At 35.0% G+C, this 63381-nt stretch overlaps 2 protein-coding genes across 4 annotated transcripts; both read left to right on the top strand.

Annotated features, from left to right (window-relative positions):
• The first annotated feature begins 49500 nt into the window (after positions 1-49500).
• LOC133296454 (probable serine/threonine-protein kinase PIX13) lies at positions 49501-53748 on the top strand. Of its 3 annotated transcripts, none has more exons than XM_061495443.1 (6): positions 49501-49725; positions 49883-50250; positions 51768-51903; positions 51996-52138; positions 52574-52697; positions 53132-53748. In XM_061495443.1, the coding sequence occupies exons 1-6, from the start codon at positions 49653-49655 to the stop codon at positions 53530-53532; spliced, it is 1245 nt and encodes a 414-aa protein (XP_061351427.1). In that variant the 5' UTR covers positions 49501-49652; the 3' UTR covers positions 53533-53748. The 3 variants fall into 3 exon arrangements, with proteins under 3 accessions (XP_061351427.1, XP_061351429.1, XP_061351428.1); XM_061495445.1 differs by having other exon boundaries at positions 49501-49729; positions 49941-50250; XM_061495444.1 differs by having other exon boundaries at positions 49501-49747; positions 49926-50250.
• Positions 53749-59163: 5415 nt separating this feature from the next.
• On the top strand, positions 59164-62144 carry LOC133296457 (uncharacterized). Its single transcript, XM_061495451.1, has 3 exons — positions 59164-61550; positions 61850-61955; positions 62046-62144. The coding sequence occupies exons 1-3, from the start codon at positions 59164-59166 to the stop codon at positions 62142-62144; spliced, it is 2592 nt and encodes an 863-aa protein (XP_061351435.1).
• Positions 62145-63381: the final 1237 nt, after the last annotated feature.

The following is a 63381-nucleotide window of genomic DNA, read 5'->3' as shown; positions in this document are numbered from 1 at the left end:
GGTACGCAACATAAGCTGGTAGTCTTGGATGTTCGGTTCAACAACGTACTTACAATGAAGAAGATGGCTCATAACCCAAGGATAAGGTGGTGGAAGCTTAAGGAGGGAAAAGAGAGAGAGTTCAATGAAAGAATGTTGGAGGAAGAACCTTGGGAGTTTGATGGAGGAGTAAATGCAATATGGAATGAGATGGCTAAGTGTATTCAAAATTTGGGAAGGAGGGTGTTGGGAGAAAGCAAAGGAAATGGATTACATACAAAGGAAACATGGTGGTGGAATGGAGAGGTGTAAGAGGCAATTAAACATAAGAAGGAGTGCTTTAGATCTGTGCATAAAAGTCCCAGTGAAGAGAACTTGCAAAAGTTTAGATTGGCGAGAAAAAATGTAAAGAAAGCTGTGCGAGAAGCTGGAGACAAGGTTTTCGACGAGTTGTATAAAAATCTTGGGAGCAAGGATGGTGAAATAGGTATTTATAAACTTGCAAAGATAAGGGATAAGAAAAGTAAAGACCTCACCCAAGTTAGATGCATCAAGGATGAAAATCAAAAACTTCTGGTAAGAGATGAAGATGTAAATGAAAGATGGTTGAACTACTTCAACAAGCTGTTTAATGGGGATGGAGATACAAGCGAGGTGGACTTGGAGGACGCGTATGATGATATGAATAGAAGATTTGTTCGCAGAATTAATACACATGAAGTTAAGGAGGCTTTAAAGAGGATGAAGACTAATAAAGCCTTGGGGCCTGATGGTGTCCCTATTGAAGTATGGAGAGGCCTGGGGGAGTTGGCAATAAAATGGTTGACCAATCTTTTCAATAAGATTCTCCAGACAAATAAGATGCCTGATGCATGGAGGAGAAGTATGATTGTGCCTATCTACAAAAACAAGGGAGATATACAGAATTGTTCAAACTATAGAGGCATTAAGCTAATGAGCCATACTATGAAGTTGTGGGAGAGGGTTATTGAACATCGCTTGAGGAGAGATACCAAGGTTTCTGTAAATCAATTTGGATTTATGCCAGGAAGATGTACCATGGAAGCCATTTTCTTGATGCGACAACTAATGGAAAGATACCGAGAAAAGAAGAAGGACTTGCATATGGTGTTCACAGACCTTGAGAAAGCATACGATAGGGTTCCAAGGAATGTTTTATGGTGGGTTTTGGAGAAGAAAAAGGTTCCATCAAAGTATGTAAAGGCAATCAAGGATATGTATGATGGAGCTACTACATGTGTAAAAGCTTGTAACGGAACATCAAGTTATTTTCCTACCGCGGTAGGTGTACACCAAGGGTCGGTTCTAAGTCCTTATCTCTTTGCCTTAGTTATGGATGAACTAACAAAAGATATTCAAGAGGAAGTGCCATGGTGTATGCTTTTTGCAGACGATATTGTGCTTATTGATGAGAGCTTGAATTGTGGAGAAGCACATTGGAATCTAAAGGATTCACATTAAGTCGAAGCAAGACTGAGTATCTGATGTGCGAGTTTTCTCTGGTACGAGATGAGGACCAAGAGCCCGTGCATTTAAGTGGTCAAGAGGTACCCAAAAAAGATGTTTTTAAATACTTGGGCTCCATATTACAAAAAGGTGGAGAGATTGATGAGGATGTAAATCACAGAATCAGAGCAGGGTGGATGAAATGGCGCAGTGCATCTGGGTTTTTGTGTGACCGCAAAATCCCTCTTAAGTTAAAAGGAAAATTCTATAAAACGGCAGTAAGACCGGCAATGCTATATGGCGTGGAATGCTGGCCAGCACATAGGCAACATGAGCATAAGATGGGAGTCACAGAGATGAGGATGTTAAGGTGGATGTGTGGTTACACAAGGATGGATAAGATAAGAAATGAAGATATTCGACGAAAGTTCGGAGTAGTACCAGTAGCCGAGAAGATGAGAGAACATAGATTGAGGTGGTTTGGACACGTGATGAGAATGCCCCTGGATGCTCTTGTAAGAACAGCAGTTTGTTACCAAGAACATATATTTTATTTTATTTTATTTTATTTTTCAACTGTTTTGTATTTTCATGTGGGTTCATCTACCACCGACCCCAATTAATTTGGGATAAAGGTGATGTTGATGTTGATGTTGATGTTGAGGATCATTCTGTTACCACATGCTAGACCAGTTACTGCTATTATTACCATCAGAACCAATTTGATCCAAGATTGTGTTATAAACAGCCTTCACTGAAACTGTGTTCTCACATTACACGTTTAAATTTCTGAAGAATAATATGTCTTAAGCATACACAAGTCTCAAACAAGTTAATTGAACATGTCTCACTAAGGACTCGTTTGTATGGACTTTTAAAAAGAGTACTTTTTATGTGTTGCTATTTTTAAAAGAACTTTTTTTAAAAGTTAAAGTTATTTTACATTTGGATGCAATATTTGAAAAGTACTTTTAACCAGTGTTTAAAAACCTGGCTCGGCCATCGACCCGGCCGAGGTCAGGGGTCACGGAGTCACGGGTTCAACCGGGGGGTCACAGGGTCACTACGCTGACTCGATTTTATATATTAAAAAATGTAAATATATACATCCTATATGAAAATAAAAAACAAACCTCTAATCATCAAAAATTCAAAATATACTTAACATAATTCATCAATTATAACCACAGGTTAATATTACATAACCTAATTAAAGTATCAAGATACCAAAGTACAAAACTCATATTCTAATGGGGTCACTACGCTGACCCGGTTCTGCCTCTTTTGAGAAGGTCCCTGACAGAGAAAAATTTAAAGGAAGTAAGAATGAATTTGTGTTTTCCATCGACGACCGTAAGGATTTCATTTGAATGGGTAAAATTCTTACCTTTTTTAGAAGATTCACGGCAGCGAGGTGAAGATTGAAGATGTCTAAGTCGTTGGGAGAGAAGAGAACAATTGGATTTAGGTTTGCAAGCATTTTTTTTTTTTTAATAAAACGATGTTGTTTCATAGGATTTTTTTTAAAAAAATAACATGCAGTGATCCCCTTTGACCCCTCTGACCCGGGAGTCACTGAAACTCGGCCGAGTTTTGGGAGTCGGAGGAGTTGATATGCATATAGGGTCCAATTTGTGACTCCAACCCTCAGAGGGGAGGGGTCAGGGTTGACCCGGGTCAACCCGGAAGGTGGGGTGGAGTTTTAAAACACTGCTTTTAACTAAAAATGTTACTTGGATGTTAAAATAAAAAAGTACTTTTAAGTTTAAAGTTATTGTTATGCCCTTTCTTCTTTGTTTTGGGGAAACCCACTCCAATTTCAATCCTTAGACAAAATCGAAGAACAAAATATTGCAAGGAACAAAAATGAAGCTTCTTGTTATTGATTTTTTCTCTCGTGATGCAAAGCCCTTCATCCTAAGATATTGTTCATCTTTTTGCTTGGAAGTCGCTTCAGAAGGTCCAAACCATTCCCTCACCCCAAAATCCCAAGATTGATTTGCTTTGAATTTGAATTGCAAATTTTTTTCAAGAAATCAAACATGGCTGAAGAATAAAAAGCCTTGTTAGTGGTTCTGGTAAACAAGGGTAGTTGCTAAAGATGGAAGCGCATATGGAAATGAAGGAGAAAGAAGATTGAGATGTGGAAGAAACAGGGGTCACGAGCGTCATTCTTTGCTTTTGGCTTCTGCTTGTTCTATAAGTCAAAATTTTTAACTTTAGAAAAAAAGTAGAATTTTAACTTTTTTATTAACTTCTCTTTTTTAAGAAGCCAACATCCAAACAGGTAAAAAATTCTAAAAGTACTTTTTCTTAAAAAAAAAAGCAGCTTTTTCAAATGCAGAAGCTCATCCAAACATCACCTTAGTTCACTCAAATTGGAAGAAATTAAAGTAACCAAATAATTTCACCAAAAAAAAAAAGTAACCAAATAAGTTTCAATTTGTTTAACCATAAATTATATAAGCTAATTAAAGTTAGTGTCGTCGTAATTGTCTTTATTTTTTATTTTATTAAGATGCTTGTTTTCATTCAAGCAATATCAAGAATCGTCATACTAAATTATTTTATTTTAAGTTTTTTTCAATATCCTTGTTGACATATTCGGCAACCTTAAGCCAAATTAAGTCATATATATATATATATATATATATATATATATATATATATATATAGAGAGAGAGAGAGAGAGAGAGAGAGAGAGAGAGAGAGAGAGAGAAAGAGAGCATTTTTTGCTTTGTATCTTAATTTTACTACGTTTTAAAATTCATACTAAGTTTTTAGAAACAACCTCAATTAAAAAAATTTTTTATAAAAAAAAAGGAAGGAAAAACATGGATGGGTCAAGTGTTATTGAATCAAACCCTAAACACTAAATTAGTATCATTTAATTAAAATCTGATATGATTTTTACACAAGTATTACATGGGTAAGATTAATACCACCTACCCATTTCAGAAGCCCAAATACGGGCAGAAGAACCCAAAAGCCCCAAATACCGGGAAGATTAGCAACACATTTATGGTCTTCGGTGAATTTACTGACAGAATAAATTGCATGGAAAATTAGGGAAAAAAAGGGCATAGTGACAGAACCAATTCCAGCAACAGTGGATAACGAGCCATCTGCAATCCGCACTCTCTTGTACATCGTAGGGGAAGGAAAAAAAAAATAGGGATGTATGAGACGAATTGAACTAATTTTTTTTGAAGAACCGAATCAAATTGATTTAAACGGTTCAGTTTGAAAATAGTTCGGTTCAAAATTGATTCGGTTCGGTTCAGTTGGAAATAGTTCGATTCAGTTCGGAATCAGTTTGGATTGATCATATTCTGAAACAAAAAAAAATTAAAAAAATAAAGCAATAAAACCAGTTCGGTTTGGTTCGAAAACAATTCGGTTCGTGAACTGGTTTTAAAAACTAATTTGGTTTATGAATCGGTTCTTTAAAAACTAGTTCGGTTTATAAATTAATTTTTAAAAATAAATTATTTTAAGTGTGGTTCAATTCATTTCATAGTTCGGTTCAATTTTTTAATTCTTTTACACAACTCTAAAAAAAAAATGAGTGAAATAAGTAGACATGATGGCGGCAGAGTCAATGGTTTTTCAGGTGTTGGTCCTAGTCCAACGGTAGAGATACTGACTTGAGGGAGTTCTAACCGTTTTTTGTTGTTGTGGTGAGTTAGAGAGCTCTGTACCATAAAGAATCAAACCATGGAATTTCCATTGCAATAGTGAATTATAATATATACAATAGTTTGGTATCTTTATCAATGATTTTAGGATCCAAATTCCTCAAAACTCGAAATAGAGGGCTTGTTTGATTGTGTTCTGATTTTTTTGTTCTTAAAACTGTTTTGAAATAGTTATGGAAATAGTTGTTTTCTATATTTTTTTCTTTTTGAAAGTTAAAAACAAAAACAGAAAACAAAAACAACTCAGACATGTTCTCTAAATTTGATTCTAAAAACAAAAAAACAATTATAGTTTTCAAAACATTTTTTACAAAACATGTGCTACCAAACGAGTTTTTTTATTTTTTTTATTTTGAAAACTAAAAAATTATTTTTAAAAACAATAATCAAACAGAGCCAGAATTTCCCGGATCTGCAAATTACAGAAAATAAATAGCCGAGGAAACAATTAGAATCCAAAGATTATTAATTATAATAATTCCTAAATGAGAATACATCACAATAACTCTTAATTGATTCTAATCATTTTCTCACAATAATCTTCAGAACCCTTTGGTTAAAAGCACATTGAAGCATTGAAAGTTGTCTTCTCACCGAATCTTTTATGCTTTTGTTTCTAAACCTTATGACCAGTGGCGAACGCATGAATTTTAATAAGAGGGGGCGAAAATAAAAAATACTATATCATAAATAAAAGTACTTGAAATACAATACAAACTTAATATACAAAAAATTGAAAGAAATCTATTACAGAAATTAATATCACTTCACTTACTCTTGCTCTACGTGTTTTCATATTATTAAACTCATATATAATTGAATCCGTGCTAAAACTCAAAACAATTTCTTTTTCAATTATGTAATTAAAGATATTCTATGACTATACATACATGCAATGATCTTAGGAAGGTGAAAGTTGATTCTGCCTAGCTCTAGAATTTACACAGCCAAAATCGAAAGGCTAAAGAGGTTGGTGATGGACGGAACACAGAAAGAAAAGAGAGGATGATATGATGTTCTCAAGGAAAAATATGGGTAAGGGGGTGTTTGGTAGATGAGAAATTTTTTTTTACCAGGGAAATGTAATTATTGGAAAAATGGTAGGAAAGTCAGTTTGATGGAAAAATTTAAAAAAAGATGTTTGGTTGACCGAAATATTACCGAGAATATTTATTTAAATTTACAAAATCTAATCTATATTTGGGAGGAACTTCACACCTATTTTTCCACTTCCCCAGTTATCTCAAAATACCACATCTCAAGTGGTATTTTGTAACAGTGAATTTTACCTAAAAATCAACATCAAAGTCGTTTCCTAGCCTTCCTATTTGCCTAGTATTTTTTTTCAAAAACTTGAACCAAACGTGATATTTTCTAATATCCACCCACACGTTTCCATCAAACCCAAAATAAAACTTATACCAAATAGGCAAACACACTCTAGAGTGTGGACAGAAGCATGGAGAATTGAAGGAAAAAACGTGTACAACACAGTAATTTCATCATCACATTTTTTTACATATATTATAAAATAAAATTCAAATTTTAGAGGAGGCGGGGGCCCACCCTAGCCCCCTACTGGGTCCGCCCCTGCCTATGACTCGAATTTAAGAGCACTAGTTATGTTAAAATTATTGTGTCAATTGATCCATATACTTGTTGCTATTTTATTGAAATTTAAAGTTTAAACATGATACCTATGGTATCTGGGGTTTCCTTTAAATTAGGAGGTTTATTCTCAAAACTTTCAGTATTTGTGTTCTCTACTTTCTGTACGCGGTCTACAAAGTCTTTGCTCTTTGCTTGTCTTTCCTTTCATGCTTCACTTTTAAGAGGAGCTCTTGAACATTAAAACAACTTCAGGAACATTAATTTACAAGGTGGACAGACATGCAGGAAGAGGCAAAACACCAAGAATTGGAGGACTAGGCTGCAGCCATGGAAGTGACAAAAAAAATATACAGAAGAAAGAAACCCTTCATGGACACACAAAGTGAGACCAAGAGATTCAGGCATGATGTCTTCAAGATAAGGCATAGAGCTAGAGCTTTTAGAAAAACACAGTTCCACTGTGTGCAGCATTTGACCCCTGATAAAGGGTCAGAGCAATAAGAAAAACACAGTTCCACTGTGTGCAGCATTTGACACCTGACAAAATTTTTCATATGCGGAATTACACATGCAATCAAGAATCATGCTTTATGGCATGTGATGTTACCTTTGTTTGTGAGTTCAAAACTCCAAGACGATCAGTGTTAGGTTTGAAGGGTTCAAACCCTCTAACGTTGATCCACATCACCCACGTCAAGATGCAAGAACGCTTTCTTGAGAGCCACCAATTGACCACCACAGAGAGGCTTGTTATGCGCTCAATAGGTGAAGAAGGAGGCTAGATATATGTGTTTAGAAGAGTGAAGTCTCCAGCATGAAAACTTCACAAGAGTGAGAATGGTATATAGAAGAATTGGCTAGATTCTTTTGAAAAACCTTAAGGAGGAACTGACCAACTAGGCGCACAAGAGAGGGAGAGAATTAGTGAATCAAATCAGAAGTTTTACTTTTCTTATAATGAAAGTGACGCACAAGTGAGTGAGACAAAGGTGGAGTTGTTGCAATTCAAAAATCCCAACAACCTCCCCTTTGAATCCTCATAAGACTAGGTCTTTATCTAGTCAAAATTCTGAACCAATGGTCATCATATGACCACCAATTCATGCGCCCCTATTCAGCCCAAAAAGGGTCCAGATACATTTGAGCTGTTGCATTCAAGTTTGAACCAACTAGCTCACTGATTCTCTCAACAACCAAATCTGATTGGAGCTTGTTGGTTTGACAAGATGACAATCATCTCCCACCAAAATGGCGCCCCAAATCAGCCCTTGGAGATCTCCATAGATCTTCTCTTGATACAAGGGATTTGTTCCAACAAGATCTCATCTTATCCTTTTGTTATGAAACAACTTTTCATTGCCAATTCAAATTCGAATTCAAATTCAAAATTCAAAATTCAAAATTCAAAATTCAAAATTCAAAATTCAAATTTAAAATTCGAATTTCAAAATTCAAATTCAAAATTCAAAATTCAAAATTCAAATTTCAAATTTCAAATTCAAAATTCAAAACTTAAATATTTGATAATTAATTTAACTAATTAAATTAATTAGTAATGTCTTGGACCATCCAAGCCCATTAACAATACCATGCGCCCTCTCCCTCTTAGGTGGGCTTCCAAACTTCATCTTGGGCTAACAACCATTATTAGGCCCAATACCTTTAATGCTATATCATCATGACATTAAGGTGTTAGTGTGTGACCCATTAGATCCAACATAGCCACTGACATAAATGGGCTCGGGCCCAACAAGCCCACAACCCATTTAATGACAACACAGAGCACTAGCAATGCTTTGTTGCCCCGGAGCTAGTTAGATTAATGACTTGATCATCCTATTACACATATTTGGTTGCCGTATGTATTTCTTTTCGTCTCGGTTACCTTCCCATAAAACCTAGGGTAAGGAAGAGTATCAACCCTTGCGGTTTAGGGTAAGCTTTATTCGAAATAGGGAATCTTCAATTTACTGACTCTAAAGGCAGATCATCTCATGATCTTTTTTACTATGCATAGATTCCCGAGTCCCTGTAAATGTCATCCCGATTTCTCCGGTTTACAGATAACATAATCTCTCACAGAGATTTGACGAATTCCTTCAGCTTATCACCCTAGCACTGTGCTCTTTCAGGACAAGCCCAACAGTATACCTATGAGTCTCCATGTTTCAGGCAGACGAGGTATACAGTCAAAGCATGCCTTCTAGAACACAGTCTAGGTAATAACTTATGGTCTAAGGAAAGACATACCCAAATATAAAGAGACTACTCTAATGATACTCTCTGTGAGATTTACTCATAGAGTCTCTTTTGTGGGTCTGTTCAGTGTGAGCTATACCCTTATAGATCCACCCACGACTTTAGCTAAGACATCTCCATATCTGTAGCTCATGGGGTTTTTACCTTGCATCCGAATACAAGTACATAAGTCGTGCTAGTCTTACCCGAGATCACTGATCCCCATTCTCAGTGTCTCTAGACTAGGAACATAAAATTAGGAATAAATATCCAGTATCCTTGAATCCTCATTATCGTGATCTCATCACAGATACTCAAGAGATACCTATTTTATTCCAAGGGGTTTATCCAGTTACTCATATAAAATATTAACAGTAATATTGAGACAAAATATGAAACAGGATAAATAGTGTTTTTATTTATTTGCGACAATACAATGGTCCACATATGTCCTAATCTAATTAAAAGATTGTCTCTAGGACATTCATATACTAACAAGCTCCCACTTGGCCTAGAGCCAATCAGACCTAAGTCGTATACAAAGCCTCATAATGACTATCATGTTTTCTCTGAGAAACAGCCTTTGTCAGAGAATCGGCTAGGTTATCATCTGTGGGAATATAATCAATCTTTACATCCATCCTATAAATGATTTTTCTAATCAGGTGATATCTGTGGAGCACGTGCTTAGATCTTTGATGACCTAGGTTCCTTTAACTGCGCAATGGCTCCAGTGTTGTCGCAAAGCAACTGTATGTGCTCTTCCACGCTTGGAACCACCCTAAGTTCAGATATGAACTTCTTGATCCACACGGTCTCCTTAGCTGCTTCTGAAGCAGCTATATATTCAGCTTCTGACGTTGAATCTGCTGTTGTCTCCTGCTTGGAACTCTTCCAAGATACTGCCCCACCATTTAAGGTGAATACGCACCCTGACTGTGACTTGCAGTCATCTTTGTCACTCTGAAAGATGGCATCAGCGAACCCTTTCACTGTTAGCTCATCAACCCCACCATAGACCAGAAACGCATCCTTAGTTCTTCTTAAGTATTTAAGGATGGTCTTGACTGCTGTCCAGTGACCCTCTCCAGGGTCCGACTGGTATCTGCTTGTAATGCTCAAAGCATATGAGACATCTGGTTTCGTACATATCATGGCATACATGATGGATCCAATAGCTGAAGCGTATGGAATTCCACTCATGCGATCCTTCTCAGGCTGTGACTTAGGACACATAGCCTTTGAAAGATGTACCCCATGACTGACGGGAAGAAAACCCCTTTTCGACCCTTCCATGCTAAACCTCTTTAGCATCTTGTCAACATACGTGGATTGAGATAAACCCAGCAGCCTCTTGGATCTATCTCTATAGATCTTTATACCAAGTATAAAGGCCGCTTCTCCCAAATCTTTCATGGTGAAGCTTTTTGAAAGCCACTCTTTCGTTATTTGTAATGTGGGGATGTCATTTCCTATTAACAATATGTCATCTACATAAAGTACCAGGAAGACGACATTACTCCCACTAACCTTCTTGTAAACACAAGGTTCATTCTCGTTCTTGATAAAACCGTTACTCTTAACGACTTCATCAAAACGAATATTCCAACTCCTTGATGCTTGCTTTAGCCCATATATCGACCTTTGAAGTTTGCATACCATATGCTCCTGATCTTTGATTTCAAAGCCCTCAGGTTATGTCATGTACACTTCCTCCTTCAAGAACCCATTCAAGAAGGCGGTCTTGACATCCATTTGCCAAATTTCATAGTCGTGATATGCCGCTATTGCAAGCATGATCCTAATAGATTTGATCATGGCAACAAGCGAGAAAGTCTCATCATAGTTAACTCCTTGTCTTTGACGATACCCTTTCGCAACCAACCTAGCTTTGTAGGTCTGAACGTTGCCATCTGCATCAGTCTTTCTTTTAAAGACCCATTTGTTACCGATAGGAACTATTCCTTGCAGTTTAGGAACCAAGGTCCATAACTTGTTTTGATACATCGAATCCGTTTCAGATTCCATGGCTTCAAGCCATCTAGAAGAGTCAACATCCTTGACTGCCTCTTCGTAGTTACTTGGTTCATCATCCTCGACGGTTTGCTGATTCTCAATCACAAACCCATACCTCTCAGGTGGATGGATGACCCTCGTTGACCTACGGAGTTGTGTGTTTACTTCCCCATTGGAGAACGTCACCTGCGGAGCAGACTCGGGTTCCTCAATCTGTTCATGTGGTTCTTGAACTTCTTCAAGATCAATCTTACTCCCACTGGATCCTTGAGAGATCAAATCCTTCTCAAGGAACTCAGCATTCTTTGACACAAACAACTTGTGTTCATCCATCCGGTAAAAGTAGTATCCCTTAGTACCTTTGGGATACCCCACAAATAGACATTTAGTACTCTTAGCACTAAGCTTGTCTGATGCCAACACTTTGACATAAGCTGGCGATCCCCATACCCTGAGGTAACTCAGGTTGAGTCTCTTACCATTCCATATCTCATATGGTGTGGTCTGAACAGATTTAGACGGTACCCTATTTAGTAGGTATGCCGCTCTGTCTAAGGCATATCCCCAAAACGATTTTGGAAGTTGAGTCTCACTCATCATAGACCTGACCATGTCTAACAAGGTCCTGTTTCTCCTTTCGGAGACACCATTTTGGTGTGGTGTGTAAGGTGCAGTAAACTGTGAGAGAATTCCATTTTCTCTCAGATAATCCTGAAACTCATGGCTCAGATATTCACCACCACGATCTGATCGTAATGTCTTAATCATCTTGCCACACTGTTTCTCTACTTCATTCCTAAACTCCTTGAGCTTTTCAAAGGCTTCGGATTTATACCTCATTAGGTACACGTACCCAAATCTTGATTTGTCATCAGTAAATGTGATGAAATAGGAGTATCCTCCTCTAGCCTCTATAGACATTGGCCCACAAACATCAGTGTGAATGAGTTCTAATAACTCACTAGCCCTATGACTCTCAAGCCCTTTGGGCTTGTGACAAGTCATTTTCCCAGCTAGACAAGATTCACATTGTCCATAAGATTCCAAATCCATGGAATCTAGGTATCCATTTGCATGCATCCTAGACAATCTTGTTTCGTTTATGTGCACTAGTCTACAATGCCAAAAGATAAGATTGATTATCTATCCTAGGTCGTTTCACGGCTATATTGAGCACTTCAGTTCCCATTTCCAGAACATACAATCCATTTATTAAAGAAGCTGTACCATAAACAATATCATTCGAAATGATAGAAAATGTACCATTCTTAATACTAAAAGTAAAACCATCTTGTTCTAAACAAGAAATAGAAATAATGTTTCTAGAAATGTTTGGAACATAAAGACAATTATTCAAATGCAATAAAAGGCCCATAGGCAAAATAAGGTCGGCATCTCCAACAGAATGAGCAGCAACCCTTGCTCCATTGCCAACGCGGAGGTCCACCTTGTTTCTCTCCAATCTCCTTGGGCTCCTAAGCACCTGCAACATATTGCAGATATGAGAATCACAACCGGTATCCAATACCCATGAGGTAAGATTAGCACAAGAATAATTTATCTCAATCATGAAAGTACCTGAGGTAGAAGCATCACCATGCTTCTTTTCCTTCACACTCTTCAGGTAGTCTGGACAATTCCTCTTCCAATGGCCTTTCTTGCCACAATGGAAGCACTCAGCATCCCTTTTGTTCTTGGATGCACTCTTACCCTTCTTTTCGCCTTTCTTCTTCTTGGGTTTTCCTTTGGGTTTAAGGGAGTCTCCTTTCGCAGTCTCCTTGCCTTTACCCTTTGCCTTGCTAGGCCCACTAATCAGAAGAGCATGTGTCCTATCCTTCTTGATAGACACTTCAGCAGTTGTTAACATGCTTAACAATTCAGGCAAGCTCACAAGCATCCCATACATGTCGTAATTCATAATGAATTGACTGAAGGAAAGTGGAAGCGAGGTCAGGACTAAGTCATTACTTAGCTCGGCATCCATCACGAAGCCTAGATTTCCTAGCTTCTCAATGAGCCCGATCATCTTAAGAACATGACTGCTCACGGTCATGTTCTCAGACATCTTGCATGAGAACAATTCTCTAAAGGCGTCATACCTCTCATGCTTGCCTTTAATGTCATACAACTCCTTGAGATGTAAGACAATAGAGGGAGCATCCATATGCTCATGCTGCTTTTGCAGTTCAGGCGACATGGATGCCAACATGATGCAGACAGTCAACACATTGTCATCCATGTGCTGTTTGTGGGCCTCGAAATCAAATTCTGCGAACCCATCTTCCCCTTCCCTAGGAGCTACGGGTAATGCAGCATCCAGGACATAAGTTATTTTTTTCGGTCCTAAGAACAATTCTTAAGTTCCGATACCAGTCCATAAAGTTTGAACCAGTCAGTTTGTTCGTATCGAGTATTGAACGCAGTGACAGTGTATTAGTCATACTAAAAACTGAAAAAGATGTAAAGATGATTTAATTAATATATTTAGACATGTTGTATAAACAAATTATTAAAGACTTTAAATAATTTTCCCCTCCCACTATTTTATCTAAGTCAATGACCCTTCCCATTTGACTTAGGGTTAATCTACTTTTAGATTTTAGAATAAATATCCTTTTTGCTCCTCAGCAAATTTCACGACGTCCGTTTTAGCCCCTAGCAAATAAAAAGGCCCATCGTGGTCCCTAAAAAATTCAAAATGGACCCATTTAGTTGAAATCGTGGTCCCTCACAAATTCAAAAAAGACCCATATTAGTCCCTAAAAAGACTAAAATGGGTTCATTTTGAATTTTTTAAGGACCACGACGGGCTTTCTTATTTGCTAGGGACTAAAGCGGGCATCGTGAAATTTGTTGAGGACCAAAAAGAGTATTTACTCTAGATTTTACCTTAGTGAGATTAAGAGTGCGAATATCTATTTTAACCCCCGTCTGTGACCGCAAGATTAATTTAAATAATGGGTTGATCCTCATCAACAGTATCTTATACCCTCTCTTAACATTAGGTTGACAACTCCTTGTCACTTAGTGGTGCATCTCATGCAACCAACCTAGCATTATTACCCTAAGCACATAAGCCCGGCTGAGCCTGCAACTTATGTCTCAGTTAAGTATTAATCAGCACCCTAAGTGTCTATCACTTCTAATACTACTCTTACTCAACGAAACAGTGGATCCCAACTGAGTTGTGGAGCACCCCTATGTAGAGGAGGTTCGAGTAATATTGGTGGTGGGAGATAATCATATGCTTAATAATTTATTCCTTTAAGGGTTCCTTTTATTTGGGGTTTATTAGGTCTCATCAACGCATTTATATTATTATCATGCTAGTCGTTATCCTATGTCAAACATCTATCGGATTACACTAGTCGTAATTGGACATGCATAATAATACATACAAGCGCGATTTGTCCAATTCATGCATACTAGTCGTTCAAAACATAAAAGCATACATGCATATAAAATAGTTTTATTTGTGATGGTCATGGTGCTCGTGCACTTGTCCATCTTGCTTCTCAAGCATCGGCTCCTCGTCGTCTATACGCCACTAGCCTAATTCTCTAATTACATATAATTAAAGAAACTCCAAAACATCTTTGGAGGGACAAATAATAAAAATACAAAATTCAAATTACAACTCTAATTAAAATAGAGCAAAATTACACATTAATTTAAAATTTAAAATTCGAATTTCGGGCACCATGACCATCCCCTTCCAAATTGCACCTGAAAATTTAAACAGCTTGCAAGTACATAATATCAAATATTATATAAATATTTCCTCACATATATTTTGATAATTTAACAATTAAAATATCAAAACAAGAAACAAAATTCAAAATTTTTCCAATTTTCTCCCAATGGTCGAATTTTGCATCTTTATGCATAATTCAAATCTTTGTCAAATCTTTCTCAAAGATCACAAAAATTAAACCATTTATTCAACCATAACTCATATGGCCGAACCATACATCATCATATACAAAATTTTTATTAAATAAAATCATGGAAAAAATAATGCATTTGAATATTCACATCATGGCATAATCATATTCCCTTTTCAAAAAAAATGTTTCTTTTGAAAACTTTCACAAAGAATCAAAACAAACAAAACCATGAGGTCATGTAGATATATGAACACCATAATCATATTAAACATGTTCATAAAAAAAATCCACATGTAAAGAATTAATCTTTAACAAAAAGACCTTTTGACCGTGAGAAAATTAATTTCACAAACAAAGTACCATCACTCGCCGATGGTAAAGCGACCGGGCTTTGAACCACTTGAAAGTAAAACGGCCTTGAAGGCCGTAGCATGTGAGAGGGAAAAACAAAATTTTTCATATGCAGAATTACACATGCAATCAAGAATCATGCTTTATGGCATGTGATGTTACCTTTGTTTGTGAGTTCAAAACTCCAAGACGATCAGTGTTAGGTTTGAAGGGTTCAAACCCTCTAACGTTGATCCACACCATCCACGTCAAGATGCAAGAACGCTTTCTTGAAAGCCACCAATTGACCACCACAGAGAGGCTTGCTATGCGCTCAATAGGTGAAGAAGGAGGCTAGGTATATATATATATATATATGTTTAGAAGAGTGAAGTCTCCAGCATGAAAACTTCACAAGAGTGGGAATGGTATATAGAAGAATTGGCTAGATTCTTTTGAAAAACCTTAAGGAGGAACTGACCAACTAGGCGCACAAGAGAGGGAGAGAATTAGTGTATCAAATCAGAATTTTTACTTTTCTTATAATGAAAGTGACGCACAAGTGAGTGAGACAAAGGTGGAGTTGTTGCAATTCAAAAATCCCAACAACCTCCCCTTTGAATCCTCATAAGACTAGGTCTTTATCTAGTCAAAATTCTGAACCAATGGTCATCATATGACCACCAATTCATGCGCCCCTATTCAGCCCAAAAAGGGTCTAGATACATTTGAGCTGTTGCATTCAAGTTTGAACCAACTAGCTCACTGATTCTCTCAACAACCAAATCTGATTGGAGCTTGTTGGTTTGACAAGATGACAATCATCTCCCACCAAAATGGAACCCCAAATCAGCCCTTGGAGATCTCCATAGATCTTCTCTTGATACAAGGGATTTGTTCCAACAAGATCTCATCTAGGGGTGTCAATATGGGTTGACACGACACGAATTTGACACGACACGAATTCGACACGACACGAATACATCAACACGAACACGACACGAATTTTCATTCGTGTCAAAATCTTCAACACTGACACGACACGAATTTTTTGCGGGTTGACACGGCACGACACGAATAACACGCAAAATAGGGGACAAAACGGTAATTGACAAAAAAAATAAAAAAAATAGATCGAAAAAAAATAAAAAATAAAAAAATAATAATAAAAAAATAAAAAAAAAATAATTAAAAATAATACGGGTCGACACGAACACGAATTCATAAACACGAACACGACACGAATTTTTTGCGTGTCATTTTTTCCAACACGTACACGACACGAATTTTTTTACGGGTCAACCCGAACACGAATTTTCGTGTCGTGTCGCGGGTCGACCCGGGTGTCAAAACCCATATTGACACCCCTAATCTCATCTTATCCTTTTGTTATGAAACAACTTTTCATAGCCAATTCAAATTCGAATTCAAATATTTAAATTCAAACGTTCAAACATTTAAATTCAAATTCAAATTCAAATGTCAAATTCAAAATTCAAAATTCAAATTTCAAATTCAAAATTCAAAATTCAAAATTCAAAATTCAAATTTCAAATTTCAAATTCAAAATTCGAATTTCAAAATTCAAAATCAAAATTCAAAATTCAAAACTTAAATATTTGATAAATAATTTAACTAATTAAATTAATTAGTAATGTCTTGGACCATCCAAGCCCATTAACAATACCATGCTCCCTTTCCCTCTTAGGTGGGCTTCCAAACTTCATCTTGGGCTAACAACCATTATTAGGCCCAATACCTTTAATGCTATATCATTATGACATTAAGGTGTTAGTGTGTGATCCATCAGGTCCAACATAGCCACTGACATAAATGGGCTTGGGCCCAACAAGCCCACAACCCATTTAATGACAACACAGAGCACTAGCAATGCTTTGTTGCCCCAGAGCTAGTTAGATTAATGACTTGATCATCCTATTACACATATTTGGTCGCCGTATGTATTTCTTTTCGTCTCGGTTACCTTCCCATAAAACCTAGGGTAAGGAAGCGTATCAACCCTTGCGATTTAGGGTAAACTTTATTCGAAATAGGGAATCTTCAATTTACTGACTCTAAAGGCAGATCATCTCATGATCTCTTTTACTATGCATAGATTCCCGAGTCCCTGTAAATGTCATCCCGATTTCTCCGGTTTACAGATAACCTAATCTCTCACAGAGATTTGACGAATTCCTTCAGCTTATCACCCTAGCCCTGTGCTCTTTCAGGACAAGCCCAACAGTATACCTATGAGTCTCCATGTTTCAGGCAGACGAGGTATACAGTCAAAACATGCCTTCTAGAACACAGTCTAGGTAATAACTTCTGGTCTAAGGAAAGACATACCCAAATATAAAGAGACTACTCTAATGATACTCTCTGTGAAATTTCCTCATAGAGTCTCTTTTGTGGGTCTGTTCAGTGTGAGCTATACCCTTATAGATCCACCCACGACTTTAGCTAAGACATCTCCATATCTGTAGCTCATGGGGTTTTTACCTTGCATCCGAATACAAGTACATAAGTCGTGCTAGTCTTACCCGAGATCACTGATCCCCATTCTCAGTGTCTCTAGACTAGGAACATAAAATTAGGAATAAATATCCAGTATCCTTGAATCCTCATTATCGTGATCTCATCACAGATACTCAAGAGATACCTATTTTATTCCAAGGGGTTTATCCAGTTACTCATATAAAATATTAACAGTAATATTGAGACAAAATATGAAACAGGATAAATAATGCTTTTATTTATTTGCGACAATACAAAGGTCCACATATGTCCTAATCTAATTAAAAGATTGTCTCTAGCACATCCATATACTAACAGCTGCAGCCATGGAAGTGACAAAAAAAATATACATAAGAAAGAAACCCTTCATGGACACACAAAGTGAGACCAAGAGATTCAGGCATGATGTCTTCAAGATAAGGCATAGAGCTAGAGCTTTTAGAAAAACACAGTTCCACTGTGTGCAACATTTGACACCTGATAAAGGGTCAGAGTAATAAGAATACAATAAAATTTTTAAAGATTAGTTTGATACTTGAACCGTCGAGTGTTCATAAATGTATCCATAGAGAGTATAATATATTGATATAGGAGTGTTCTTAGTAACCAAGGTAAGAACCATGGATCCATGTGAGCTTTCCCAGGTGCTGTAAGTAAATGGAAGTAGAATAATCAGAAGAAGCCCCTTTCTTCAGCAAGAGAAGAGCGTATATAGAGAAGAAAGCTATCTAACATCAGCTCAATTTTGTCCCCATAGACAAGACGTGTTACCGGTGTAAGGGTATGGGGTGCCCTTTTGAAATGTTCTAGAAATGGACTATATATTATTGGGTCTGACCTGATGGACTTATATAGTAACAAACAAGAACAATACTGAAACCCATATAACTATTCTTCTCATAGCCTTTAGAATTTACCACATATTATAGACTTCAATACCCCAACATGGCAATCTAAAATATCTTTGCAGCTCAATCATTCTTGTCTTCTTTTTCCAGTTTCTTCCATTTTTTGATCTGATTTTTCTAAACTTGACATTACTTTATATTGAGCTAGTAAAATGACATTTAGAAGTAAAGCCAACGCGGAACATAGTGTAATTAGAAAATATGGTAAAAGCAGCAACTAGTTGGGGAGAGAATTTATGGTGGACCGGGACCACCATTTTTTAGGTGGTCCCTTAGTGTAAATGAGAGGGTAAAATTGGAAAAGAAGAAAAATAACAGAGATAAAAAGAAAAAGAAAAAGAAAAAGAAAAAGAAAAAATTAGTGTTGTGAGAAGGAACATCAAATTATTGGGTGGTCCTGGAACATAATAAATATTTCCCTAGTTGAGGTTGCACTTTATGAAAGCATTTCTTATAGGACCTTTTCCCCTTGTCTTTTTGTTTTTTGTTTTTTTTTTCCCCGTGTTAGGTGAGGTACAAAATGCAAAACTATTAAAATTATCCATTTTATTGAGTCCTTCCTCGATACATCGATCTTATGATATATTCGTTATATTATTAATAGTGTGTTAATCTCCCCATTTTGCTCTTTCCATCAAAGTCAAAAAGGGCCAACTCTACAATTGATTTCATAGTTTAGGATGGAGGAATGTATCTGAGTGCTGAATTTGATAAGTCTTTGTCCACACTAGCTTTGACAAATTAAATTGCAACCAATTTATTGCAGTCAAACTTTTGGTCAACTACTGCACTGTTTTCATCACCTTTGAGTTTATTTTCCCAAACATAAAAATAGAGAGATAGACATAACGCGTTCTCAGTTGACAATCATCTAGCTGTAGAGCAATGATTGAAAGTCCTCCTGTACAATTTTTGTTAAATTGCATGTGATATGTGAGCATTGTTGCTTTTTATTTTGGTTTGTAGTTTATGTGGTATGGGAATGCAACTGTATACAATTAGAATGCTATGTGCATAAAATTCATAGGCAATATATGTTTTTTTTTGCATCATCTGTTTTTATATAAATTAGAAAAGCTTTTGTGGGTGGTAAGAATATTTTTTGGCCGATCTCATCCAACAAAAGAATTTTCTAAATGATGCTTCATGGTGAGCCATAAAGCTTCACCATAAAGAATCTCTTTCTCCCTGCAGAACTCACCATCTTAGACACATGACGAGAGCAAATATCATATTACAATAGGGAGACATGACGAACGATTTTGGCTCACCTTTTTTCCCTCTCTCTTTCATCATTAGGGAATATTCTTTCTCCTAAATAAACCCCTCTTCTCCCATTAAAGAGGCAACTGATTTCTTATACTTTTATGAGTTGTTATTGTATTGGAATTTAGAGCCATTGTAGCCAAATACACCTTCCCTCCTTTGCAACTGTTACTGCATTGCATATCGGTACTTCTCCTTATACTTTAGTTCATATCACTGCTATTTTGAACACCTTTATATCGTCATACTATACCCCTTTGAAGGATACATACTTGATTCTAAATCCATAACATTTCAGAATCCTGTTTGTGTTAGTCCTTAATTAGTGGATGATATGCTTTTGGAATCACTTAACGGATCTCCTCACAAAATGGTTGCTATTATTGTAGTTAATGTAATTATCCTTTGCTAAGCAAACTATATCTCTCTCAAATTTTTTTTTTCACAAAAAAGAAGATATATTTTGCTTGCAGGACATTAGCATTATTATGGTGTCTCTCTCAAGTGCATCTTTTTCTGGTTGTGGAGAGTGGTTAATCTGATACATCCATGTGCTGATTTTCTCTTTTACTTGAGGACAAGCAACAAGTTAAGTTTGGGGGGTGTGATAATTCCATGAAATAAGACTTAAAACATATGGTTTTTATTGTGAAAATGTAAAGAAACATACACTTTTTGTGTAATAGACATCCCAATTATCAGAGCTGAAATGTAATGGACTTAATTGCTAATGAGTTTCAATTTTTTTTTCCAGGCCCACTAGTTAACATTCTTCAAGCAAAGAAGGAAGAAAGAAAAGAATAGAAAAAAAAGCAAGAGGAAAAAAAGTTATGCAAGTAAGCTAAGGCTAGTTATGCAAGTAATATAGGGCATATTTGAGACCCTAATATCGTTCCCACAAGGATCTTTGACGTTTTTAACTTGACTAAAATTTGCAATTGCTAAAACTGAATCTAATCTAAAAAGTGAATAAAAACAAAAACAAAGTAATCACAAGACTAAGTTAAAATATTACTGACTAGTGAATCTATTTTCTTTAGGTTTTTCAGAATTGATTTCTTGAGCTAAATGGTGAAAAATGGAAGGAAAACAAAATTGAGTGTCTGATGTAAAAAGATTTTTATATAAAAATTGTAAACAGAACTATGATTGAAATATTAAAAATCAAATAAAAAGAAATCTGAGTTTGTGAAAAATAGGTTGAGCTTCGGTTACCTTTCCCACAGCAATGGTTTGAATGTCAATTACAAATTATTAAAATTTAATTCTCAATTAACGGAACACTTATTGTTGATTTTAATCTCTTAAAATCATTTTATCCCAAACAATCATTTACACATCTCTGTGCTAAATGAAGTGAGGACTCATACATATCAGTTCCAAAATTACATGGTGGCTGCCCTCATCTCTGAGTGACAGCCCTTGAATGCTCTCACAAACAAGTCCACGTGCTTAATACATTTTCAGAATTAGTCACCTCTCAATGACTATTTTCTAACATAATATCTACTGTCAGGCCTCAATGACAGAATATTTAATTAAAGAGTATGGTATTAAACAACTGGGAATCAAAGTTTAACAAAAACAATTAACAAACATCCATAACTGAGGTTCGGGTACCTAGACCCAACCTTAAAAGGTTTAGCTCATACCCATAAGGGCAAAGCTACAAGAACAACGAATGAAACAAAAATTACAGAGAAATAAATTACAGAAATCGTAAAAGTGCAGCACGAGTCCTAATCACCGGAATAGCCTCAGTGCTGTACTGTCATGTTTAAATCCAAAAATAAAAATTCATTACAGTATCAGAGAACACAAATTAAAATGAAAACTAAAGAAGAATACAGAAGACTCCAGAAGACTAAGAGCGCTCACATCAACGATTCCTCCTCTTTTTATAGCTCTCTCACGCGCATACATGGGCTGTGGGCCCTTTCATCACAGCCTCCACGTCACGCGCCCCTTGCTGCGAGTCACACGAGCACCCTTCGCTCCACGCTTTCTCAGATGCGCCACCAAATGGGTTATCTCTCCACACCCGTAACAACAACCTCCACGTCACACTTCTAGAACTTTGGTTAACTGAATCACTATAGGAAAAAGCTTGTGTGGTTCAATGGCTAACAGAAAATGGGGCTGAATGATCGATTGGATGGCTAAGTGGTTAGCTTGAGATGAAGGGTTAAGGATTTGGTGTGCGGCTGTGGTTAGGGTACGAGTAGTGGCTTGAGAGAAGGGAAGATTAGGGTTCGTGAGGTTAGGAAAGTAAATGGGACTGAATGTTGCCTTAGGTGTTTTTGGGTTGTACTTTTTCCTTTCTTATAGTGACTTGGGCTCCGTGTCTTTTTGGGTTTCTGACTTACATTGCCAAAGATCGATCCACTCCTTTTTCTCTTTTCTTCTCTTCTTTCTTCTTTCTTTGCTTTTCTTTCTTCCCTTGGGCTCTTTTGACTTGTATTGTAGAGGTTCAGCCCAATTCTTTGTCTTTTTTCCTCTTCTTTGCTTGGACAATATCAACAAGTGGGCCTGAACAATAAAATAAAAGCCCGTTAGCACTTAAATCAGTAACATTCAACTCAATGTCATTTGGGGTATCTATTTCACAAGGAGTATATATTTCTTTACATTTTCACGATAAAAACCATATGTTTTAAGTCTCATTTCATGGACTTATCATATCCCATAGAGAGTATAATATATTGATATAGGAGTGCTCTTAGTAACCAAGGTAAGAACCATGGATCCATGTGAGCTTTCCCAGGTGCTGTAAGTAAAAGGGGAATAGAATAATCAGAAGAAGCCCCTTTCTTCAGCGAGAGAAGAGCGTATATAGAGAAGAGAGCTATCTCACATCAGCTCAGTTTTGTCCCCATAAACAAGACATGTTACCAGTGTAAGGGTACGGGGTGTCCTTTTGAAATGTTCTAGAAATGGACTATATATTATTGGGTTGTTGGGCTTATATAGTAACAAACCAGAACAATACTGAAACCCATATAGCTATTCTTCTCATAGCCTTTTGAATTTACCACATATTATAAACTTAAATAGCCCAACATGGCAATCTAAAATATCTTTGGAGCTCAATCATTCTAGTCTTCTTTTTCCAGTTTCTTCCATTTGATCTGCTTTTTCTAAACTTGACAATACTTTATATTGAGCTAGTGACATTTAGAAGTAAAGCCAACGTGGAACATATGTAATTAGAAAATGGATAAAGTGTGTGTCATTTTAAAGGATGTCAAATTGTGTTATTTTAAGTGAAAGAAAAAGATAAATCATGGAGGAAAGAGAGTGGACAAAAAAAATTGAAGATGTGGGTCCCACTTTTTTATAAGAGTGAAATGATATAAGTTGTGTCATCTAAAAAGACAAACACTTTTCTCCTAGAAAATATGGTAAAAGCAGCAACTAATTGGAGTTGCACTTTATGAAAGCATTTCTTATAGGACCTTTTTTCCAGCAAGTAGTTGGGGTTGCACTTTATGAAAGCATTTCTTATAGGACCTTTTCCCCTTCTCTCCTTTTTTTTTTTTCCGTGTTAGGTGACGTACAAAACGCAAAACTATTAAAATTATCCATTTTATTGAGTCCTTCCTCGATGTCCATTGATCTTATATGATATATTCGTTATATTATTAACAGTGTGTTAATCTCCCCATTTTGCTCTTTCCATCAAATTCAAAAAGGGCCAACTCTACAATTGATTTCATAGTTTAGGATGGAGTAATGTATCTCAGTGCTGAATTTGATAAGTCTTTGTCCACACTAGCTTTGACAAATTAAATTGCAACCAATTTATTGCTGTCAAATTTTGGTCAGCTACTGCACTGTTTTCCTCACCTTTGAGTTTGTTTTCCCAAACATAAAAATAGAGAGATAGACATAACGCGTTCTCAGTTGACAATCATCTTGCTGTAGAGCAATGACTGAAAGTTCTCTTGTACAATTTTTGTTAAATTGCATGTGATATGTGAACATTGTTGCTTTTTATTTTGGTTTGCAGTTTTTGTACTGCATGTGGTATGGGAATGCAACTCTATACAATTAGAATGCTGTGTGCATAAAATTCATAGGCAATATAGTATGTTTTTTCTTTGCATCATCTGTTTTTGTATAAATTAGAAAAGCTTTTGTGGGTGAAAAGAAACTTTTTTGGCCGATCTCCACATTGTTGGGCCCAATGTCAAAACGTCCAACAAAAGAATTTTCTAAATGATGCTTCATGGTGAGCCATAAAGCTTCATCATAGAGAATCTCTTTCTTCCTGCATAACTCACCATCGTAAACACATGATGAGAGCAAATACCATATTACAATAGTGGAGATATGACTAACGATTTTGGCTCACCTTTTTCCCCTCTCTCTTTCATCATTAGGGAATATTCTCTCTCCTAAATAAACCCCTCTTCTCCCATTAAAGAGACAACTGATTTGTTATACTTTTATGAGTTGTTATTGTGTTGGAATTTAGAGCCATTGTAGCCAAATACACCTTCCCTCCTTTGCAACTGTTACTGCATTGCATCGGTACTTCTCCTTATACTTTAGTTCATATCACACCTTTATATCGTCATACTATACCCCTTTGAATGATACATACTTGATTCTAAATCCATAACATTTCAGAATCCTGTTTGAGTTAGTCCTTAATTAGTGGATGATATGCTTTTGGAATGACTTAACGGATCTCCTCACAAAATGGTTGCTATTATTGTAGTTAATGTAATTATCCTTTGCTAAGCAAACTATATCTCTCTCAAATTTTTTTTTTTTTCACAAAAAAGAAGATATTTTGCTTGCAGGACATTAGCATTATTATGGTGTCTCTCTCAAGTGCATCTTTATACTTACAATTTACCAAGCAAGATTGATTGTAAGGATGTGAAGGTCTCTGCCTATGTCACCCTTCTAGCACTTGCCATCTGAATCAACGTGCATTTTCTATTTCACTTACTTTCACAGCAAATTCAAACACTAAGTTTGGTTTAACTTTTTTTTCTAAGTTTAAAAGCTACTTAAAAGTTAAAGTTAAAAATAAAAACTTAAAGCTAAAATTATTTGACGAATATAAATTTTTTTTAGCTTAAAAAACTATTTTAAAATTCAAGCTATAGATCAATTACTTGAAAAAATAATTTATATATACTTTAATCTTAATTAAATTACCATAAGGATATATAATTACAAATTTGAAACTTAATTAGGTAAATACAAATATTTTTTAAAAAGAGAGAAATTAAAAAGTACTTATTTATTAATAATTTTAAAATAAAAATGAACACATATCATTGTTTCAAGTATGAAGCATAAAAATTATTGCCTTAAAGGCTAACCAAGCTACTAAGCACTATCCATCTGTGTGGTAGTATGTCCATGTTAAATTTGTATGCATAATTCTAGCAATGCGATCGACATGCATATTCCCTTGGAATCAGTTTATAGATGACCAATCCATAACCGTCTTAAGAACAAAAAATTCCACATCATATGGGTAATCAAATTATAATAAAGGTTGACTAGGTTGGTTTTATCCTTAGCTCAAACAAAAGATAAAAACATAATGGAAGAGGAAGAGAATAGATAGGAAAAACACCGGAGGACATTTCTCGATCTCAACTCTCTTATAAGAATATCATATGATCATTAACAGCTACGAAGCACCGATTTGGACAAGGCATTTTCCACAAATTTTTTAAAACTATACTTGTAAGTTCTATATGTTCGAGATCACATTTATGGATATATACTACGCAGCAAAAGGCTCTTATATATATATACATATATATAAATCTATTATTTGTACTATTACTGTATATAATGCTTCGTACTGTCAGTACAAAACAATGTCGTATTGGGTGGATAAAGGAAGTTTGCGTTCGAAATTAATTGTAGAAAATGAAAATATTATATTTATTTTCACCTTTGTATGGTTATGATCAATGTTATTAAAATCGGCTCGGTCATTGACCCGATCAAGGTACTGGATTATTGGGTCACTGGTTTAACCACATGACTCGGTAATTATATACAATTTTATTATTTATATTAAAAAATTATAAACATACTCAAATATCTAAAAAAAAGATAAAAATTTCAAATATTTTAATATAAAAAATAATAAATCACATATTATTATCCAATAAAGGATCAAACAAAAATAAAATGTTCGTGATACGTGGCTTTAGGTTCAGAAAATGACATCTCTAACTATAAATTAAATCAAAATTTTCTGTATAGTGTATAATTGAGATAATATTAGTGTTGTAGGTACATAATTTATGTAAGTCAATAATCAAAAAAATATTCAAATATGTCCATTATGATTTTTTTTTGAAAAAAAAAATTTTGAATTTTTTTTTGGGACCGGGCCGGGTCAACGGTTAACCGACCGGGTCATCGATTTTCATGAAAATCGGCCGGGTCAGACCGTGTTGCCCCGGTTCTGATGCATGGCCGGTCCGTTGCTTCAACCGAACCGGTTATATGACCGATTTACCGGTTCCCGAGTTGACCCGGCCGGGTCGGTCCGGTTTTATTAACACTGGTTATGATTCTCCATATTTAATGATTTATATTTATTTTCATCTTTATATGATTATGATTCCTCATATTTAATGCTTTTACACTATAAAACGATGTAATTTTATATGACTGTACCTAGGGGTGAAAGTGGGCTGGGCCAAGCTTTGCCCCATAAAGCCCAAGCTTATGCCAAATTTTTTTAATTTGGCTTGGTCCAAGTCTGGTACGAGTTTAACTGTTAGCCTAGCTTGACCCGTTTATAAAAAAAAACAAAACAAATGGCCTGACCTAGCCTGTTAGCCTGTTAATTTTTAACTTCCAAGTAGAATCATGAATCAACTTTACAAAATACTCAAATTCTGTTGCAAAACCAAAAATCACAATTTCAACATCCAAACAGAATCATGAATCACAACAGAACTCATCACAATCTGCATTAAGTCACTTTCAAAAGCAAAATGCTCAAACAAAATAACATATATTTCATCTAATCCAACAAACAAATCCATACTATGTAAATTAAAATAATTACATAAATCCAACAAACACATCATGATGCTTGTAGTAAGTATAACCTCTCCCAAAAACCTTTTAATATAATCATATACACAATCTAGCATGCTGAGTTGTTGATTCCTCCTACAAAAGAAATAAAGTCATATTTCTATTAAAATATAATAGAATATAATTAAGTTATAAATAATTGCAATTGGTTAAATTTATCTTTTATTTTTTCTTCAAGGCATACGTCTTCTATTTTATTTTGTTAAAAATAAATAGTACAATATAGGCCGACCTGTAGGCTTATAGGTCAAGCCTTGTGAAAGTGGGCCTACGATTTATTTATTAAACAAGTTTTTTTAAGGCCCAAGCTCAACCTATTTTATGAAATATACTATATCAGTTCTGGCTTGACGTAGGCCGAGCCGTAGGCCCCTGTAGGCTGGCTCGGCCAAATTTCACCCCTAATTGTACCAATGCTTAGGTGCAGTCACTGTACATCCGACAAATCCTATATATATATATATATATATATATATATATATATATATATATATGGGGAATGATCCGTTTACAAATTTTTTGTACAAATTTTTACAAATTACACTATCTTCTCCCGGGAGAAGATAGTGTAGTTTGTAAACAATTTTTTTTTGTAAATATAACATATATATATATATATATATATATATATATATATATATATGTATATATGGGCAAGATCTTTTGACACCGGTGTCAAACTTTGAAATTTGACATCAAATCCTAACCGTTGATTTTCGCTAATCAAAGGTTATCATTTATTGAGAATTAATAATTAATTAATGAGTTTGGTTGGCAAAAATGATAACCGTTGATTGACAGAAATCAACGGTTAAGATTTGGTGTCAAATTTTAAAATTTGACAATAGTGTCAAAGGATCCTGCCTTATATATATATGAGGCATGATCCTTTGACACTAGTGTCAAATTTTAAATTTGACACCTCATCTAAGAGCCGTTAGATCTAAAAAGATCAATGGTGTCACATGCTTACAAATCAGAGTCGTTGATCTTTTTTGATCTAACGGTTCTCAGATGAGGTGTCAAATTTAAAATTTGACACTGGTGTCAAATGATCTACCCCTCTCTCTATATCGCTCTTTTATTAGATTCATTGTGCATTTTAATCCTATCTACTAGGTAGTAGACTTGGCGCTATCTGTGGTTATAATCTTAGGGGTAATGTCAAGTGTAAAAAGTAATTAAAAAGTAAGGCATGGATGGAAGCTTCAATAAATGAGTCCAATGTGTTCATGAGCAGGTTGAATAATGTTGGTTAACCCATAGCTTGATAATTTATGATTAGTATCATAGATTATTATGATAATAATCAACAATACTAATCATTTCAATCGATTAAGCTCTGTTCTGGACTAGTTTTTACAGTCCAATATATATGGCTGGCCTACAAAGGCATTCCTATCTCTTGACAATGAACATATAAATCTCATCTTAGACGATCTTTCACTCTTTGCATAACTTATTCTTCGTACGACGATAGTGATGCAATTCCCTCACACACAACAGTGATGTAAAGCGCAAAATAGTTATGAATTTTCTCTCTCATATAATTAGAAAATATTTTTCATCTATATATATCCATCTTCTCCACTTAAAAAGACATCTTATATCCATCATTTTTAAGAGTTGTTACTCTGCTGAAATCTAGAGTCACCGTATCCTTACACATTCCCCTCCCTTAGCCATATATCTGAGATAGCACATACGGTGACTTTTCCAGAGCTTGGTCCATGTCACTACCTCCTTGAGCACTCATAAAATAATATACTTCATTCCTTGAGAGATATAGATCTAGCTCTTGTTGGGTTTAATATGCTCTTTTCACTTAAGCCCAATAGCTTTAGTGAGAGTGAGCCCAAAAGACTAATTTCAACCCATGAAGCTTAGGGTTAGTCTTGGATTGGGCAGAGAGAGTATATAAACTCTCTTTTCTCTCTAATGCCTTCTAGGGTTACAGACATCAGAAACACAAAGAGGCCAGACGTTCATCATCTGAACGGTTGCCCACACGACTCCCTGATCCCCTTGAGTCATAGCCTGGAAGATCAACCGTAGAGCGGAATTGCGACCGTTCGTGGTGCGTTGCTACGATCGTGAGGCTTGAGGAGGAGAACAGAACGTGAGAAACTGTCACGCTCGCTGCTTCATCTCAGGTAATCAAAGCGGTGTTCTTCATTCCTCATCGCATCGGTACGATGCACTTCCGCGTTTCTGATGATATACCTTCAATTGGTATCAGAGCCGGATTGTGATGGGGATTTAGATCAGCTTTGATTTATTGATTTATTTTTGTGATTTTGAAAATATGGCACCTTTATTCTGTATCTGTTGTAGATACTCATGTTTTAATTCTTTATAGTTCATTTTCATAAAATTTTAGATTTTAATCGGTAAAAATGCTTTGTATTTCTCGATTTGTAACAAGGAGGCTAATCCCATATGATTAGGTTTCCTCCTTACTTTTTTTTTTTAATTTTTCGAAATTTTTGTGTATTTTTCAATATTTTGTAAAAATTCAAGATCGAGAAACCGCGAGGAAGATGCGCAGTCAGCACTGTCGGAGACTTTTTGAGGACTTCCCGATCTCAGAATGGGGCGATCTATATATGGTTGTAAAGAGGACGGATAAACGAACGCAACGGTTGGTTGATCGCCACTATTGGAGACTACACGCTCCGCCACACGCCTCCACAAGAGGCTGAGAGTGGCCGCCACTCTCCGGCAAAGAATGAGAGAGTGAGGGAGCGTCCGGCCACCTTTTTGGGTGGTTCCGACGGCGGTGCACTCGTCTCTATGTGGCGGTCCTTTCCCTGGAGTTTCGGCCTGATTTGACTTCGGGTGACGGCGCGGCAGACCTGACAGCTAGGGTTCCTCTTTCGCGTCCTAGGGTTTCTCGCCAAAGGAATGGGTCTTTGGGCTTTTGGGCCCATGAAACCCTAAAGGGGCTTGAGACAGATACTATGGGCTAGGCGAAAGTCGAATTCCAAAGTTGTATTGTTTTATTTAATTTAATTTAATTGAATTTTCTTTAAAATAGGAAAGCCATGGATTAAAGTAATTATGATTTATGATTTAATGCTTTTATTGAATGATATGAATTATATGTGCGATTAACATGATATTTGCGATAACATGTCATATAGGATAGGAAGGTGCCATATTCCTGCATGATCACATGTCATACGTGCATATTTAATATTATGTCATTACCGACTAGTATGATAGTATATGCGCGTTGTTTTTGATTTTAAATATTCTGGTTAAATAAAATTATGATTATTATGATTTTGGAAACAAAATCTAGATTAATGGTTATATTAATTTCGAAAATTAATTTAATTATTATGATTTTGGTAAAATCTAGAATAATCAAATTGATTATTTTTGGAGTTTAAAATCAAGACAATTAGTAAGAAAATTTCCTAAGAGAATTCTTTTAATTTTGCGAGTAATTTGTGGGTCTACTAAAATGGTCATGTGTTAAACACACGCTGCATACCACAATCATGTATCATGATTGTGTGAAGCACACGCTGCCTATCATGATAGGATTTTAGGACCTTAATGATTTCAAAATTCAGATAAGCTAAGTGATGCACGTTCATCGGCGCTCTTGCTTACATAATTTTTGAAATCAAACAAAGGATACTCCCAATTAAATAATTCTTGGAAATTGGAAAATATTGCTTATGTTGAATGGAAGGAGATTTAAATTAAGAAATTAATTTAACCTTCAAGCGCATTATAAGGACCATTAATAAAATAATCATGTGAAGTCCCATCGAATAAGCATGATTGGATTTTATTAGATTGGACCTAAATAATTATGGGAGGAGATTTAAATTAAGAAATTAATTTAACCTCCAGGCGCATTGTGGGCCTATCAATAAAATAATCATGTGAGGCCCCAACAGATTAGCATGATTGGATTTTATTGGGCCTTAATAATTTCAAAATTTTAATAAAGTATTGTACGGCCCATCGTCGATAATACTAAGTTATTAAAGATAATTTTGAAATTAAACAATGAATTCGACAGGGCTTATGAAAATTCTCAAACAAAAATGTTGAATGGGTGAAGGTTTTAAAATTAATTAATTTTAAAACCTGCGGGCTCCATTTGTGGGTTTATTAGTGAAATGGTTATCGCTGAAGCCCCATCAGATAAGGATAATCAGATTTCACTAGATTAAATCTTAATAATTTCAAAATTTTAGTAAAGTATTGTACGACCCATCGTCGGCAATGCTTAGACACTAAGGATAATTTTGAAATTAAACAATGGTTAATTACATTCAACTTTGGTAAAATTGTTAACCCTCCCATCGAGGCTCTGGCAATGGCACTGAAGGCCCAAATACCAATTTTAGTTTTTACAAGTGACTCGCCCATCGTAAGCCTTGTAAAGATAAACTGAAGGATTGTTAACAATAAACAAGAGTCGTTATGAGAATCTACTTGCACTTCGTTTGTTTATTGCATTATTTGTTTGTAATTGTGTGCTTTATATGATTTTCAGAAAATATCTTAGAAATGATTTTGAGTCGAAAACCTCTAGATGGTATCAACTATGAATAAGTGAAAAACAAATCTTTGATATTGTTCTAAAACATGGAAGCTAAAACTTGTCCTGACAATGCGAGGGCCATAACAACCTGCAGAGAATGCGTCTAAGGAAACTAAGATGCATTTCTCAGATTGGGAAATGGCAGATATGGTAGTTCGCTGCTATATTATTGTCAGTCTTTCCAAATACTTGCAGAAGCAAGTGTACATGATTAAGAGTGGAGTAAAAATGCTTCAGACTCTTAATGACATGTTTGCTGCGTCTAGCAGCTCTGCTATACAGAATGCAGTCGGTGCAGGTTTTGCTAAGAGTCTTGTTAAATTCAAAGGGAAATCCAAGGGTGGTAACAAGAACAAAATGACTTGGTTATCAGTTGTCAAACCAGTTGCTATGAAGAAGCCGCAAGGCAAGTTCTTCAAGTGCAGACTGAAGGGATACTTAAAGAAAAATTGCCCAGAGGTGATGAAAAGAACCTGACATGGGCATATCAAGGCCTGATCAGTGAATGAATTATTGATTCAGGAATCACTGATTATGTTTGTTACTCTTTGTAGTAGTTCAAACATGGCATACCTGTCAGCAATGGACATAGATATTTTAAGCTTGAAATTGGGAACTTGTGTCTACATTTGCAGTAGGACAAGTTATTAATAAGACTATGGTTTTGGGTGACTGTTTATTTGTTCCAGATTTCAAGAGGAATTCAATTTTTGTTAGTTGTTTTGGTTAAAACATGGGTTGACAATGCAATTGATTCCTTAGTTACATTTCGAAGTTCATCTTCGTCTTGTTTTTTCTGGTACATTGTTTAAATAGTCTTTATTACCTTTGTCCTATACCCCCTAAATTTTTGTGTTGAATGGAAAGGATGATGAACAAGGATTTTCACCAAAGAAATAAAAGTTTCAAATGAAACATAACTTTGGCCTTTGTGATTGAGTCACATTATCTCAAGTAGAGAATATGTTTTAGTTAAAAGAGAGACTAAAAGTTCAAGAATCTTTTAACTAACAGCTACATGTTAGTCCTATTTGGAAGGTAAAGTGGCCAAGCAATCCTACAAGGGCCAAAAAGGTTTGCGCAACTATTCAACTGGAACTGGTACATACTAATGTATGTGGACCAATTAGCGTTCAGACCAGAAGAGGTGATGAGTACTTCATTATATGAATGTTTACTCTGGATTTCGACAGATGAACCAAGTGCGCCATAAGTCTAAAGCTTTTGGAAATTCCAAGAGGTTTAGTCTGAGGCAGAAAAGCATGTAGGTCTTCAAATCAAAAACACTCTGGTCTAACTAAAGTGTTGGCTACCTGTCTGGTAAGTTCAGGTCTTACCTGATTTAAGAGGGGATAGTTTTTGTAACTGTCAACTCTAAGAACGCGTTAGTTGAATGAAGTTACAGTATGCAAAAATCAAACATTTCTAGACTTGGTGAAGATCATGTTCAGTTATTCATCTTTGTCAATGTTGTTCAAGGGAGATGCCTAAGAGAAGGAAATGTACCTTCTTAACTTGATTTCATCAAAGTTTGTTGTAAAGACACCTAAAGAATTATGGAAAGGGTGCAAGCCCAGATCAAACCATATTCGGATTTAGGGTGCTACGGCACACGTCCTACAACAGCAGTCAAATGAGATGGAATCTTGTATGGAAGAGTGCATATCTTTTGGCTACCCTAAGAGAACTAGGGATGATTTCTTATTTAGTCTTAAGGACAAGATAATCTAAGTGAGCACTCACATGATTTTCTTAAAGGAGGACTAGATAAGAAATTATAAGCTCTTAAGTTAAGTTATTCTTGATGAGATTTATCTCAGATCAAGAATTTACAGAATCTTTAGAAGCTTCATCCACTGTTCCCTTGATTGTTCAAGAGGAGATATATATATCTCTAAGTGAACAAACAAGAGAACCATGATTGGAAATTCAACATGATAATATATAAGTGAAACTAGTAGAAATATTAGTATCACATGTAAAGGAACAATATCAAGGATAAGCGGATCCTCAAGAAATTGAAGATCCATCATTTGACCCACTCTTTGTTTTACCTATAAATGCACAAGGTCTAGTGCAGTACATTCGTAGTGGGAGAGAACATTGTTAACTCTCAAGTTGTCTCTTGTTGAGTGATATTGATCCTACTAGTTACGATAACGCACTAGAAGATGTTGTTGATCAAGTGTTGCTCAAGCTATGAACAATGAGATGAAATACTTGTATTTCAACTCCGTTCGATCCTAGTAAAGACACCAAGAGGGGTAAAACCCACAAGGTGCATGTGGACAAAAAAGGCAAAGAGAGGATGGACAGAAAGGTGAAAACCTTCAAAGCTAGCTTGGAGGCAATTTTTGCCAGACGCCATGCTTGAGTCTATCCAGATTCTCTTAGTTGCTATAAGTCTCAATTATGAGATTTCATTTTGGGAGTTGGATGTCAGGATATCTACATACAACAACCAAAAAGGGTTTATAGCAAATGGGTAGGAACACACGGTATGCAAGTTGTGAAAGTCTATTTCATAGACTTAAGCAAGCATTCAGGTCTTGAAACATCAGTTTTGATCAGGTTATCAAAATTTTGATTTTGAGAAAACCTTGATGAATGATGTGTATTTGTATGTAAAGGATACAACGGAAGACAATAGCTTTTCTGGTACTTTATGTAGATGATATGCTCCTTATTAGAAACAATGTGGAAATAATATCAAGCATAAAGAGTTGGCTAAGTTAGTGTTTTGGTATGGAAGTACTGGGGAAGCCAATTATATTCTTGGTATAAAACTCTTATGAGGCCGGAAGAATAAGTTGTTGGCATCACCTCAGGCTACTTACATTGATAAAACTCTTGCCAAAATTCAACATGAGAATTCTAAGAGAAGAATTATAATTCTCAGATGTGGAATTCATCTTCCTAAGGAGTGACCAAAGACTTCTAAGAAGGAAGAATGCATGAGCAAGATATCTTATGCTTTGGCAAAGGTAGACTCACGCATATCATGTTGGGCGTTAAACCAAACATCTGTCACGCAGTGGGAGTAGTGAGATAGTACCATTTTGAACCTAGAGGAATACTAGATTATTGTTAAGCATGCACTCAAGTATATTTGGAGAACGAGAGATTATATGCTGGTATATTCTAGTGGGAGTCTTGAAAAGCTGAGTTTTCAAAAATTCAGTTATTTCAAGTGGATATTGACTCAAGAAAATCAACCTCGAGCTATGAGTTTTTCACTAAACTCAGATAGAATTAGAGGTGGATCTTGCAGACCCAGTTACTAAGAGTTTGCCTGAACTTGTGTTCGAGAGGCATGTTACTTCTTTGGGTCTTAGGAGGATCCCAGACTTGCATTAAGCAAGTGGGAGTTATTGGTTTCATTGTGCTCTTGGAGTAAGACCATGAAACAATAAAATAATTTTCTGAATTTCATAAATAAGGTTTTATTTATTTATTTTGCGCACTATTTACAAACATAAAGGTCCGGATCAAATTGTGGAGTATATGATCATATGGATACGTTCATGGAGGACATGATCATAGGTTCTCACAAGTGATGAATGGAGTCACAGCCGTTAAATAAAGTTGGGCACTTTATTCAGGCTGCAATATTTTATGAAATGATTTTGTCCGAATCATTGTAAAATATTGGTGTGAATTAACATTCACATTGAAAGGATCAAGGAGATATTTGATTAAGGTTGTTTTTCTGTCATAAGGTATCAAATCTCCAGTTAACTATAGTTATTTGATTGCTCTTAATCCTGAGTTTATTATAAATAGGTAATCAAATAGTTTTCATTCTTTGATTTACCAACGGGTGAGGTTCGATCTATTGACGGCCAATAACTCGGTATTTTGGGAGTGAGATTATTTGATTATCGGTATTTATGAGATAAACAACATGGAATTTGTAAGATATGTCCCCTTGATATGTTTCGGTACTTGGATATTAAAGACACTGGCCAGTGCATGTAATCCATTAGAGAAACTATCATAGTCAAGGGAATAAATAATTGATTGAGTTACAGAAAACTTGTCAATCAATTATAGACATTCTACAAAGGGGCGATGCATATTCATGTTATAAGTGTTGTTAATCTTGGAGTTCAAGTTCGGGCTTTTAGTGGAGTAGCACCGAATTAGATAATCATTCGTTGATTATCAGGAGCCTTGATTAATAACAGATGGTAGATCCCCAGGCTAGCTTGAGACAAGGGACGAGTTGTATAATCAGATGATGATGGCTTATGGGCTACATAGTCTTGAGTTTATGAACTCAAGTTTGTGTCCAAAAGAGCAAGTGGGAGATTGTTGGGTTTAATATGCTCTTTTCACTTAAGCCCAATAGCTTTAGTGAGAGTGAGCCCAAAAGACTAATTTCAACCCATGAAGCTTAGGGTTAGTCTTGGATTGGGCAGAGTATATAAACTCTTTTTTCTCTCTAATGCCTCCTAGGGTTACAGACATCAGAAACACAAAGAGGCAGACGTTCATCATCTGAACGGTTGCCCACACGACTCCTTGAGTCATAGCCTGGAAGATCAACCGTAGAGCGGAATTGCGACCGTTCGTGGTGCGTTGCTACAGATCGTGAGGCTTGAGGAGGAGAACAGAACGTGAGAAACTGTCACGCTCGCTGCTTCATCTCAGGTAATCAAAGCGGTGTTCTTCATTCCTCATCACATCGGTACGATGCGCTTCCGCGTTTCTGATGATATACCTTCAACTGTAACTCCACAACTGCTTAAACTCTAAACTAGGTGTGTCTTTGGTTTGACTATTCTTTATTAATTATGTGGTTTAGTTCAACTTTAGTTGAATTATTAATTTAGCGGACTAAATCAGTTAGTTAAATTTTCTATTCAAACTTTTTTTTTTGTAATGTTCTATTCAATTTTTGAAACATGGATAATACTACTATTATGCATTACTCTATAAACCATAAGGATAAGAAAGGTTGTGGTTACGGATGTGTGATAAAAGAATCAAAATTGAGGTAAAAAGTTCGTTTTCGTTTTCACTCGTTTGCAACAAATTAATTTGAAGGTTCTGTGCATCATTTGTCTGTACGAGAATCATTTTCCTTTCACCCAAGTTCCTTAAAGTTAGGACTACGGTGGATCTAAGAACTACGAAGCCAGGTGTCACATAGTAGCGTGGGAGGGAAGGGACAAAATCATAGGAAGTAAACGATATCATAATTAATAAAAAAAAGTCATTGATAAAATTTTAAAATTTATCACATGGCCTTTAATTTTTGAGCAACGGCACGTGTTCACGTGGCTAACTTTTGGAAGGTGTAAAATTATAAAATTTTAAGAGTAAAATTCCTTTTGGATCCCTAATACAAAATATGGTCCCCACAAACAAAAATATATATCCATATTAATCATTTTTTAGAGATTAAATTGGGTCTTCATTGAATTTATGAAGGATCACATTTTCAAAGAATAGAAATTACAGAGGGACTAAAAATTGAATTTTTTTGCAAGGAACGAAAATGGAGATGATATTTTTTATTAGAGACCCAAAAGAAACTTTACTCATTGGAGCTATCGTCAAATTTTGGTACATGCATACAACATGTCACATAGTCCTAAGCAGCACATGATGCTAGCATGAGTTATTAGGACTATTGTAGTTAAAATTTCGATTTAAATCTACGCTTTTACGAATTTTTTTAAACAAAACAATTTCGTCAAAATTCCAAACGCTTTTATGTTTTTACGATTTTTTACAATTTTTTTATGTTAGGATTTTACGTTTTATGTTTTTTTATCTTTCTTTCGATTTTAGGAACTGCTTAGGACTCAATTGATAGTATAAGAGAGACTGCGACAAAACAATTGCTTCTTCTTCCAAGCAGTTTTTTATCAGCAGAAGACAAAGAGAAAAGCAGTCTGTCTATCTACCATATTTTGCTGGAGCAAAAGCTAATAGGAATTGAAGTGGTTCTATCTACCACATTTTCGTTTGCATAGGTTCAGTCATAGTAGAGTCTACTAAGTAGACACACACACACATCCATGTTAGAACTTCCTTAATCGTAATTAATTAATTATTTTATGAAGCTTTAATGAACCTAACATTTTTATGTTCCTGCCATACATGCATTTGCGGAAGCAGATAGCGAATGTGAAAGAACTTGCAAGTTGAGAAGATAAATCCAACTCCAGCTAGCTATTGTGATATAACAAAGGGTTAGTTTTTTCTGTAGTCATGTAAATAATTTATTTATATTGAGCTCAAAATGATATCATTTTGAGATGAAAATTTATAATTATAATTTATTTTAGGGTTATAATAGTCTTTCTCATTATAATTTTTTAATTTTTCAATTCAGAACAATGTTCGTTTTGAAAGTGAATATAGATAACTTATCTATATTAAAACCTATAGCTTACAAAAAAAAATTAAAACCTATAATAAAACCACAATATGGGGTCATTATCTAACACGTGGTCCGCTATTAAATGTACCTAGGTTTTGCTTTTATTTTATTTTATTTTTCTTAATCAGCATTGGTTTATTTATATATCAACCACAGAGAATCTATGCTTGAAATAGGCCGGTGTATTTAGACAAATCAATTTTATTAGTTATCATTTATGTTAGTACAGATTGTGTGGGTGCCCTATCATGAATACAATTTGACGCTTGAGATACAGGAAACTAATCGTTTACTATGAAGCACCGATACTTCAAAAATTCTAACGTGTCGTGTTTGATACTCTCAGACACTTTGACACTCCCCGACACTCCAACACGCGTTGTACAAACTCAAAAAAAGTTTCAAAGGTTGCGTTGCGTTGCTCTTTTAGTTCAAATTATTAGATTCGTTGGATTACTATTATCATTTTATTGAGTTTAATATAAATATTTGAGATTTCTTATGTTTCTTTACAAAATTGATGGGTATTATAAGTTTAACTTCATTTTTTGTTAAATTATTGAGTATTAAATATAATATATATTACATAAATTAAAAATAATATTTAATATCAAAACGTGTTCCAACGTATCGAAATTTAACATTTTTTAGAATTAACGTGTCAGAGTGTCATATCGTGTCTCGTGTCCCGTGTCAGTATCGGTGCTACATAGGTCGTTTATGAAGTACTGCCACTTTACCACATTGTTGAGTACCGTTAGCCTCATCAAGTCTTGCGGCAGTTCGAGATGCCGCAACACATCTGGCACGAGACCTCTTTACAGCCCAGCCATGTGTGGAAGCGAATAGTTTGTCAAGTGTACCAACTCGACGTTCGAAGGTCGGCTTACTGTCAATAAGTCATCCCAATATACTAAGATACACAATACATTTTAATGTGAAACCCCCCAAAACAAAAAAGTAAAAATCACGAACGTTAGTCCAGCAAATCTTCCACTATATGAATAATAAGGTTAAAAGAGTTCTTCGCTGGTATCTCATTAGAAGTAAACATGATTTCTTCACCTCATAAAGGTGGAATACAAATTTATTCTCCAAAGATGTTACACACTTAAAACTTCTCTTCGGAGGGATACTCACTAACTATTTAACAAGCTAAACTACTACAATGAATTTCATCCCATTATATAAATAACGTAGCCTCTTTGTCTTCTTCGGGAATCTTCTTCAATTAATGAGGTTGTTGCATTTATTGGAGTAATTTAGATGTTGAGCCAAGAGGAATAAGTATTGATGGTCCTCAAGAATTGAGGTCCAATGAGTGTATGAATGCTCTTTAAATCCAAAATTTTGCTTATTATATTCTGCTTTCATTCCAAGTTTAATCCTAGGAGTAGTTTATAGATAATTGGGCTGGAGCGATGCTTAAGTGTGGGAATTAGAGTAGTACTAGAGCAATTTAACTTGATCATTTTATTCATGAACTTAATGGGTTGAATTGTTCTTTGCAGGAAACCTAAGGCCCAATCAAAAGAAAACCCAATTCAACAAAGGAGCAAGCTTGGGATAAAAGGAAGTTAAAAAAATACAAAAAAGGATAGAAAAACAAGCAGCATACTAGAGCAGAAAAAGCAGCCAATCGAGCATCTCCATCCCAGCGACTACAGGGAATGTGAGAGTAGTACCTCACCATTGCAGAGTCCAGGCAAAGTATTGCAAAAGGAAAGGGGGACCACAACAGAATATGTCTGAGTTGGCAGGGAGCAGTGCTCTGATTAGAGAGGATTTGAGGAAATATGAACCGTAGATCTGAGGAGCGGCTGAGATCATGGGCTAAAGGAGTCAACACTCATCACTACAAAAGAGAAGACCTTTGCAAGGATCATCTGCTTCATGGAGTCTAGTTTTATTTTTCCTCTGTAATTTTCTAGTTTTTATCATGCTCTTTATGAGAAAAATTTTTAAGTTAGTTAAGTGTGAGGTAGAAGTAACCCTCTTTGTCTTAGGATGAACTTATAATGAAACTATGTTTTCTCTACTGAATTATGAGATGTTTCTTGGTTTAATGTTCTGATTTTGTAATCTCCTTTGGTTTTTAATCTCATCCCAAGACCACTTGGTCGATGAAACCCTCATAAAGCAGTGTAGAACACGATCATAAATCTTAGGATATTTTGCTATGAGTCAGGGAAATATCCAAAAGGAGGAGCATTGTTATGTGTAAATCACTTTTGCTAGTTATCTGTTAGCCATGCTCTTTTGAGAAGGAAAACATGATCTCCTTGAGTTTTCATTCGAGAAACTCTTTAATGTGATTTAGTATAAAAGGCCTTTTGCTCTAGATTGCTTAGGATTTAACTCAAGCCGCTAAAGGTGATAAGAATATAATTCACTTTTGAATTCATATAACGTTGTAGGAACAACCAAGGGGGTGAAAATACCGATCCCAAGACCTACTATTTCTTTTATTGAGTTTACTTCTTTTTAAATCATTGTTTTCCCTACCATTTGATACTTTCATATTTCACAATTGTTCTTGATAAATTTCATAGTACGTTGTTTGATAGTATTTCATTTTGTTTTTATGTTCATAGTTACTAATTTCATGATTCTATATCATCTTTCTTTCAGCTTATTTTAATTATCGTTCAATGAAGTTAAGAGGACACCCAACATTAATCTAGTCAGAATTGTTAACTCTGTTTAACTAGCTGATAGACAGTGCTCCTTGGTGAACTCAGACCAAGAATGATTGCTCCTTACTTTAGTTTTCTTGATTTTCCTTATTCACTTCCTTTTGAACGCATCTTTTAAAATTGTTCCTTGATGACGATAATCTGGGGCTCACCTGAAACCCTGTATTACTTGATGCGTATGCTTGCACAGTTGGGTAGATTTTCTCTTTATTTGATCTATTGCTCCTTATATAGAAAAGTTTCTCCAAACTAGTTTTGCTTATACTTTTTTTTGAGCACATTACGGCCTAATAAGTATCTTGCTTGCTCAGCCACCAAAGCATTAAATGAGGAACACATCCTAACAATCTCCCCCTACCTCTTTCTATTTTATTGCACTAGGTTCGCCAGCCCGATGTCGTAGCAATAGTCTTCGATCTTCTTTATAGGTATTGGCTTCTATTAATAATGAATGACTTAAACCCACAAAAGAGGGGGTGAATTGTGGTAACTTGTTTTGCAAGAAACCTCTGCCCCTTAACCAAAATCAATAAAATCAAAGGAATTTGATCAAGAATGAATTCCAAACCTTATATACCCTTAAAACAGAATTGAATCAGAGTCTAAAACGTGACAAAAATAGAATCAAATGTGAAAATTAAAGAATTTAAGATTAGAAGATCAAACACCATGATTTATTCTGGTTCACCCTCAAACCACACGAGGGCTACGTCTAAACTGTCGTCAATCGACCACTAAACTCAGATATTCCAACCAGTGACTGAGAAACCGTAATACAATGGAGTTTTACAAAAATCTTGACCAATCTTGGTCACTTTCTCAATCTATACACTATAGGATATCTCCCTTCACCAAAAATGTGTTCCAGCAACAATTTATTCTCAAACAGATTAAGAACAACATTTTATTAATCCTATAAAAATAAAAAATCAACAGAAACAAAGAAGAACAATGAATCATAGAGCTTTCTCTCCAAGTATGCTAAAATGCCTTCAATATGATGATCAATTTGATTTATGAGTAATTCTCCGTAATCAATGTGCAATTTGTGCTTAGAAACCCTCAATGCATGTTCATGTAGGAGTCTAATGGATATACTAGTTGTTTATAGTCATTGGAGATAGAAATCCTAATTTTTAGCATGATTTGTATATGACGTGACAAATGATGTGAATAACATTAACACACAAAATAAAAAAAAATAAGTTCAAAATATTTGGATAAAGTTAGAGATTGGTTGTTTAGCGAAAGTTAATGAATTTTTTTCTAAGCACGTACGTCAAAGTGGCGTGGCGTGGCTGGCTGGTGGCAATAGTGGTGGCTAGTTATGACGGTGACTATAGTGGTGGTGGTGCTAGTATATCGGTGGCAATGTTAGTGACTAATGGTGTTGGCTGGCCAATGGTGGTGGTAGTGGTGGCTAGTCGATGAAAATGCTGATGGTGGGTGGTGGCAATGGTGTTGGCTGGTTTCCAATGGCGATGATTATCCTAACCCTCATATTCTTAAGGAAGCTTAAGGAGGCATATGATTACTCTTCTTATCTTATCTGTTAGTCTTATGTGTTGAGCGAATAAGACAAATTTATCATATTTTGTTAACTTATCAAATAAAATAAAAGTAAAATATGATTATTTATCCTATCCTATCTCCGGTATAAAGATATTTTTAATATTATAGGAATATCAAACACTTGATACGTCACTTATTAAATATAACAAAAAGTAACATATTCACATTACATATATTTTCATGGTTATTTTCACCTAATTCAACTTCCCCCCATTTTTATAAGGAAATAAATATCAGTGTCATAAAAATTAGATTGGCCAGTACGAATCAAAAATCGATAAACCGATCATGTGATCAGTCCGGGTAGAGTAATGGATCAGATATGAAAGAAAACCGGTGTGACCTGGTGTGAATCGACCGATTTTACAAAAATCGACGACTTGCCGGGCCAAAAATAGACAATAGGAGAGAAGGGAAAGTGTAATACCCCGTTCTAGAATCGGTTTGTTATCATTACATATGATATTTAGCGCAATTACAATCACAACAATTGAATAAAAATACGGGTTAATTTTTTCTTTTGAAAACATAATATTTTCTGATTAAAATACTCTCCGTATTTATAAATAATTCAAACTGTAATTATAACGCATACAAATTGTGAAAACATCTAATCTCACATAAACATATCATACCACGATGAAGTTCCCATAAACAACATGGCTTCACATGATAATGATGATAGTTAATCACACAAGGTGATAATCTCCTACCAACATCGCATAAACAAAACGGACTGAGTTCCATTTATTTTTCGGACATCTAGGGATAATTCTCACATGATATCTCAACCTGATAAACAGTTCAATAAATACTAACATCATCTCAGTCTATCCAATAGGCATAGAAGCAATTCCATCATAATTGTATCAAAATAAATAAATGTCCACAGACTACATAAATGAGAACTTAACTAATACAAAACATATGATCAAAGTCCTTTACATACATCAACAACATGAAGGATATCCAATAACTATGATTATAGGCCAAGTCCCTCCTCCATGTATCAACAATACATTCTCTCAAAATAAGACTGCATAATCATATGATGCTACAGTCATCCAAAATAACATGCTGAAAACATAAATAATACTAATGCATAAACAACAACGGTGGCATGCCAAAGAGCACACAGTCTACATAGGCCTCCCGCACATAGACGCTCTCGCACCATCAGTGCTTGTCCCTAAAGGGGGTCCTCAAACATGTGGGGTGAGATAAATATCTCAGTAAACTAGGGGTCCTTGGAGGGTCATCCATCCCAAAGTTCACTTCAGACATATAATATAAAAAGAGTAATCAAAATAATGCAGTCTATGTCAATGCTATGTGTGAAAAAATTATAAATCCTACTGGCGAGAGAAAATATAATGTATGAATTACGCAATATCTTGCAACATACCAATAATAAGAACTCGTCCTATACCCGACATAAGGAATTAACCCTCTTATGCCGCACACAATAACAAACACCCATAACATGCATTATATTAATTCCAAATGCAATCATATACACCATGTGTAAAAATAATTACCCCTCCAGGGCATGGTGGAACAAAAAGGGGATTAATCCCAAGGTCTGAAAGCTTACCTCTTGAAGCTTCCAAAGCAAAGGTTTCTTACGCAACAAGAAAACTCTCCAAACTTTGCTTTATGTGCAAAACACCAACAAAATACTTGCTATATTTAACATCTAATCTTGAATGATTAAGATTCCAAGTCAAGCTCCGTTGGTTGGTTCGATGATTGGTTTCCAACCAATTGTCGACTTGATTCAATCCTAGAAATTGAATGAGCAACATCAACATGAACATACGATCCCATATTACTTGGAACACAAGTAATCCAACGCTTCAACATGTGAAATTTTCAAAAATACATAAGATGGTCCTAATGGTTGTTTTAACACATTTTCACCATTAATCTTAGTTCCTCAACATTTTTTACAAAAGGTACTCATCCCATTCCAAGTCACCAACAACACCACCTACAATTTTTCAACACTTTGTTCATGTCATTTCCGACCATAACATAAAAATGGTGCAAATGGATATTTCTTTTGTTTTTCTTTAATGGGAAAAATCCCTACCATGTTTAACAAAGGGACTCATATACCAAACAATCTCTAACTCATCAAACCATCCAAATTTCGAAATACACATGTTTCCAAAAATTCATATTTTCCAAAGTGAGCCAATTGGTTGTTTCATTGATTTTTCCTTCAACAAGAAACAATCCCAAGCACATTTAACAAAGAGACACATATATAAAACAACCTTCAACACATCCAACCAATCAATTTTCGTGTAACACTATTCACAAAACTTAACATTTCATATAATCCATGCAAATTTGAGATGAGTGTTGAAAATTTATCACAAATCCTCCTAGAGTTCTTGGTAGAAGATTACCCAAGCTTTGATGAGTTCAAACTCCCTCAAACTCCCAAATTTTTATGGCTGTAATATGGGGATATCTCTCTTTATGATGCTCTTCACAAAAATAGGCTATATGTTTTGTAGAGGACGAGATTCTAAGTAAGTGATTTTGGCTTTGGACTCGCTCAATTTCATGGCCTCTAGCTGAAGTTATGATTTTTGCAAGCTTTTCTCTTTCTATAATGTTGGAGCATGAAAATAGGAAAGAGAAGGTTGATGTTGGCTTAAGTGACTAAAACATTAGTTGACTTGGTCAACACCTTATTACTTGATAACTTTTTCATTTACCTTTTCTTTATGTACTATTTTAACTAGCCATAACTTAACATTTTACTAATGTGTGTGTAACTCACAACCTATGAATTTGATCTTGTATCATGGATTTTAACATTCACTAAAATTATTTAATAGTAGCACACTATAGTATTTTAAAGTTTTAGTAACTTTCATACAATTGCATTTTTACCCGATTAATCGTACTTTTTTTCGAAAAGTAACTTTATTCGTATAATCAGATTTTTCATTTAATTATTATCCTCATTCTAATTGATTTCATAATTTTATAGGCTTACATGGAGGGTATTTTATAGAATTGGCCCAACACCAGGCAATTTTTGTCAAATTATCGTTTTACCCTTCCTTGGTTGGGATTTTACCTAAAATTCAGGATTTTTACCTGATTAACCATCTAATTTAACTTTAACTTCAAATTAGTGTAATTTAATTATGTGGGGCATTATAGAAAGCGTAGGAGAAAATAGAATGGTGGCCGCTGGGGATGGTGAAGATGACTTGGCTAGCAAACCATGGAAGGATATATGGCGATACAGATGTCTCACCAAAGACCCTGGTCGGTGCAGAGGCGGCGGAGACGAGCATTGCAGTGATGAGGCGGGGAGAATGTGAGTGTGGATGATATCAGAATAGACGATAATGATGCTTGAACTTGTTGAGGCCATGGCTACATTGGCAACTATAGTCAAGAAGAAGAGGAGTAGATAAACAGACGCGTGATAAAAATGAAGCATGAGAATATGATGAGTTTGCATTTATTATATCGTCTTGGAAAGTGAAATGTATTAGATTGCATTTATTATATTGTCTTGAAAAGTGAAATGAGTAGTTTGATAAGCCACAGTGCTTTTGAAGAGTTTATTATGTCAAATTGTATTTGAAGAGTTTATATATATTTGGAATACAAAACATGATATTCATTGCTACTAAAGTTAGAATATTTGGAACTGGGTACGTAAGTATGTTTATAAATTGTTTAATATAAATTATAGATTTTCATATACTCACTAGGTCATGCGGTTCAATCAGTGACCCACTAGTTGAACCAGTAACCCAGTACCTCGACCGAGTCAATAACTGGGCCGAGTTTAATAACATTGATAAATACTACCAAAACACCATGGGGGTGTTTAGTACGTGGGTAAATTTTAGATTCCCGGAAAACTGACATTGAAAATCATATTTACCAACGTTCAATGTAAGGATTGTGAATTTTTTTTTGGGGAAAATTAGATTCCCTGGATTTATCTTTGTGAAGCAAAATCTCATGGAAGAATACCACCGGATGGGTGGTATTCTTGGATTCCCACCAGGTGGGAAAATTTCCCAAATTTTTTCGGACAAAAATAACCTTCTTGTTTTGTTTCTCGAGAAAGTGACCTTGTACTCCGAGGAGAGGGGGATGGCTACGCCGTTATGGCAGAGGACGACGCAGGAGTCGCCGCTGTTGGAGACGACAAGCTTGTAGGGGGTGATGGCGGCAACAACGATGGTGGATCCGACGGTGTCATAGTGAGGAGTCTGAAGCTCACACCTACAAGCTGAGGTCTGGTTGCTCTGACTCCAGCTCTAAACCTCATCGTCCATTTAAGCGGAAGCATGCTTTACTGTCGATTTCCACTCCAAATTCTCACGCACTATGTGAATATCTTCCTTCACAATCTCGTGTTGCCTGTCCTTATATATGGTCGCAACCTGTTCAAACAAATTAAAGAAGTCTCAGAATCACTACCAGAAACAAAAACCAAAAATAAAAAAATAAACATAGAATTATAGGGTATAATTTTGTAAAATTATTTCACATTCTCAGTAATATTTGACAATCAATCAAACATAGAATCAAAAAATTTGAACCAATATTTCTGATAACATTTTGACTACCAAATAATTTTTTAGTAATATTTTTAAAAATTTAATTTCTCAATATATTCATGAAAATTATGAGTGTGTTTGAATGTGTTTTTGTTTTTTTGTTTTTAAAACCTGATTTGAGAATGAAGTTTGAAAACTGATTTTGAGAGTAAAAAAACAATAAAACTTGTTTGAATATGGTTAGTTTTAAAGTTATAAGGAAGATGTAGTTATTTATAAAAATACCATTAATGAATCATCGTATTTATAAAATTTTCACCGCAAAATAATGTAAAATAAAATAAAAATCGATCTAATTATGAAAATGCCATTAATGAATCCTCTTTTACGAAAATGCCACCGCACTTTACAAAAAAGCAGAAAACAACTTTGGAAAACACCCTGGAGTTGTTTTGCTTTTTCTGTTTCTAAAATCAAAAAAAAAAAATGATTTTTAAACACGATAAATAAAAACAGTCTCTTCAATCAAATTTTTTTATTTTTTTGTTTTTAAAAACAAAAAACTGTTTTACAAAACAGTTAACAAGCAGGCCCTACGATTCTTATACTTTTTTCTTCTTTTATCATATCCACAATAAATGCTCCCGAGTGTCTCGTCCTTCAAAATAGGCCTAAGCCTCTGACGTCTTCGTCTTCGATCAGTGCAACGCCTTTCCATCGCATTCCATATGAGTGTAGTCGAAACATTTTATTTTATTTTTATTTTAAATTCTATCTACATCGGTTAATATGCCCCAATTTCATGTATCCTTCTTGGAAAGCACGCACGCAATAGTTATTTGAAGGGGAGGTATGTACGACCAAAACTCTCCTTACGCGGTCGTTGACTTGTAATGTGGCCGGTGTTATAATAGTGGCCGAACAATGAGTTGTAAGATAGTTGTTCTGTTTTACATCTGACTTGTTGCATTTATTATAATAATAATAAATAATATTATTATTACAAGAAATTCTCATCACTAACCCAAGTGTAGTGGTTCAGTTGGTAGCATGAGAACTGAATGGAGGGAGAGAACCTCGATTCGAATCCCACCAACACCATCTGGGGAGGGACATAAGTATCGTAATTCTTAGACTCGCACCCGAACTCTGGATTAGTCCCATAGACAACTCAAAGAGTCGAATCCGTGGGGATACCAGGGAATTCTGGATTAGTCCCATAGACAGTTCAAAGAGTCGAACCCGTGAGGATACCAGGGTTCTGATTCGCCTCAAAAAAGTAATTAGGATCGGTTTCTAAAAAAAAAAAGAAATTCTCATCACTTGAGTGTTCTATTTTAGCACTGAAAACACATCTTTGTATCGGAAATTTGGCTCTGATTGATTACTGTTTTTAGAAACAGTTTTTTTTTAGTTTTCAGAATAAAAAAACAAAAAAACTCGTTTGATAAGGCCTGTTTTGTAAAAAAAGTTTAAAAAACTGTAACTATTTTTTTGTTTTTAGAATCAAATTTAGAGAACAAGTCTGAGTTGTTTTTGTTTTCTGTTTTGATTTTTAACTTTTAAAATAAAAAAAACATAGAAAACAACTGTTTCTATAATTATTCTACAAAACAATTTGAAAAACAAAAAAATCAAAATACAAACAAATATGCCCTAAAGGAGCTACATGGCCGGGAGCTCTAAATTTTTCGGTGGTCCTTTTTTAATTTTTTCTTCTCCCTCTCTCTTTCTTCTCTTATCTTTCTCTCTCTAGCTTTTTCTGTCATGGGCGACTACATATCACTTTGCTAAAATGGTAAAAGAGAATAATTAGGAATCCTCTTAATTACTTTTAATATTATTCTTATTTTTTAAATAAAAGTATTGAATACTTTTTATGCTTTCAATATATTAAATATATTTTCATTTTTATTTTAAAGTTGAAAAAAAAATAACAAAACTAAAAAAAATAAAAAAATTGGTTAATGAGCATCTTTAGCGTATTAGTGGAAATAAAAAAAAATACCGGTGTTTAACTCTATTTAAACTTTCGATCGATTAAAAAAAAGAATAAAATTATAAAATTAATAAATGGAAAATATAATCTAATATATTGAAAGACATGTATTACTCCTTTTCCCTTTAAGTAGTTAAAAAAAATTAATTAAAAATGGTAAATGTTCTTTTTAATATGTCTTTAGTTCATGAAAAATATTTCCCTCTTTTATTTTACTTTTTAAACTCTCTCTTTGTCGCTTATATAAACTCTCTCATTAAGCTTTACTCTTTTAATAGTACTAGATGGATCTTTATGCCCTTTTCAAATTCCATCTTTCTTTTTTTTGGTTGTTGTTGAATATTTTTTAAGGTAATCTCTTATCTTTATCTCAATAAAAAAACTCATTTCTTACCTATTTGCTCAGTTCTGTACATATGTCACGTTGTCCTATGAATTTTCTTAGCATTAAAGTTGCTATAAATATAAGTTAGGAAAACACTTTTTTTATGTCGTAGAAAAATAGTTATTTTATATTGTAGAAATAAAATTACAAGTGAGATTTATAGATAATAGAAGAGAGAAAAAAAAAAAAGTAAAATCCAATTCCTTTTAATGTGTGTAAAAAAATTATTTATCTCGTATAAAATGAGACGAGGATGAACCTATAAGTTATTAGCTAAACAATAGACATAATGTTGAACTCAGAAAATCAAACCAGGTCAAGAAAATATAACTAAACAGACAAAGACTTCTCTCTCTCTGTCTCCGTCTCTCTCTCTCTCTAACAGTCTTCTCTTACTCGTTCAACCATCAAAATAACCATTGTTTCTTCTCCAGTTTCATTGGCCAAGTGCCAAGCAAAGCAACACAAGGAACAGAGGTTCACATGGGTCTCTGCTTTTCTTCTCCCTCTCGCTCTGAACTAAACACTTCTTCCCTCAACCGCCCTCAGTATTCAGGCAAGTCTTCAACTTTTCCACAATCCCGTACTTCACCTTCATAATTCACTCCAAAATTCAACATGGGTCGTTCCCGTTTTGCTCTAATTCTACTGGGTCGAAGTTTTTTCCCCCCCCTGAATTTTCCGTAACTGTTGATGGGTTTCACTGTTTGTAGGTTCAGCGAGCACTGACAGCAAGAACGTGGGGTCCTCTGCAACCACTGCCACGACAAGCAGCGCCGAGAAGAGTCAATTTTCGGAGATTACAAGTGGAAGCTTTGACGGCGATGGATCTGTTCCTCTTCCTTCCCCAGGTGGCCAGATTCTTGAAAGGCCAAACTTGAAGGTGTTCAGTTTTGGGGACTTGAAATCTGCAACAAAGAGTTTCAAATCTGATACATTGCTTGGTGAAGGTGGTTTTGGCAAAGTTTACAAGGGTTGGTTAGATGAGAAGACTCTCACACCTGCAAGAGCAGGCTCTGGGATGGTTGTTGCCATCAAAAAATTGAACCCAGAAAGCACGCAAGGATTTCAAGAGTGGCAGGTTAGTTGAATTTCAACTCTTTTACTTTGTGTGGTACTCATTTTTTTTTATTTTTTATTTTATTTTTGTGGTTGAAATCACTTTTGAAAAAGATTTTCTAATTATTATGATTGCCATTAATTAATATTATGCAATGTGGAACCACAGCACAGCTGTTTTTGATGCCATGGATTTCTCTAATTTTCAATACCAGAAATGGGTTTTGAAAAATAATTTAGAATTGAGGTGTTAATTAATATGGTGGGAATCATGATTGTGCGATATGGAGTCACGGCTGTGATTGATGGTATGGATTTCTTATTCCACAAGGAATCTATGGTCATTGAATATAGTAGGAAGATGTATTTGGGACCCACTCAAATGACCTGTCCTTCGTGCAACCATTGGTTGTCCATAAATGAAGATTGGTTTTTAAAATAAGTTGCCTTAATTTCCACACTATTGAATGCATGACTCAAGATACTTTTACTTTTAAAATTTAAAACTGTTTTGCCTTTCTCTGGTTCCCTTGACCTTTTCTTTAAATAAGGAAAACCAAAAAATTACATGTTCTATTTACAAAAAAAAAAAAAAATTACATGTTCTGAGTCATTTCTCGAAGTAGACTATTTTTGAAGTTATTATACTTGTGGGAATGTAGCTTAACACAATCGCTTATGAAAAGAGGTAAATAGTAATGTTTGTGATGGAACTTATATTTCTATTAATGAAAAAAACATTGGAGACTGGCTCCTAACAGCAACACAAAGACAACAAATTGAAATGCAAAAACAGCAATTTGGAGAATGCAGAAACTTAAAATTGAAAAGAAAACACTATAGGGCTATCAACTCTGAACCTCTATGCCCTTCCTAACCCTTCTACTTAATTCATACCTTCCATGTTCTACCTATCATTTTCTCTTATATTCTCATTTTTCCCTAACAGAATTCCTTGCCAGCTCGGCATTCAGCTATGCTCTGAACTTAAAGACTTATTAAAATCACTCCCTATTAAATCTTGACTAACGAGGGTAAGGGTGAGGCCAATTGTTGTACGCAGTCTTATCTTTGCGGCTGGACTTTAAAGACTTGAGTATTCTATTTATTTCCTATGTTATCCTTCTCAGCCCCTTGTGTTTATCCTTCTACTTCATATCCCATTGCATGTACATCAGTAAAGGGGTCTATCAGTTTGCTTTGAGTATGTCCGTGTGGTTTTCTTCTTTCAAGTCAGCAGTGAACCAGGATATATGTTGAAGATGTATTTAGAAACGAATAGTAAAAAAGTTCTCTTGACAATGCTGAAAAAATCAGATGAACTTGTTCTGCTCTAAAGAACAAGCTCATTTGTAATGATATTCTTTGGCTAAATGTGTATCATTCTATCATGTTGTGATTTCTTTCAGTTTTCATACTGCATTTAACCTTATAGTGTAATCATTAGCAAAATCAGAATACCCATGTGATAAATCCTACACTGTTTACAAATGAGCTATCTGATTTTTTTTAATGTTTTTCTGTTATTTGACAATGCAGTCAGAAGTCAACTTTTTGGGAAGGCTCTCTCACCCCAACCTGGTCAAATTATTGGGTTACTGTTGGGACGATGACGAGCTTCTTCTTGTGTATGAGTTCTTGCCGAGGGGAAGCTTGGAGAATCATCTCTTCAGAAGTATGAACTAAAGACAATTAAAATGTGGAAAATAAAGTTCCTGGTCATGGATTTGAGTTTTGATTCGTTTTCTTGGTTGTGTTTCTAAGCAGGAAATCCTAACATAGAACCACTTTCTTGGAACACCCGAATTAAAATAGCTATTGGTGCAGCTCGGGGCTTGGCTTTCTTGCACACTTCTGAAAAGCAAGTCATATACAGAGATTTCAAGGCCTCAAATATACTCCTCGATGGGGTTAGTTATTTTTTGTTAGTTGACTTCTTTTTTCTGTCTTAGTCTTCCTTTTCCCTTATTTTGAGAGATGGAATCTAAAACAAATGTAGTATATCTAACCAAAGTCGTGCTGAAAAGATATAATTATATAAAAATCAGTCTGTAGATAAACTAAAGGACAAACCTTGGTGCATAAGGCTTTCCGACTTACGAGGATAGGGGCGCGGGTTAATTGTTCGCAAGCTTCACCTAGTCTGTGAATAGACTATCAACTGAAAATTGCAATTTCTTCTTTTTCATTGTCTCTTTCTAAGTGCTGTTAATATTAGAACCGTTGAATAGTCGAAGCATATTACTTGATGTTATAAACACTATCTTTTAAGGTAACAAAATTGATAATTTTTTTATGTTAAATTCCACATATCATTTGCTAACCGGTTGTTTTGTCTTCTACAGAATTACAATGCAAAGATATCAGATTTTGGCTTAGCTAAATTTGGGCCTTCCGGGGGAGATTCACATGTAACTACCAGGGTCATGGGCACATATGGTTATGCTGCTCCAGAATACATTGCAACAGGTAATTATATCTACACATAATTGGCAATTAAAGCAGCATAGTGTATGTTCTGACTCTATTCATGACTCACTGCATCATTTAGTCAAAAGATTTAAATGCTAAGTAAGAAAGAAGGAAATGGAATAGAAGAAAGGGAAAAACTAATATAACAGTGAAGCAGTCAATGTTTTGTGGAAGATGAAGTTGGGGAACCCATGGTTAAAAAAAAGGAATAGTGTAATCTAATCCTTGAGAATGAATCTCTCATGTCTCTTTTTAATGTGATCACATCATGCTGAAAAATCTGAGCCATATATTGATAGATTAACGGCCGACAATTAAAATAATTATTTTCCCTTAGCTTTGTCATTCTAATTGAAAAGAGACATGAGAGGATTCGTTCCCGTGAGTCGCCACAAACTAACATGGCTGGGAATTGTGTGATTATTGAACAGGCCACTTGTACGTGAAGAGTGATGTGTACGGCTTCGGTGTTGTGTTGCTAGAAATGATGACAGGCATGCGAGCACTTGATACAAAGAGGCCAACAGGGCAGCAGAACCTGGTTGAATGGGTTAGGCCTTTACTCTCAAATAAAAGGAAGTTGAAAACCATAATGGATGCAAAGATAGAGGGCCAATATTCACTCAAGGCAGCATTGCAATCAGCACAGCTTACACTAAAATGCTTAGAATCTGATCCTAAACACCGTCCTTCTATGAAAGAAGTATTGGAGGCATTGGAAGGAATTGATGCTATTCAGGACAAATCCAAGAACCGCAATTCTCACCATCCTCAGCACCACAATTCTCATCAATCTCAACTTCATTCTCGGCAGAGAGTTGTACAAGTATAAATAATGATAGTCATAATAATAAAACACTTGAAATTGAGGTTGATAAGTAATATGGTTCAATGAATAGGCTGAATCAGTCCCTTATTAGATGTGATTTTTTTTTATTGTGCTGGTTGGATGGTGAGATATTCACAAGCCTTTTTATACTGTGTAGTTTTTATTATGATGATTTTGTTTAGTTATACACATTTTTCCAAAGTGGGAAATAATTGAGTAGGGAGCATATAGTTTTGATTGTAAAATGTCAAACTTTCTTTTTAAAAGACATTTTGTTTTCAACAATGGGAAAGTAAATGAGATCAGGTTTATATTATACACATGAGTCAAGGGCGATGAGAAAATTTTATTAAGATAAATGAAGAGAAAATGATAACTGATGATTTGTATATAAATGATTGAGATTTTTTAGATAATTTTTTTGTCGCATGAGATGATTTATTCTCATTCTTAATGCAATCAATTAGTTAAACTACACGCTGCCAAATTGGGTGGAGTGGAGCATTGTGCTGATAATTTGAACAAAAAGAGAAGCTCACACACACACACACATACATATATATATATATATATATATATATATATATATATATATATAAATAGCTTGTATTCAATATTATCATAAGTTAAGAATGATTCAAAAAAATTCTAAAAAGTCTTCCTAATAATTTTCTTAATTACTAAATGAAGAAAATTTTGATTAAATTTATATTATCAAGTTATGGTAACAAATTTTAAAAGCTTTGCAACTTTGGTTGAAATTTTCTAAAAAAATATGAAAAGAATGACTATAACCGAGTCCAAATATGGCAGAAACGTTGCGTGCAAGGTAGAATACCTGTGTTATGAAGCAACTATAGCAAATTAAATTAAAATTAAAATTTTGGTACATTCTAACTTGGTTTATTAACCATTTTCCATATTGTTACCAACTGACTTGAAATTTAAGAAGGGATAAATTGAGTTTTAAAAGATTTTGTAAAAATTTTAAAAAATTAACCAATGAATAATTCTGTTAAAGTATGCAAGAATAGATGGGAACGATAAGAATTTTCCCCACAATATATAATCCAGCTAAAAAAAAGTGATAAAATTTAAAATTGCAATGAGTAGTATGATACAAATAAGATTTATATTGGTCGGACTATTTTTTTGTTATTTATCTTCAGGTTTCGAGCTATTTGCTAACTAGGGGTGTTTATCAACCGATTCAAACCGCGGTAACCGAATCGAAAAACCGATAACAGAATAAACCGAAAATCGAAAAACCGAGAGAACTGAATAAAAACCGCAAATTTTAATCGGATTGGATCGGTTTTCGGATGGGTTGATGAAAACCGATCCAATATATTAATTTCCCTCTACTTACTTGGGTCTTTCCTCCCATCATAGCTCAAAATTTTTTAAACTCAAGACCTATTAACCCATCAACTAAACCCAAGGAAAAACCTAGTCACATCTCATCAACAAAAAATTATTTGTGTAAAGCTTCATATCTCATTGCAGAAAAAAAAACTATATTATCATTTACTTTTCTGTTTATTTTTTTTTTACAAAGCCTATTATACAAAAAATGTTATTTGCACAATAACCATAAAGCAAATTTTAAGATTTTCAAAAAACCGAAAACCGATCCAATCCAAACCGAAAAAAAGTGGATTGGATTGGATCGGATCGGATTTGAAAAAAATCCAAACCGAATGGATGATGACATGATCAAACCGAAGAGATTGGATCGGATAATTTTTACTTTCAAAACCGATCCAATCCAGACCGCGAACACCCTTATTGCTAACCTAAGTGACCCAGTATAAAGGGTCCAGTTCTTTGGTCTTTACCCCTTATAAAGTAAATAAGACGAACTAATTTAACCAAAAAGTTAACTTTTGGGTTAAATTAATTTTTTACATCATATTAGAGTCTCGGTGTTAAGGGTTCGATTCTCAACTCCCCATTTTCAGGTAGAATTAAGAAAAACACAATGTATTAAAAAAATGGGCCTGTGCTATATTAACACTTCAAGCCAAAATGACTCTAGCGTAATGAGGCGTGTTAGACAAATATAAAACCATTAATGTAACCTCACCCAACCACTTAAGTTTTTGTGTTGAATATGTTCTTTATTGTAAAGAACTAATTCAACCAAAAAGAAACTATTAAATGAAGGTCCATCAATGTTTTATATACTTCTCTAACACGCCTTCAACATGAGAGCCTATTGGACATGAAATGTCGTTTAAATTTTTGTGTTGAATTGTTTCTTTATTGTAAAGAACCAATTCAACCCAAAAAAGTTATTAAGTGAAGATCCATCAATAATTTATATACTTATCTAGCACGCCCTCTCACATGAGAGCCCATTGGGCATGAAATGTGGATATTGCACAAGCCCACTTAACTGTACTAAAAAATTTCATAAGAGAAATTGAGAGGCGGTGAAGATCGAATCCGCGACACTGAGACTATGATACCATGTAAAAAACTAATTCACCACAAAAGCGTAAGTAAATATTTATCTGGGTTTTGTAAATGTCATGTAACATGAAAATTGATACATCATGTTACAGAGACATGTTTTTGTAGGGTCCACCAAATATTAGAAAAAAAGGTTTTATTAATCTCATGTAATAAGAGAGAAATTCTTTCATGTTATAGACACAATCATGTGTGGGGATCTATCCACTATAAAAAAAAGAAGATAAAAAAGTAATATGAAAATCGATGCATGTATAAAAGAAAAAAATATTATCGTATAACATAAGAGTATATTTTCCCCAAAAAAAAATGAAGAAAAAAATTTGCACGAAAAACGATAGGAGGAAACAAAAATTGCCTCTAACATGAGGTTTGCTTTTCCCTATTTATAAAGACCATAACTTGGAGAATAAACCCAACAAGCAGGCGGAGCAGTTTAGAAGATTGGCACAAACACCTCAGTCAATTGTCAAGGTTGGCACTGACTCCACAAGCCAATAGCGAGATGACAGGAACGTGATTACAACACAACTTATGACCACTAGTTCACAAATAGGCTTCCCAGAGGCAATGCCAGTATCTCGGAAACCTCTCACTTAGCCAATCAAAGGAATTGATATCATCTCCTTCAGAGGCAGGTGATTCAAGCCCCAAAGCAGGTCCCTTCGTCCCTATTGGGACCCAATACTTAAGTACATACATTTTTCATGCACTAATTTGAGTGTGAATTGCCGTGCAGGTACCCACTCCCACGTGTTTCCCAAAACACTTGAAGAAGCATTCTGTTGTAACCTAGAAGGAGTCTCCAATCTCTAAGTAACCAAGCCAAAGAATGTGAATTGAACATGAGTTGTCCCGGAATTATTGAGCTAATCAAGTATCATTATGATATGCAAGCTTTAATTAAGAACTGACAGTTTTTGTGCACTTTAACAACCTTTGGGATGCCTTATATAAGGTTTTTGAGCCTTTTCTTTAAGGATATCTCATCCTAAATTTATCTAAAGGGACATTTCACACTCTTTACTTAGCGACGAAAAAGTAAGATTGCATTCTCGAAAGTGTTGAATAATACAACTTGAAAATCAATGGGTATAATATGACTAAGTTTAAGAGTATGGAATGATTGGATGGATTTTAGTGCATTGTTTTTAAAAAATGTATTTTAGTTCGAATTTCGTCATGTTATTCAACATTTATAATAAATATTTCCAAGTCATGTATGTATACTTTTCTATTCATAGTTGTTTGGGGTCATTGGGCTTTTGCTAAATGCAAAGTTAGCCATTATAATTGCTTTTTGACATTTAAAGAATTGATTATTTGGGGAATCATTTTGTTCTTCCTTTATTTTGAGTCTGATTGAAAAAAACAATATTAGTTTATATAGTTTGATAATCATTTCTCAAACAACATCAATCTTTGTTTCATGGTAATAAACCTATAATATTAGAGATTAGGATTTTATCAAGAAGTTCAGTAAGTAATTATTTACATGGCATAATAAATTATTTTAGCTTTAAAATAACTTTTAAGCCAAAATCAATTCTAACATCTTTCAAATCAAAATTCTCTTTTTCAAAAATATTTTTGAACATAAAGTTAAGGATTACTTGGAGGAATTTGGATTGTGCAAAAAAAAAAAAGCATTTTTCATGAGGGATGAGTTTTGAGTTTAAATGATTAAAGAATTATATATTGTAGATATAAGATGTCTTTTGATGATAACAAAGCTGCAACAATAAAAATGGAAGAACTTTAATGAAGAGCAAGAAGCATGAATCATGTATGAAGATTGAATATATATATTGGAGCCACACAAGAAAAATGATGAGAAAACAAAGTGACAAGAAGATGGGTGAGTTGGAAGAAAGATAAAAGAGCATTGGATCAAAAGCAACTATGAAGAAAAAGAAGAGAAAAACTAAGATCAATGACAACAAAACAAGGACAAACTTCAAGAGAAGTTTGATGTCACAAGCCATGGTAAAAGTAGATCAAATTGTTTACGAAAAATAAAAATAAAAATAAGTAGATCAAATCCAACAAAATGTCAAAGAATTGTCATATTTGACAAGTCAAACATCAAAGTTAGATATGAATCAATATTTAAGAATCAATGTACGAAACTAAGTCCAAGACCCTTAGAAAAAATATATCTTTACGACTTAGATTTATATGTTAAGGTATATATGACATTACATTGCATAAGCTCAAAGTGATTTTCAATTTGCATATTTGAAGTGCATGAAATCTTTATATAGATCTTTCAAAGATAGATGATGGTTTTTTTTAACATGTTTTAATCTTATAAACAAATTTCCAAGTGTTAATTTAATGTTCCTAGAATATTAGAAACCATGTAAAAATGAAAAGGGAGGGAGAAAGAAAGTATTTTCTAATTTGCAAAAGCTCATGAAATCTTTGATTTGATCCCTCAAAAAATGGATGAAAAAGACTTTAACATGTTTTTGAATTCATACTGTTCTGCCTGAGGCAGAGATGTCTAACCAGAGATTATATGGTTGATGTTGGATCTAGTGCTTTCTCTCTAGATACCTATGAATTAGGTATCATAGGAGCAGCGAATCACGACACACGATATAATGGCCTTAGCCAGGGGGGTGTGTGTGTTGTGTGATTGCATAAAATAGGGTTCAGAGAGATGAGTCATACCTATGATCTTTAGCTCCTATTTATAGAGTTTACCTTTGGGCTTACGTTACCTTTGTGAAGTATCTTCTTCAGTCAACCACAGGAAGATAAAGATTTGTGTGGTATGTCTTGTATTCGTTGTAAATTATTAAAAGTTTGCTTCCATGTTTGGCATGATTGTGTAAATGATGAGTAAAATATCGTTATGTGGTACATCAATGATGTAATTATAACAGTGTTTGAATTTTTATTTTATTTTTCTTATGTGTTGGACAAGTAATTATTTCTAATGCAGCATAAGGCTGCATTAAGTTAGCATCATAATGGTGCATTAGGTTAGCTTAATTTATTTTCTCTTTCTGTAACAGTAAGACCATATTTGGTATTCGTTAGACCAAAACCCACACCCTGAGTACAGAACCTAAACTATATGGTTTTCATATACGTAATACCCTGCTTTTAAACAGGGTCATTTGACACAAAAATATGGTTTTTTCAGTGTCGATGGACAAATCATGGATTGCACAACCACGAAATACTGTTGAATATCAACAAGGCGTTCAAGGTTTTATTGATTTTGCGGTCACACACAGCTCTGCTGAGGGTTTGATATTATGCCATTGTTCACGTTGTGGTTTTAGAAAGTGGCAGCCAAAGGAAATAGTGAATGACCACTTATTATGCTCCAAATTTCCTGAAGGTTACACTTTTTGGGTTTTTCATGGAGAGTCACGTATTGGAGAAAGCAGTAATTCCAGTGATGCAAATGTATCACATGGAGTGGAAGACAACGTAATCCATGAGGATCCAATACGCAACATGGTAAATGATGCTTTTGGGGTGGATTGGCAGCAAAACAGTGGAGACACGACAAATGATGGACATGAAGAAAATTATGGAGGCAAAGAATTTTATGAACTAGTCAAAGATGGAGAACAACCGTTGTATGAAGGGAGTAAGAAATATTCAAAGCTTTCTTTTATTGTGAAGTTATATCATATCAAGTGTTTGTGCAAGATAAGTGACAAGGCGATGTCTTTAATATTGGAGCTAATACACGATGCATTTGACCATGCAAAGATTCCTTCTTCATTTTATGAGGCAAAGAAAACTATTACGAAGTTGGGATTGGATTACCAGAAGATACATGCTTGTCCAAGAAATTGTATGTTGTTTTGGGGTGAGGAAAATGTAGACATGCAATTTTGCAAGGTTTGTACTTTATCTAGATGGAAACCTTGTGCCAAAGGAGGTGAACCACAACATGGAAATAGCACGCGTAAAGTGGCTGCCAAAGTTGTACGTTATTTTCCACTTAAACCACGCTTGCAAAGATTGTTCTTGTCTACAAAGACCGCTGAAGACATGAAATGGCATGCTACAAATGGTCACAATGATGGTTCCTTGAGGTATCCCAGAGATTCAGAAGCTTGGAAGCATTTTAATTCATTACACACAACCTTTGTTGCGGACCCACGCAATGTTCGACTTGGTTTAGCTACGGATGGTTTCAATCCTTTCGGGCATATGAGCTCCAGTTACAGTGTTTGGCCAGTTATTCTAATTCCATACAATACGCCTCCATGGCTGTGTATGAAGTCCACATCATTTATTCTATCAACGATTATACCGGGCAAAAAAATGCCTGGAAATGATATTGATGTGTACTTACAGCCGTTGATGAAAGAGTTGCTTGAATTGTGGAACGAAGGTGTAGATGCTTATGATGCCTCGACACGGGACATGTTTAAGTTACGTGCAGCTTTAATGTGGACAATTAGTGATTTTCCTGGTCTTGGTAATCTATCTGGGTGGAACACACATACTGGGTTAGCATGCCCAGTATGCAACTTTGACTTTGAACCCACTCGTCTTTATCATAGTAAGAAGTGGTGTTTTATGGGCCATCGACGTTTTCTTCAACAAAGACATCGGTTTAGATTGAACAAGGTTCGATTTAACGGTAAACAGGAGCTGCGCAATCCTCCAAGGATATTATCTGGCTGTGAAATCCTTGAACAGCTTCAACATGTTAATGTTACCTTTGGTCGACCACCCGAAGTTAGCAGAAGAGGGAAAAGGAACCGAGTTGGTGATCGTGATGCACAAGGGAATGCCCAACAATGGAAAAAGAAGAGCATATTCTTTGACCTTCCATATTGGAGACATAATTTATTGCGCCACAATCTTGACATGATGCATATTGAGAAGAATGTATGCGATAATATCATTTACACGTTGCTTAATGATTCTTCAAAATCAAAAGATCATTTAAGTGCTCGAAGAGATCTACAAAGAATGGGTTGCAGGACTGACCTTTGGCCAAATGACAATGGAAAATATCCTCTAGCAGTGTATACAATGACCAATCAAGGGAAGAAGGCTTTTCTAAAGACTTTGCGGAATATCTCTGTACCTGATGGTTACGCAAGCAACATATCTAGGTGCATTGATGTTGATTCTATGCGAGTGAGTGGGATGTTGAAAAGTCATGATTGTCACATATTGATGGAGCAACTACTACCATTGGCTACGAGAATATCATTGCCTGATAATGTATGTAGCATTTTGATTGAATTATGCTCATTTTTCAAGCAACTATGTGGTAAGGTGTTGAGTGTTCCGGAGCTGGATAATATACAACGTCAAGTTGTGCTAACCCTATGCCATATAGAAATGTTATTTCCCCCTTCATTTTTCACCGTCATGATTCATTTGATTGTTCATCTTGCTGACGAAGCTAAGCTTGGAGGTTCGGTTCACTATCGGTGGATGTATCCTATTGAAAGGTATTTGGGACAATTAAAATCATATGTTCATAATAAGGCACAACCAGAAGGTTCAATTGCAGAAGGTTACCTTATGCAAGAGATCTTAACTTTTTGCTTAAGGTACTTGGACAATATTGAGACTCGGTGAAATCGACCTAGACGTGTTGATGATGCTCATGATGATATACAGCCTCAAACGCGCATTGATGTTTTTTTTCCCCAAAGTAGGTAAGCCAATTGGTGCATCAACATTTTGCAATCTCACTAACATGGAAAGATTACAAGCACATAGACATGTGCTTACCAATTGCCCACTTGTTGAAAAATATCTTCAGTAAGTACCTAGGTTTTTGACTAACAATTTCTTGTCATTGTTTAAGTTATTAGGTTTTTAAGATTTAAATGATGTTTTTATTTAGGGAATTTAGGACAGATGTTAAGAGGCAACTAAGGAGGACTACTCGAAGTCAAGCAGAGATAGATAAGCGGGTTCATAGAGAGTTTGTAGATTGGTTCTCCAAACGAGTGAGTTAACTAGGAAAGATTAGATACACCTTTAGTGTAATAATTTATATAAAATTCTAAACATTATCATTAATACATTTGTCTGTCTAGATTATTGTAGATATCAACAATATTGAGGAATCAGATGTAGCTATCATGCTTTCTCTTGCTAAAGGTCCATTTTATGAAGCTAGAAGGTTTAATGCATAAAATGTAAATGGCATTAAGTTTCGAACCTTAGAAAGAGACAACAACCTGAAAACACAAAATAGTGGGGTTTATAGGACGTTTGACACTAGAAGCTACTCAAGTAGTAAAGATGGCCAAATGATATGTGGGGGGGGGGGGGTTCCTTATTATGGTAAATTGATTGACATCATAGAGATTAATTACAATGGTTTATTCACAGTGGCTTTGTTTAAATGTCAATGGGCTGATACCACTACTCAAAGAGGGCTAAAGAAAGATAAAATGGGATTTGCGCAAGTTAACTTTTCAAAACTAATACATACTGGTGAAAAAGAAGATGATGAGCCATATATTAAAGCTTCAGAAGCTCAAATGGTGTTTTATGTTGATGATGAGAAAGAAAAAGGTTGGAGCATTCCAGTTCATGTAAAGCCACGAGACTTGTATGATATGGGTGAAGACGTTATGACATGGACTGGCCAATTTCCATCACAGAACTTGGATCAGGTTGATGTCGATGACACAACACCTTTACAATTATCAGGACCTTTCACGGATGATGACAATCCAACTGTCCTTGCTAATCTAAACGAGGATGAAGAAATGGAAATATCATAATACTTTGCCTGAATATAGTTATAACTTGAGCAGATTACAGTTTTTTTTGGTATTGTATTGTGCTTAAGATTAAGTGGTGTTTTTTGTTCACATCACTACATCATTTTTTGTGATAAACAACTTATCAAAGTTATTTGCAAGCAAAAATATGTAAGCTTGCAAACATTCTTATGTAAGCAGGACAATGGCATGTACAAAGAGGTTCACTAAAAGGACCAACTCGACAACCTCCAATGCTAATGAACTCATAAGCAATGAACAAGAACAGAACATAAACTTGCAACTTTCGACTGAAGAACTGAATAGTTAGCCACATCACATAGTGGTCCACCAACAAGTTCCTTCTGCTCAATCTGCTGAATCTGCTCCTACACATGGTGCATCTTCATCTGCTCAACCTACACCAGCAGTATCTCAATCTGAATCAGTTGGTCGTCAACCTGAGGACTCAAATCCAAGACCACGAAACCCTTCCCAAAGGACATGCAACAAGTATTGGGTTGTTGATGTGTTAGGTAACTCCGTCTGATTTACCTGTATTGCATTCTTATATAATGATATACTTGATTAAACATTCTCACTTATATGTAACTTTCATTTTTGGCACTTGCATTAACAACAATGTAATAGCTGATAATGG

The sequence above is a fragment of the Gastrolobium bilobum genome, unplaced genomic scaffold (assembly GCF_033153095.1).
Source record: "Gastrolobium bilobum isolate Gb01-03AN ecotype WA unplaced genomic scaffold, APGP_CSIRO_Gbil_v1 utg13719, whole genome shotgun sequence".
NCBI classification, from domain to species: Eukaryota; Viridiplantae; Streptophyta; class Magnoliopsida; order Fabales; family Fabaceae; genus Gastrolobium; species Gastrolobium bilobum.
This window is presented reverse-complemented; position numbering and strand designations above follow the sequence as displayed.

Bases quoted from the DNA above. Each gene is read 5' to 3' on its own strand.
- LOC133296457 (XM_061495451.1), top strand. From the start codon at position 59,164: ATGGACAAATCATGGATTGCACAACCACGAAATACTGTTGAATATCAA. The intron at 61,551-61,849 runs GTACTTGGACAA...GTTTTTATTTAG, and splicing joins ATCTTAACTTTTTGCTTAAG to GGAATTTAGGACAGATGTTA. The intron at 61,956-62,045 runs GTGAGTTAACTA...TTGTCTGTCTAG, and splicing joins TAGATTGGTTCTCCAAACGA to ATTATTGTAGATATCAACAA.
- LOC133296454 (XM_061495443.1), top strand. From the start codon at position 49,653: ATGGGTCTCTGCTTTTCTTCTCCCTCTCGCTCTGAACTAAACACTTCT. The intron at 51,904-51,995 runs GTATGAACTAAA...GTTTCTAAGCAG, and splicing joins GGAGAATCATCTCTTCAGAA to GAAATCCTAACATAGAACCA. The intron at 52,139-52,573 runs GTTAGTTATTTT...TGTCTTCTACAG, and splicing joins CAAATATACTCCTCGATGGG to AATTACAATGCAAAGATATC.